Consider the following 67,499-nt stretch of genomic DNA (forward strand, 5'->3'; position numbering starts at 1 on the left):
TGAAATAATTTTTTTTAATATATTGGGTGTAAATTTTTAGCACTATTATTGTTTTTTAACACAGGCCATCTACTACTTAGGCAGGGGTGACCCGAAAAAGAAACTCTCTCCATCATTTACGCTATCACTGTCTTGCCAGAGGCATGTAGATACAACAGTTTAGATGCCCCTCTAGACAGCAAATATCCCAAACCCCTCCTTCAGAGTGCAGGCTCTGTAGTTAAGAGAGCTCTACAGTCATTCACTCTTTGCAGTTCACTGTTGAAAATAATAGTTTAATTTAAATGTTATATAAAATGTTCAAATACAGTGGTACCTCGGTACACGAACAGCTCTCAACTCGAACAATTATGTAAGTATATTTTTGTAAGTGTATTTTTGGGGATCTGAAACGGATTATTCTAATTTACATTATTCTTTATGGGAACAAATTTGTTTGGTATCGGCACTCGAACAGCCTTCTGGAACGAATTAAGTTCATAACCCAAGGTACCACTGTATTTTCTGCCATAGACACCAAAATGTAAGAAGTGCTCTTAATTTAGTGGAATAATTTTTTATATTGGCAGTTTGGAGGGATATGTTGTGTATCTTTATACGTATATGCTTCTAAACTGTTGTATTCTGAGCACCTCTGCAAAAACAGTGATAATTTGTGAGTGTGGTGAAAGTGTTGAATGATGAAAGTATTTTCTTTTTGGGGATTTTCTTTCTTTTTTGGGTCACCCTGCCTCGGTGGGAGATGGCCGACTTGTTGAAAAAAAAAAAAAAAATTTGCAGCCTCTGAAGAGAAGTTGCAAAGGTTGGTGGATGAATTTGGAAGGGTATGTACAGGAAGGAAATTAAAAGTGAACACTGGAAAGAGCAAGGTTATGATATAGATAACAAAAAATTTAGGGAATGAAAGATTGGATATCAGATTGGAGGGAGAGAATATGAAGGAAGTGAATGTGTTCAGATATCTGAGAGTGGACTTGTAAGCAGATGGGTCTATGAAAGATGAAGTGAACCATAGAATAGAGGAGGGAAAAAAGGAGAGTGGTACATTGAGGCATCTGTAGAGAGACAACGTTATCCATGGAGGCAGTAAGGGGAATATATGAGAGTATAGTAGTACAGATGCTCTTATATGGGTGTGAGGCATGGGTTTTGAATATTACAGAAAGGAGGAGGGCGGGGGCAGTGGAGATGTCATGTTTGAGGACAATGTGTGGTGTGATTATGCAGAGAATTTGTAACTTTGAGATTAGGAGGTGCAGGGTTACTAAAAGTATTATCCTGAGGGCTGAAGAGGGGTTGTTGAGAGGTTCAGACATTTAGAGAGGATGAAACAAAAGAGGATGACTTGGAGGGCATATATATCTGTAGTGGAGGGAAGGTGGGGTAGAGGTTGTTTTAGGAAAGGTTGAAGTGGGGAGGGGAGGGTTTAAGGAGGTTTTATGTGTGAGAGGTCTTAGACATCCAGCAAGCATGTTAGACAAGAATGAGTGAAGGCAAATGATTGTTACGACGACATACTGTTGGAGTGTGAGCAAGGTAACTTTCATGAAGGCAATCAGGAAAACCAGTTAGCTGAAGTACAGTGCCTGCACTCGGAGGAAGTGGTAGGGACATTTGCAGTTTTTGAACTGTAGTATTAGCACCTTTATGGCAAGACAGTGATGGTGAAAGTGTTTCTTCTTTATCAGGTCACCCTGCCTCAGTGGGAGATGGCCAGTCTGTTGAAAAAGCAAACAAACTAAGTGCTAAACCTGAAAGGGTGGGATGTGCTAAAAAACCATGAATATGCAAAGGTCAGAGATCAGTGTGAAGGAGGTAGAGTTAGTGAGGATAGTGGGGAGTGCTAAAGAAAAAATGTAATCAAAGTTGGTGTAATGAGTTAAATTTTGATAAAAAAGTCAAAAAGGGAGTCTTTTTAACAATGGGACTTTTGTCAGAGTCAGGTAAAATAAGTAGATTAGGGCAATGAAGGTGTTGGAAGTAAATTCTCTATACTTGCTGATAGACAGGACAGTCTATTAAGAGACAGTGAACTGATAACTTGGCAGTTCTCACAAAGTAGTGTTGAGCACTTTTCCATGAGATACCCACTAGTGAGATGTGTGTGTCCAATACATAGGTGAGAAAATGCAATCTCATCTCCCAAACATGACAGCAATGGTAAGATGATCAGAAACCCAAATATGGTTTGACAGAATGTAGTTTGTTGTGGGGCAACTCAGATCACCGTTGTTGCCATCGGTAACAAAGCTGTCTAGTGATTACTGCAAAATAATTCAAGAAAGGAATACCCCTGCATGAAATAAGGTCATGAACTGCTGACTGAGCAGCAGTCTGTCTACATGTTGCCCTGAACATCCACATGTCCAGAGGCCCAGCAAAAAACAATGTTTTTGTTTACTTGAAATGTAGTTTAATTGAAGTTGTATATGCAAAACAATGGGATGAGGGGAATCAAATTTCTGAATAGCCTATAATGCTTTACAAGAGTGAAACTACTACAAATGTTGAGGTAGGCATTAATGCAACAGGTGTGATGGCCATAAGAATTGCATACAACTCTGCTAAAAATATTTGCCGAGTCTAATAAGTGACCTTGTATAAACTGCTGCATGCCCAGAAAACTGCTGTGTACCTGATGCCTTTAGATGATTTAGAACCATCAGTGTAGACTTCATTGGTATGAGAATGAGAATGGAAGTGGTTATGAAAGGGTGAGCATGAAGCTATAGTAAGTAATTAAGCTTTGCTTATGGAAGTGGGGAAGAATAGACATGAATCGTCAGAACTTCCCAAAAAGGAAGGGAAGAAATGGGTATAAATTTGTATATAAAGCACTTAAGGTACAAGGAAATAATGAAATGCATTGATAATCAAACACACTTAACTTTTACTAAAATATGATGATTAATGTGCAATGGAAGTCCCTGGAATATCTACTAATATTCTAAATCATGTAATTTACAAGCATGTTATTTATAATGCTGTGTTTTCCACAGAACTACTGTTTTGTGTTTGTCCTTTGCTACCTAGGGCTGGTTTATCAATAAAAGATCCCACAGAGATATCATAATCTTTTTCTGTGGCAAGAGTTGATGTTGTGGGTAAACTTTTATTGGCCTCTCCTTGGATGACATCAGAACATGTTGACTGTTGATTGTTCATGTCATTGACTTCATATATTGATGATAAAGCTTCTTTCTCAAAGTACTCTTGAATCTGTTCAAGAGTTTTTCCCTTTGTCTCTGGAACACAGATGAAAGAGATGATGCAGCATGTGAGACAGAGGGCACCAAAGACAGCAAACACTGTGTGTGCACCAGCTGCCTCTTCAAAGAATGGGTAAACCTGTACAATATAAAAAGAAAAAAAAAATTTTATATCCCTCATTTAGTCTGAAGTGTTTTGTGCTACACATACAAGAGACTGACATGTTTTTAACAAGATCATGCATAATGTGTATTTTTCTTGACTTTAAACATAGCTGTGTACAGAATTATGCATATGAATTGTGGCATAGGTTTACTAAATTATAAATATATTTTCAAAGTAATGCAGTGAACTTCAAAACTTACCTGTATGACAGTAAAGTTAAGGAAGCGATTGTAGAAGAGTGTGACAGCATTGGCAGTAGACCTGATGGTGGTGTTGAAGAGCTCGGCAGACAAAAGCCAGGGAATTGTACGGCATCCCAGACAGTAACCAAACACTGCTACTAGTACAGTGATCAGTGGCACCCATCTTGGCCAGAAGTTGCCCATGACATTGTGTACATAGTAATATACCCCAAGCATCAGTGTTGCTGTACCCATTACTGCAGTTGAAATTATAATCATGGGTCGGCGTCCAGCACGATCCATCATTATAACAGACAATAATGTACCAACAATCTGAACTAAACCTGCATACACGGTTGCCATATTGTGGTCTGCAACACCTGCTGAGATAAAGATTGTTCCTGTGTACATAATGAGGATATTACCACCACTGGCTTGTTGAAGAGTCATCATAAAGAGGGCTATTAGAAATGGCCTTCGAGTACGTGGTCGCCACAACTCTCTAAATTCTAATTTCTTTCCTACCAATAACATTTTGGCTTCCATCTCGGCAATTTCTTTTGAAAAATCATAATTTGGTCCTCTTAACCATCTTAAAGATGCTTCAGCATCAGCTTTTTTTCCTTTGATTAAGAGCCAGTAAGGCGACTCAGGAACGAGCATTATGGCAGCAAACGTAAGGAGGCAGGGAGCACCACAAATGTAGCAGCTAATTCGCCAGGGAAAGCAGGCACCTGCCACATATGAGAGCACAACACCAAATGTAAGAAATAATGAAGACAATGTACCTAGTGCACCTCGCACTTTAGCCTCTGGAGTTTCACTGCAGTAGACCTGGAAGATAAATAATGACTTGGTTTTTAATGTACTGTATGGTGCTGTACTGTAAAATTTTAGTAAAAATGTTGCTTCATACAAATTTTTATTTACACTATCTCTCACAGTCTGAGCATATTGCATGAATAAAGAATGTCTTGTCTCACTTAGCCTCTCAAGGGAGGTTTCTTGATGCCGGTGAAGGGTTCTTGATCTAAGAATATGAATCTGTCTGCTCCTTCCCTGTATCAAACCTAACTGCCTCCCATTCCTCCAGGCACTGTTATGACTTCTATGTGTTTAGCATTTCCCCGTAAATATACTATATATATATACACGTATATACGTGTTTTATTTTTTTTCAACAAGTCGGCCATCTCCCACTGAGGCAGGGTGACCCAAAAAAGAAAGAAAATCCCCAAAAAGAAAATACTTTCATCATCATTCCTTTCACCTCACTCACACATAATCACTGTTTTTGCAGAGCTGCTCAGAATACAACAGTTTAGAAGCATATACGTATGAAGATACACAACATATCCCTCCAAACTGCCAATATCCCAAACCCCTTCTTTAAAGTGCAGGCATTGTACTTTCCATTTCCAGGATTCAAGTCCGGCTATATAAAAATAACCGGTTTCCCTGAATCCCTTCACTAAATATTACCCTGCTCACACTCCAACAGCTCGTCAGGTCCCAAATACCATTTGTCTCCATTTTCTCCTATCTTACATGCTCATGCATGCTTGCTGGAAGTCCAAGCCCCTCCCCCACAAAACCTCCTTTACCCCCTCCCTCCAACCTTTTCGAGGAAGACCCCTACCCCGGCTTCCATCCCCTACAGATTTATATGCTCTCCATGTCATTCTACTTTGATCCATTCTCTCTAAATGACCACACCGCCTCAACAACCCCCTCTTCAGCCCTCTGACTAATACTTTTATTAACTCCACACCTTCCCTAATTTCCACACTCCGAATTTTCTACATAATATTCACACCACACATTGCCCTTAGACAGGACATCTCCTCTGCCTCCAACCACCTCCTCGCTGCAGCATTTACAACCCAAGCTTCACACCCATATAAGAATGTTGGTACTACTATACTTCCATATATTCCCGTCTTTGCCTCCGTAGATAACGTTTTTTGTCTCCATATATACCTCAACGCACCACTCGCCTTTTTTCCTTCATCATCAGTTCTATGATTAACCTTATCCTTCATAAATCCATCCGCTGACATGCCAACTCCCAAATATCTAAAAACATTTACTTCTTCCATACTCTTCCTCCCCAATTTGATATCCATTTTTTCTTTATCTAAATCATTTGATACCCTCATCACCTTACTCTTCTCTATGCTCACTTTCAACTTTATACCTTTACACACACTCCCAAACTCGTCCACTAACCTTTGCAATTTTTCTTTAGAATCTCCCATAAGCACAGTATCATTAGCAAAAAAGTAACTGTGTCAATTCCCATTTTGTATTTGATTCTCCATAATTTAATCCCACCCCTCTCCCAAACACCCTAGCATTTACTTCTTTTACAACCCCATCTATAAATATATTAAACAACCATGGTGACATTACACATCCCTGTCTAAGACCTACTTTTACCTGGAAGTAGTCTCCCTCTCTTCTACATACCATAACCTGAGCCTCACTATCCTCATAAAAACTTGACAGCATTCAGTAACTTACCACCTATTCCATATGCTGGCAACATCTGCCACATTGCTCCCGTATCCACTCTATTATATGCCTTTCCTAAATCCATAAATGCAATAAAAACTTCCCTACCTTTATCTAAATACTATTCACATATATGCCTCAATGTAAACACTTGATCTACACATCCCCTACCCACTCTGAAGCCTCCCTGCTCATCCGCAATCCTACATTCTGTCTTACCTCTAATTCTTTCAATAATAACCCTACCGTACACTTTTCCTGGTATACTCAGTTAACTTATTCCTCTATAATTTTTACAATATCTTTTGTCCCCCTTCCCTTTATATAAAGGGACTATACATGCTCTCTGCCAATCCCTAGGTATCTTTCCCTCTTTCATACATTTATTAAACAAAAATACCAACCACTCCAACACTATATCCCCCCCCCCTGCTTTTAACATTTCTGTCATGATCCCATCAGTTCCAGCTGCTTTACCCCCTTTCATTCTACGTAATGCCTCACGCACCTCTCCTACACTCACATCCTGTTCTTCTTCACTCCTAAAAGATGGTATACCTCCCTGGCCAGTGCATGAAACTACCGCCTCCCTTTCTTCGTCGACATTTAAAAGTTCCTCAAAATATTCTCGCCATCTACCCAGTAACTCCACCTCCCCATCCACTAACTCCCCTACTCTGTTTTTAACTGACATATCCATTTGTTCTTTAGGCTTTCTAAACTTGTTTAACTCGCTCCAAAAATTTGTTTTATTTTCATTAAAATTTCTTGACAGTGCCTCTCCCACTCTATCATCTGCTCTCCTTTTGCACACTCTCACCACTCTCTTCACCTTTCTTTTACTCTCCATATACTCTACTCTTCTTATAACACTTGTGCTTTGTAAAAACCTCTTATAAGCTAATTTTTTTTTCTTTTATCACACCTTTTACTGCATCATTCCACCAATCACTCCTCTTTCCTCCCCCCTCAGGGAAGGTTCCTTGATGTTGGTGAGGGGCTCTTGATTTAGGGAATTGGATCTGTGCTCCAGTTCCCCGAATTAAGCCTGAATGCCTTCCACCTCCCCCCCAGGTGCTGTATAATCCTACGGGTTTAGCGCTTCCCCTTGATTATAATAATAATAATAATAATCCTCTTTCCTCCTGCACCCACCCTCCTATAACCACAAACTTCTGCCCCACATTCTAATATTGCATTTTTAAAACTATTCCAACCCTCTTCAGCCCCCCCCCCCCACTACTCATACTTGCACCAGTCCACCTTTCTGCTGATAGTTGCTTATATCTTACCCGAACTTCCTCCTCCCTTAGTTTATATACTTTCACTACCCTCTTACCTGTTGTTGCCATTTTCCTCTTATCCCATCTACCTCTTACTCTAACTGTAGCGACTCCTCAATAATGATCCGATATATCAGTTGCCCCTCTATAAACATGTACATCCTGGAGCCTACCCATCAACCTTTTATCCACCAATACATAATCAAACAAACTACTTTCATTACATGCTATATCATACCTTGTATATTTATTTATCCTCTTTTTCATAAAATATGTATTACTTATTACCAAACCTCTTTCTACACATAGCTCAATTAAAGGCTCCCCATTTTCATTAACCCCTGGCACCCCAAATTTACCTACTACTCCCTCCACAACATTTTTACCCACTTTAGCATTGAAATCCCCAACCACCATTAACTCTCACACTTGGTTCAAAACTCCCCACGCATTCACTCAACATTTCCAAAAATCTCTCTCTCTCCTCTACACTTCTCTTTTCTCCAGGTGCATATACACTTACTATAACCCACTTTTCACATCCAACCTTTATTTTACTCCACATAATCCTTGAATTAATACATTTATAGTCCCTCTTTTCCTGCCACAGCTTATCCTTCAACATTATTGCTACTTCTTTAGCTCTTACTCTATTAGAAACCCCTGACCTAATCCCATTTATTCCTCTCCACTGAAACTCTCCCACCCCCTTCAGCTTTGTTTCACTTAAAGCCAGGACATCCAGCTTCTTCTCATTCATAACATCCACAATCATCTCTTTCTTATCATTTGCACAACATCCACGCACATTCAGACTTCCCACTTTGACAATTTTCTTCTTATTCTTTTTAGTAATTATTACAGGAAAAGGGGTTACTAGCCCATTGTTCCCGGCATTTTAGTTGACTTTTACAACACGCATGGCTTACGGAGGAAAAATTCTTATTCCATTTCCCCATGGATATAAAAGGAAAAGTAATATATATATATATATATATATATATATATATATATATATATATATATATATATATATATATATATATATATATATATATATATATATATATATATATATATATGTATATATATATTATATATATATTTATATATATATTTTTTTTCAACAAGTTGGCCGTCTCCCACCGAGGCAGGGTGACCCAAAAAAGAAAGAAACTCCCCAAAAAGAAAATGCTTTCATCATCATTCAACACTTTCACCTCACTCACACATAATCACTGTTTTTGCAGAGCTGCTCAGAATACAACAGTTTAGAAGCATATACGTATAAAGATACACAACATATCCCTCCAAACTGCCAATATCCCAAACCCCTCCTTTAAAGTGCAGGCATTGTACTTCCCATTTCCAGGGCTCAAGTCCGACTATATGAAAATAACCGGTTTCCCTGAATCCCTTCACTAAATATTACCCTGCTCACACTCCAACAGATCGTCAAGTCCCAAGTACCATTCGTCTCCATTCACTCCTGTCTAACACGCTCACGCACGCTTGCTGGAAGTCCAAGCCCCTTGCCCACAAAACCTCCTTTACCCCCCTCTCTCCAACCTTTTCGAGGACGACCCCTACCTCGCCTTCCTTCCCCTATAGATTTATATGCTTTCCATGTCATTCTACTTTGATCCATTCTCTCTAAATGACCAAACCACCTCAACAACCCCTCTTCTGCCCTCTGACTAATACTTTTATTAACTCCACACCTTTTCCTAATTTCCACACTCCGAATTTTCTGCATAATATTTAGAAAATTCGGAGTGTGGAAATTAGGAAAAGGTGTGGAGATAATAAAAGTATTATATATATATATATATATATATATATATATATATATATATATATATATATATATATATATATGTATGTATGTATGTATGTATGTATGTATGTATGTATGTATGTATAAGGAACTATATCAACTATATAATTCGTTGATAATGTGAGAGGTCACGAAAGCGCTTGGAATTTCACTATTCTTTCAGTGGTCGTTTTGCATATTCTGAGATCACCTGTTTACTGTGATGTTGTGCATACACACACACACACACACACACACACACACACACACACACATATATATATATATATATATATATATATATATATATATATACACATATACACACACACACATATATATATATATATATATATATATATATATATATATATATATATATATAAGTAGGTGTGAAAGCGGCTGAGTGGCTGCCTCCGCTGAGCGGTCTCCTTTTCACACCTTTATGCTAAAGACCTTGACCTCACCCACGACCCCCACCCACGACCCCCAACCACGACCCCCACCAACGACTCCCACCCATGACCCCACCCACGACCCCACACCCACGACCCCCACACACGACCCCCACCCTCGACCACCTAACCCTCAACCCACGACCCCCCACCCATGACCCCAGCCACGACCCCCAGCCACGACCCCACCCTCGACCCCACCCACGACCCCGACCATCCGCGCCGCCCAACCGGGGTCCGCCCACACCGACTCGCGCCCGTCTGCCCGTGCGCCCGCCCGCACCTTCTGCAGCGCCTTCTGCAGCGTCGTCCGGATCACCCCCACTCCGTGAATTTTTTTTTCCGGGGTAAGCATTCAAAATGGACTCCCACTTTCACCCCAAATATTCCTGCTCTACTTCCTTGGATCAAGTTTTTCTCCATATCAATAATACCAAGACTCCATCTCCTTGGATCGAGTTTTTTTTTGGATTCCCCCCTCTGGGGGTAAGCATTCAAATGAACTTACCCTATGGGGCATGATACTTTCTCTTACTACAGGTCTAAACAAGTGTGACGTCACCCCACCTGTGTTTACTCGGCGGTCAGTGACGTCACGTGATGACCTCACACACACAGGCTGAATCTTGTCGAGCAGACATTAAAATGCAGGATAACACTAATACACAATATTTTCATTTATTTAATATACAACCAATGCATTTCATATACATCCAACAAAAAAAATTCATTGAAAAAAAGATACAAATCATTGACTAAAATCAACATATTTTTCTCTTGATGAAATTCTGTGCATTTTGTTCTGGATCTTCTTCGTCGTCACCATCTCAGTATTACACATTTCATATACAACATAGGGAAAACATTGCACATTTTCACTCTTAACCCAGGATAACCCAAATAATTCCACATTTCAGGATAACACTAATACACAATATTTTCATTATTTATTTATTATACAACCAATACATTTCATATACATTTCTGGTAATACAACATGGGAATCACTCTATTCTGCTACGTTTAGATGGTGGAATATCAGGGTGTCCATAAGCCAAGGATTCATTAGCATTCAAATGATACCTTTTATCATCAAAGGCTGACAAGACTCTCTTGTTAATTCTTACTGTACATATTTCACCTTTTACGTTACTTATAGACTTACACGTGAATAATTCCCTATCTACATTTGTTAAAACATTCTTATATCTTGCATGAGTTAATATTGGCATAAAATGTGGCAGGATACCCTTGGCTCTGCTGACAGTAGTTGATCTTCCAGCAATCTTTACAGAATACATCTTAGCTTTCAATGCTATCAACTCACTAATATGATTATCACACATTTCAGATTTCAATAACCCCAGCTCACCTTTTCTACTATTATCATATAAGGGATGATGATCAGGACTGAAATTTGAAAAATCCATATATCCTAACAAAGGTTCACTTTTTAACTCAGTGTACAAATCTTTACATTTCAAGCTAAAAATATACCAGTCGGTATCGGTATACAGAAGTCTTACATCATCACCATAATGTTGTTTTAAAACTTTATACCAAAAATGATGCAATTTCTTTTTAGCAATCTCAAGAATTTGAAAACCGAGATAAAGTGGTTGTTTAACTTCTAATTTCTCTTTGTTGAATGTACAAATCACTGTGTCTTGATTCAAATGTGTGATATTTTTTAAGAAAGGATCTTTAGCCGCTCTAACAAATGCTTTCTCAATATTGATATATCTATAAGACTCAGCATACTTTGTAATATTCAACAGTGATTTCCCATATATGGCGTTATTAGTTAATTTGAAAGCTTTTGACTTGATAGGACATCGTGTGGCTGTTCTCTGTGCAATATTAGTTGTTATGAAAGGTTCTAAAAATTTTGACTGAGTATATTCATAAACGGCATGAACCTTTTCCACCTCTAACCCAAGTTCCAGTAATAATTGTAACAAATCTAGACTGATCAAATAATTTTTCTGAGGTAAATGACTGGCCACTAATTTCGCATTAGATTTGGGGATCTTTCTACCTTCATTTTTCAATATAGATTCACAATAAGGAGATAACATCTCTTCTGATATATTCATGTGTGATAATATCAAAGGAAGTTCATCAGTACGTCTAGCTACCTCAGGGGACATGGGTTTGGTATCACATTCTATCCAATAACCTTTTTGACCTTCACACGAAACATTACTTAATCCCACATCGAGGAAAGCATTCTTCTCCTCATTCGATAATTTTCTGATACCATTCTGTGAAAGAGCTTCAACCATCGCACTAGCATACAAAGAATTAAAATCTAGATATAAAATATGAGTGCCCATTCCACTCTCAACATCAAAATTGGGATTAATTAAGGGATTATCTGCTTTAGTATACTGATTAATTGCCCATGTAAACCCTCCTCTGAGATTCCTTTTAATCAAGTCATATAATTCATGGGAATAGTATAACATATCTAATTTTACATTAGTTTTCAAGAGAAATGCATCCCAACTGAATGAAGGTAAACTTATATAATTACTAACATCTAGCTTATAAATATCTTTGAGTGTTTTACGCCACTCCATGGAGACATCGGCTAACAAACCAACATCTGTCTTGAGATATAACATCAAGTAATCTCCTAAAGTCTTACATTTACCCAAGTCAAACACTTTCAATGCATGATCATAATCTTAAATTCAATTCAATTCAAAGTTTATTCTCTATAAGGATTACAATGCTGAGTTTACAGAATTTGGTTATTGTGTGGTTTACATGTAGTAAAATAATAATTACAGAGTGTACCACTAGAACACCTAGCATGGCTAGGCATTTCGGGCAGACTTAGATTAAATCTGGCTAATATCATTATTTCTCAAAGATTTAAAAAAATGTTCTTTACTCGGTAATTTTGTTTCATCGAGTTTCTTTAAACTATCAATATAATCATAACACAAAACTTGTTTTCCTTTACATAATAAAGGTAAGACATCCTGAGGCACATCTTTCAGAATAGCCTCTGTATATTTCAGTGATTTACCAGCCTTGATATGCTGATCTGCTAAAGTGGAAAGAGATCCATTTAATAAAGACAGAGAATCTTGAAACCTAATCTTACGTATGTCTACTTTCAAGAATTTGAACCCTTGTTTCGAATGAAGTTCAATGTCATATTTATCAACCTGCAATTCCTTTAAAATTATTCCTAAATCATACGACATGTTATGGCAAAAAAGTAATAATTTCTCATTCTTATCTTTACACTGCAAATTGCAACGACCACAATAGGCTCCAATATAATTATTGAATTTTAAAGTATGGTCATGATGTTTACGTTTGTCTTGGGTACTTTTGAAGGTGTTACCACATAATTCACAAGTGATCTGAGAATCATGTCTCATCTTATCCTCCTCTTGTCATATGGATTACATGATACTCTCTTCTAAACTTTATTTTAGTCCATTCACCACTAACATTTAAAATGAAATGATTAACAGCATCCTCCCCTTTATAACTCTTCATACACACTATTTCTCCTTTGCGATCAAATATAATATAACAATAGGCAATAGGTTTATGACGAGACTCAATTTTACCTGCCGGGATGTGTATTACATTTTAAGATTCAATAAAAAGAAGGGAAAAATTTGTATCGAAAGAAGAAAAATTGTGAATAAATTGGTAAGTGATGAGGGTTGTGGGTATTGTTGTCGAACTAGAGATATCGAAAAAGATGTTATAAGTGGGTTGTTGTTGTGGGTGTTGTGGGTGTTGTGGGTTGTGGGGTGTTGTGGGTTGTGGGTGTTGTGGGTTGTGGGTGTTGTTGTCGAACTAGAGATACCAAAAAAAATGTTATAAGTGGGTTGTTGTTGTGGGTGTTGTGGGGTGTTGTGGGTTGTGGGTGTTGTGGGTTGTGGGTTGTGGGTGATGTCGAACTATAGATGCTGAAAAGTGGTTATAAGTTGTGGGTTGTTGTTGTGGGGTGTGGGTGATGTGGGTTGTGGGTGTTGTGGGATGTGGGTGATGTGGATTGTGGGCGTTGTTGTCGAACTAGAGATACCGAAAAAGAGGTGATTCTGTTGTAATTGTTCGTGTGTGTTTGGTTTGTGTTCATGTTTTTTGCGCTCATGTTATATCTTAGTTGGAGGCGAGTGTACTCATAGAAATTGGTAATTGTCTTGGTTATAGTGATTTGAGGGGATTTGTGTGAAAATGGGTGTTAGTCTGTGATTTTGGTGGTGTTTTGACTGTATTCAGTGGTGTTTTAGTAGTATTCAGTGGTGTATTTGGGAGTACTCAAATGGTGTTTGAGACTATTCAAAGGTGTTTTTGAAGGTGTTCAAATGATGTGCAAGAGTATTTATGAAGGTGTTCTGGGAGTATTCAGTGGTGATTTGGCTGTGTTCGAATGATGTTTTTGGAGTATTCAAAGGTAATTGATGGTGTTTTTGGTGTTGTTCAAAGTAAAGTGGTGTGTGTGTATGTGTGTGTGTGTGTGTGTGTGTGTGTGTGTGTGTGTGTGTGTGTGTGTGTGTGTGTGTGTGTGTGTGTGTGGGTATTAAGTTCGTAATATGTAAAATTGTGACTAGTGAATTTATCGAAAAGTGGTTATAAGTTGTAAGTGTTGTGGTTACTTTTTCTGATGAAATAGTTAAAAAGAGAAAAATATCTAGACTTGAGGAGAGTGAATCTTTTGTAAAGAAATTGTGGAATGTTGTGGGTATTAACGAAAAAATGTGGAATTATTTGGGTTATCCTGGGTTAAGAGTGAAAATGTGTAATGTTTTCCCTATGTTGTATATGAAATGTGTAATACTGAGATGGTGACGACAAAGAAGATCCAGAACAAAATGCACAGAATTTCTTCAAGAGAAAAATATGTTGATTTTAGTCAATGATTTGTATCTTTTTTTCAATGAATTTTTTTTTTTGTTGGATGTATATGAAATGCATTGGTTGTATAATAAATAAATGAAAATATTGTGTATTAGTGTTATCCTGCATTTTAATGTCTGCTCGACAAGATTCAGCCTGTGTGTGAGGTCATCACGTGACGTCACTGACCGCCGAGTAAACACAGGTAGGGTGACGTCACACTTGTTTAGACCTGTAGTAAGAGAAAGTATCATGCCCCATAGGGGGAGTTCATTTGAATGCTTACCCCCAGAGGAGGGAATCCAAAAAAAACTTGATCCAAGGAGATGGAGCCTTGGTATTATTGATATCGAGAAAAACTTGATCCAAGGAAGTAGAGCAGGAATATTTGGGGTGAAAGTGGGAATCCATTTTGAATGCTTACCATGGAAAAAAATTTGGGGAGCGGGGGCGATCTGGACGATGCTGCAGAAGGCGCTGCAGAGGGCGTGGGCGGGCGCGCGGGCAGGCGGGCGCGGGTGCGAGTCAGTGCGGGCAGGCCCTGGTTGGGCAGCGCAGATGGTCGGGGTCGTGGGTGGGGTCGAATGAGGGGTCGTGGGTAGGGGTCGTGGGTGTGGTCGTGGGTGGGGGTCGTGGGTTGAGGGCGAGGTGGTCGAGGGTGGGGGTCGTGGGTGGGGGTCATGGGTGGGGGTCGTGGGTGGGGGTCGTGGGGGGGTCGTGGGTAGGGGTTGTGGGTGGGGTCGTGGGTGGGGTGTCGTGGGTTGAGGGCGAGGTCATTAGCATAAAGGTGTGAAAAGGAGTCCGCTCAGAGGAGGCAGCCACTCAGCCGCAGGAGCCACCGAGCCGCTTTGACACCTACTTATATATATATATATATATATATATATATATATATATATATATATATATATATATATATATATATATATATATATATATATATATATATATATATATATATATATATATATATATATATATATATATATATATATATATATATATATATATATATATATATATATATATATATATATATATGTCGTGCCGAATAGGCAGAACTTGCGATCTTGGCTTATATAGCAACGCTTATCTTGCCATATAGGACATGCGAAAATTTGTGTATGCAATAATTTCGCCAAAACCATTCTGAACCTAACGAAAAAAATATATTTCACTGTGTTTGTTTAGTATTAAATTATTGTAAACAAATCTAAAATATATTTAGTTGGGTTAGGCTAAAATAAATTGTTCTTGTTATAAGGTTAGGTAAATTTTCTAAGATTTTCATTTGACATATATATATATATATATATATATATATATATATATATATATATATATATATATATATATATATATATATATATATATATATGTGCAATAAGATCACAGTAAACAGGTGATTTCAAAATATGCAAAACAACCACTCTGAAAGAATAGAGAAATTCCAAGTGCTTTCGTGACTACTCACATTATCAAGGAACTATTGGAATTTCTCTATTCTTTCAGAGTGGTTGTTTTGCATATATATATATATATATATATATATATATATATATATATATATATATATATATATATATATATATATATATATATATATATATATATATATATATATATATATATATATACGTATATGTAAATATGTAATAATTTTTTTTCACTTAAGTACACATTAATAAACAAAAGAGAACTTTGAAAGTTGATATTAATTAAGTGTGGCCATGTACTGTTCTACAAAAAATAAAATGAACTGATACTTACTGGTACAGCAGAGAATAAGAAGGCAGTAGTAAGGCCACATAAAGCTCTCCCGGTGAGCACAAGTTCCAAGTTGACGGCCAGAGCCATAGTGATCCATCCAAGGAATGTGAATGGACACATAACCAGGATGGTTTTTCGTCGTCCCAGCAGGTCCATCACATATCCAGCCAGAGGACATCCAACTACTGCTCCCAAAGCAATTATGGCCACTGGTGGAGAATCCAGTGCTTAATTATGACACTGAACTATTGAAAATTATAAATTCATATGCAGAAGACCAATAATAATTTGTTTACTAATTCTATACTTCAGTTATTACATGATTGGTGTACTGTATACCACTATCTAAAAAGTTGCTGCATATTCAGTTATGGAGCCCACCTTATCTTTAACAAAAGTGCACATAAGGATCTGCCTTTAGACACCCTTGAAGATGGGTATACTGATGCTGGTAAAAGACTTGATTTGAAGAATGGGAGCTACCCTCCCCTTACTTTGATCAAACTCAATTACTTCTCTGCCCAGGAACTGCATGACCCCAATAGATTTGGCACTTTGACATTAATAGTTACAATATATGGAGCATACAAAAATGGCATTTCCAGTTGCAAAACAAAACAATGGCGATAAGAGATATTATTTAAGCCAAAAATACAAGGAAAATTTAGTGTGATGGTACATACCCACCCAGGCATTCTGTAAGGTACCCATGTTCATGTGTGGGTCAGCATCAAGGGAGGTGAGTGCACCTGCTGTCCAGCCATTCACAGCACCTGAACATAGTGTTCCTAATGATGCAGCCATACATGCTAACACCTGCATGGAAATTTACAAGTGATAAGTGATACACTTGAAGTACAATATAAGGTACATATAATAATTTAATGCTGACTAGCTCCTATGAGCTGTCCTATCAAGAGGGAAGGAGGGAGTTGAAGGGCTTTTGATCTGTTCTGTATAATCCTACTGGTTTAGCGATCCCCTATGATTATAATAATAATTATTATAATAATCTTGATCTGTGGAAATTGAAGCACCCTTCTTTTTTTCCTAATCAACTCTGATTTTCTCTCATTTCCCAGGTGCTGTCTGATCTGTGCCCCTAAAAGGAGGATCCTTGATTCTAATGAGGGGCTTTTGATTCAAGGGACTGATTTTTCCTTCCCTTGGGCAGAACCTAATTGCCTCACATTACCCAGGAGCTGTATGACCCCTATGGGTTTAGCGCTTCTCCATAAATGATATAATAACTGACCCATACGAGTTTGGCGCTTCTTCATGGATATAATAATCCTCTGAGCTTTTTTTTTTAAGAAAAGTGGCATTGTTAAGGTAACACATCTACCTAACTGGATAACTCAGTGGAGAGTGCCGGATGACACTATAGGTTTGGTACATTGTTATGAATACAGTATGTACTGTAATGTGTAATAATACTGTACTATTATAATTATGTATAGAATTATGTGCATGTATACATATCCAGTAATTATGCACATGTATACATATACAGTAATTATGAACATGTATACATATATTGTAATTATGCACATGTATATAATTCTATACACCTGTATTTTACGGGTGCTAATATTTAAATATGTATACATAACCTCTGGCCCAGCTTTTGGGCATTATCTACTGTACTTCCATTAGTGGGTCTAGCTCACATGTGACGATGCCTTGAACTGCTACACCTCCCTTATGCTCCATTGTATAATTATTATAATCATGGGGGAGTGCTAAACCCGTAGGATTATACAGCGCATGTGAGGGGGGGAAAGGAATGGAAGGTATTCTGGCTCAATTCAGGGAACCGATTCACAGACCTAATTCCCTAGATCAAGAGCCCCTAGCCAGCGTCAAGGAACCTCTGAGGGGCCATCATATAAGCATCCAATCTCCGTCTCTGCTGCAGATTGATCCAAGCTGTGAGGATGAACATCTCATTACCTCATCTTCCATTATCTCCAGCTCATATCTTCACATTGAATAAAAAGAGCCACTGGATGGTGTACTAAAGAGATAGATAAATTATACAACCGTACAACGCCCGGTTGTCTAATTCATCTATGCTGACTATGTGATCCAAGGTTAACAACATCATATTTCTGGTACCTCAACGTTGCTACAATGTTTGCCTCATAAATCATATGTTTCAGCACTGCAAGCAATTCAGACATTTGATTCCGCACATCTTGGTGCGCACCAGTAACACACCATGAACCAGCAACAATCATTGCAATCTTATAAATTGTATATCTTAAATGTTTCTCACAATTATATCACATAAATGTTAAACCTAAGACCCAATCTAACTTTGTTATTATTTAAATACACTACCTAACGGAATACTCCATTCTACTGAATGTACAGCAATGCATGCAACCATATGACCTGTCTTTGTAATATTAATTTGTGCTTTATTGTTATTTGTTTACAATAATGTTTTATCACTGATTACATCATTGCTTAGTTAATCTTAAGTTAATTTTAAGCCAGCCCGTAATGTTATGCATGCAAGTGGCTTTGGCATGCTGCTCTTACCTGTATTTTTTTGTACCTCTGTATGTATGTTCAAATTATTAAATAAATAAATAAATAAATGGGTTTACCCAGGGCCGGATTAAAGCATGGGTTTTAGGGGCTGTAGCCCAGGGGCCTCCGGCAGCTGGAGGGCCTCCAGGGGCTGTAGCCCAGGGGCCTCCGCCAGCTGGAAGGCCTCCAGGGGCTGTAGCCCAGGGGCCTCCGCCAGCTGGAGGGCCTCCAGGGGCTGTAGCCCAGGGGCCTCCGCCAGCTGGAAGGCCTCCAGGGGCTGTAGCCCAGGGGCCTCCGCCAGCTGGAAGGCCTCCAGGGGCTGTAGCCCAGGGGCCTCCGCCAGCTGGAAGGCCTCCAGTGGCTGTAGCCCAGGGGCCTCCGCCAGCTAGAAGGCCTCCAGGGGCTGTAGCCCAGGGGCCTCCGCCAGCTGGAAGGCCTCCAGAGGCTGTACCCCAGGGGCCTCCGCCAGCTGGAAGGCCTCCAGGGGCTGTAGCCCAGGGGCCTCCGCCAGCTGGAAGGCCTCCAGGGGCTGTAGCCCAGGGGCCTCCGCCAGCTGGAAGGCCTCCAGGGGCTGTAGCCCAGGGGCCTCCGCCAGCTGGAAGGCCTCCAGGGGCTGTAGCCCAGGGGCCTCCGCCAGCTGAAAGGCCTCCAGGGGCTGTAGCCCAGGGGCCTCCGCCAGCTGGAAGGCCTCCAGGGGCTGTAGCCCAGGGGCCTCCGCCAGCTGAAAGGCCTCCAGGGGCTGTAGCCCAGGGGCCTCCGCCAGCTGGAAGGCCTCCAGGGGCTGTAGCCCAGGGGCCTCCGCCAGCTGAAAGGCCTCCAGGGGCTGTAGCCCAGGGGCCTCCGCCAGCTGGAAGGCCTCCAGGGGCTGTAGCCCAGGGGCCTCCGCCAGCTGAAAGGCCTCCAGGGGCTGTAGCCCAGGGGCCTCCGCCAGCTGGAAGGCCTCCAGGGGCTGTAGCCCAGGGGCCTCCGCCAGCTGAAAGGCCTCCAGGGGCTGTAGCCTAGGGGCCTCCGCCAGCTGGAAGGCCTCCAGGGGCTGTAGCCCAGGGGCCTCCGCCAGCTGAAAGGCCTCCAGGGGCTGTAGCCCAGGGGCCTCCGCCAGCTGGAAGGCCTCCAGGGGCTGTAGCCCAGGGGCCTCCGCCAGCTGGAAGGCCTCCAGACATTAAGTGAAAAGTGTTCACAGTTGCTGCTCGAAGTTTATAATTGTAGTATGTTATTACATCACTCATATGATGAACTGTTAACTGTTGTGATCATTTTTTTTTCTGAAAATATCACTGGGGTTTTTACAGTACTTGTAGCCCAGGGGCCTATAAAATCTTACCGATTCACTATTAACTCATAGTGTAATTATATAATCAGTGGTGGACTAGTGTGCTAAGATAACCTAGGAGAGAAGACCGAGACACAGGAAAAGCTAAAGTTATCTTAGTATGCTGAGATACACTAAGCTATAGTGTATGTGGTTATGGTGGCTAGGAGCCTGGCTAGCTATGAGGAGCCTGGCTAGCTATGAGGAGCCTGGCTAGCAAGGAGGAGCCTGGTTAGCTAGGAGGAGCCTGGCTAGCAAGGAGCCTGGCTAGTTATGAGGAGCCTGGCTAGCAAGGAGGAGCCTGGCTAGCTAGGAGGAGCTTGGCTGGCTGGGAGGAGTCTGACTAGCAAGGAGGAGCCTGGCTAGCAAGGAGGAACCTGGCTAGCTAGGAGGAATCTGCATGGCTGGGAGGAACCTGGCTAGCAAGAAGGAACCTGGCTAGCTAGGAGGAGTCTGGCTGGCTGGGTGGGCCTGGCTGCCTAGAAACCTAGCAAGTGGTTGAGTCACGTCAAACTTGCTTCATTGTGTTCTTTTGTGTGAGAACTGTGCATGACAGTCCTCATAATAATGTCTCGGTGTGTGATCTATCTTAATGATGGATCTTGGCACTGTGACACGGCCCTGTTGCGGTGCCACTTTTACCAGCAGTGACGTGGCCTTATTGTGGTGTCACTTGCCTCAACAATAACGTAGCACTGTTACCAGCAATAACATGACTGTTGTGGTGACACTGTTAACAACAATAACGCAGCACTGTTACCAGTAATAATATGACTGTTGTGGTGGCACTGTTACCAGAAATAACATGACTTGTAGTGACGCTGTTCCTCTGATTTACTCAATTATCTATTATTAGGTCTGCTTAATGATTCAAATTCAAATTCAAATTCAAAGTTTATTCTCTATAAGGATTACAGTGCTGAGTTTACAGAATTTGGTTATTGTGTGGTTTACATGTAGTAAAATAATAATTACAGAGTGTACCACTAGAACACCTAGCATGGCTAGGCATTACAGAGTGTACCACTAGAACACCTAGCATGGCTAGGCATTACAGAGTGTACCACTAGAACACCTAGCATGGCTAGGCATTACAGAGTGTACCACTAGAACACCTAGCATGGCTAGGCATTACAGAGTGTACCACTAGAACACCTAGCATGGCTAGGCATTACAGAGTGTACCACTAGAACACCTAGCATGGCTAGGCATTACAGAGTGTACCACTAGAACACCTAGCATGGCTAGGCATTACAGAGTGTACCACTAGAACACCTAGCATGGCTAGGCATTTCGGGCAGACTTAGATTAATTCTTAACTTTAAAATATTACAAATTATGAGGTAAGTTGGTATTATGGCTAAGTGACTAAATACTAGTTTGTGAGTTTAGCAATGTGAATGCTTTTGTTTTGGCACAGTATATAGTTTCAGTATTGGAGTATCACAGGTATATCTATTATTAGGTCTGTTCAATAAGTTATTATTAGCCGTGCAGCCAGCAGTAACAGCCTGGTTGATCAGGCTCTGATCCACCAGGAGGCCTGGTCACAGACCGGGCCGCGGGGGCGTTGACCCCCGGAACTCTCTCCAGGTAAACTCTAGGTAGGCCTGTTTAATAAGCTATTATTAGGTCAGTTCAATTATCTATTATTAGGTCTGTGGCTCCAGCTTACGCCAATAGCGTAGCCCATCAAGGATGATGCCTATATGTCTGTGAAGGGCTCTTCATCCAAGGAATTCAGGCTACCCTCCCTCTCCCTGAATTAAACCAGCTGTACCACTCCCCAAGTGGTGTATCACCCCAACTGGTTTAGCACTTCCCCCAGGAACTTTCTTCTGGACGCTAATTTATACGTGGAATTGTTCATATTAAATGCTAAATTATACGCTCATTATCTCTCTCTCTCTCTCTCTCTCTCTCTCTCTCTCTCTCTCTCTCTCTCTCTCTCTCTCTCTCTCTCTCTCTCTCTCTCTCTCTCTCTCTCTCTCTCTCTCTCTCTCTCTCTCTCTCACTAAGACATATTTATTTATTTTATTAACACACTGGCCGATTCCCACCAAGGCAGGGTGGCCCGAAAAAGAAAAACTTTCACCATCATTCACTTCATCACTGTCTTGCCAGAAGGGTGCTTTACACTACAGTTTTTAAACTGCGACATTAACACCCCTCCTTCAGAGTGCAGGCACTGTACTTCCCATCTCCAGGACTCAAGTCCGGCCTGCCGGTTTCCTTGAATCCCTTCATAAATATTACTTTGCTCACACTCCAACAGCACGTCAAGTATTAAAAACCATTTGTCTCCATTCACTCCTATCAAACACGCTCACGCATGCCCGCTGGAAGTCCAAGCCCCTCTCACACAAAACCTCCTTTACCCCCTCCCTCCAACCTTTCCGACCCCTACCCCGCCTTCCTTCCACTACAGACTGATACAATCTTGAAGTCATTCTGTTTCGCTCCATTCTCTCTACATGTCCGAACCACCTCAACAACCCTTCCTCAGCCCTCTGGACAACAGTTTTGGTAATCCCGCACCTCCTCCTAACTTCCAAACTACGAATTCTCTGCATTATATTCACACCACACGTTGCCCTCAGACATGACATCTCCACTGCCTCCAGCCTTCTCCTCGCTGCAACATTTATCACCCATGCTTCACACCCATATAAGAGCGTTGGTAAAACTATACTCTCATACATTCCCCTCTTTGCCTCCAAGGACAAAGTTCTTTGTCTCCACAGACTCCTAAGTGCACCGCTCACTCTTTTCCCCTCATCAATTCTATGATTCACTTCATCTTTCATAGACCCATCCGCTGACACGTCCACTCCCAAATATCTGAATACATTCACCTCCTCCATACTCTCTCCCTCCAATCTGATATCCAGTCTTTCATCACCTAATCTTTTTATTGTCCTCATGACCTAAGACATATATCCCGGGTTAATTAAGGTCAAATATACATCGATAGGTGCATATCTGTGTAAATACATATAAATACATATATCTAATGTGTATATACATTTGAGAATTTGCCTTAATCCTTGGCATCCCTAGGGATGCCAAGCCCATGATGACAGTCTTCAGGTCGCTTGTTCTATATAGGTTGGAATATTGCTGCACACTAACAGCACCTTTCAAGGCAGGTGAAATTGCTGACCTAGAAAATGTACAGAGAACCTTCACGGCGCGCATACTAGTCCCTAGAGGGACTAGTACCGAACTTGCACACGAAAATCACTCACCCCCGAAACTCTCTCCAGGTAAACTCCAGGTAAACATCGAAAGCAAAAGACTCGGCAGACGATGCAACATCCCCCCATGAAAAGCAGGGGTGTCACTAGCATGTTAAGAGACAACACAATAAATGTCAGGGGCCTAAGACTGTTCAACTGCCTCCCAGCATACATAAGGGGGATTACCAATAGACCCCTGGCTGTCTTCAAGCTGGCACTGGACAAGCACCTAAAGTCGGTACCTGACCGGCCGGGCTGTGGTTCGTACGTTGGATTGCGTGCAGCCAGCAGTAACAGCCTAGTTGATCAGACCCTGATCCACCATGAGGCCTGGTCACAGACCGGGCCGCGGGGGCGTTGACCACCGGAACTCTCTCCAGGTAAACTTCAGGTAATCGTGTGACAAACGACAATTTTATATAAAGGAGCTCGATTTCTAGAGCAATCAGCTCACACTGAAGTCCGAGGATCGATCCCAAGTACGGTTGGAAACATTAGGACGTGTTTCCTTGAGACATCTGCTGTCCATGTTCACATAATAGTAAAACAAGTACCTGGGTGTTAGTCTACTGGTGTGGGTCGCATCCTGGGTCAAATTTACCTAGTTTTCCAGAAATGCTGTGCATAACTGAAGCTTTCTATATAGTAGTATGTCACTGATGTCAGCTATGGTCTGTGTACCTTGTACATGTACTTGTAGGAATAAAGATTATTATCATTATTAATATTATTGTTAGTACTATTCCAATCACAGAAAGTGAGGCTAGAACCCATAGCAAACCAGTCTTAAAACCCCTCTTATGATTACATCAGTCAACACTGGAATAATTCACATGCATAAAGTGTTGTATAGAAAGTCCTTGTTACGCAAAGTATTTCAGGCAGCCTTAACAATGTTTTAACCGAGTTACGTTACTGTTATGGTTTAAAATCTTTAACATTTTATACAACAATCTGAGTTATGATTTGAGACTTTACGTGACAATCTGATGTTTGAAATAGTGAATATTGAAGAATATATTTTTTTATTACTTATGTTAAAATTTGGGTTGCTTTTGGCAAATTCAACTTTAACATAGACTAAGCAGAGATTAGGTCAGATTTAGGTATTCTTTAATTATATTTTTGAAACAGAAGAGGAACTTATTGTACTTTATTTGCATGGAGTTCTTGTATATGTTGAATCGAATACGTGGTAAAATAAGGTAAGATTTGTTCGGATTTTAGCCCGGAGGGTTAGCCACCCAGGATAACCCAAGGCAGTGCCTCCTCCAGGACCTGGAGTATACCTGGAGTATACCTGGAGTATACCTGGAGTAGGTCTGTTTTATTTCTATTGGGTTCCATAAATCTTGTCTCCCAGGATGCGACCCACACCAGTCAACTAACATCCAGGTACCTGTTTACTGCTAGGTGAACAGGGACAGTAGGTGTAAGGAAACATGCCCAGTGTTTCTACCCGGCCTGAGATTGAACCAAGGACACTCAGTGTGTGAGGCGAGAACGTATATCAAAGAGTCTCTTATTTTTTTTTTATTGTTTCTAATTGTTCTGTTGGAACTCTCCAAGAAGACTCTGAGTGCTGGGCTGAGGCTCGTTCTAAGTGCCCTGTTGAAATTTAATGCGTGGAACTTGTGAATATTGTGTATATTAAGTAAATTGAGATTTTTGAATAGTGGGGTTGTGTTGTCTGGAACCTAAGATTGGGTGATTATTCTACCAGCTGATTTCTGATGGGTAACAATGGTTTACATGTGATATGCAGTAGTGAACTTCCAGCACAGATACCATAAGTGAGGTAGGAATAGACCAGGGAGCGGTACAGAGTAATGGTGTTTGATGAACAGCGTCAATAGTTCTTTACCACTAACTTGCTCAGCTATCAAAACCTTACTGCCCAGTCCCTGGACCCATTATGTGCCTCTTTAATCTTCTGAATACCACCCACAGGATGGGTATGGGGTGCATACTAAATATTGTAGATGAATGGTTCACAGAACCGACATGTTGATAAATTAGACACATGTTCAACTCTTGGGTATCTTTATTAAGGAAACGTTTCGCCACACAGTGGCTTCATCAGTCCAACCTGGACTGACAGTTACCATGGTAACTGTCACTGAGGTAATCACAAACCTGAACGCTGGAACTTAGATTTTTCTCTGGCAAGGTTACTTTCCATAGTTGAGAAGAAGTCATTAAGTTTATTCCCTATATCAGCAATTCGGATGGAGAGTTGGTTCAGTCTGGTCAGTACAATTTTTCTGGTCTCAGCAACTCTGTGTGAGCCGAGTATTTAAGTGTGTTTTCCAGATCTTTTTGATATCTTCCTTTATTATTTTCAGATTACTTGATAAATAATGTAAGTGCTGATGTACATCTTTTCGCCAATTCTTTGGGTATTAAACCCATTCTATATTGTGTTTCAAAGGCATGATTCTCGTCAATGGATGTGAGATGCCGTTGATTAAAGGGCTGTTGAGTCTCTTGGCTTTGAACTGGTGTTTTCTTTAAGAAACAACGTTATAGAGGCACTGAATTTTTTTTTGGAAGGAAAACTTGGACACATAAGTGAATATCTTGACCAATATTGAATTCTCTCTGCCAATCAATGGTACTTATTAAGATGATAAAATTATTCAGGGAAACCTCGTGGTGGAGAGTAACTGAAATACATGTGTCAAATGGTGATTTGGTTATGTTGGTAACAAAAAAATGTTGACTAGTGACGAGTTGTGTTGTTAATGATCATGTCAACTTTTAGAGGAGTTACGTTCATCCAGATATGGTCAAGAAAGGATGCAGGACTTTTTTGGGTTATTCTAGCTTCTCTACACATATGCTGCTATGTATGATAATCTATGTAACTGTATTTGTGTATACCTGAATAAACTTAGTTGGGGGATCTGGCAGTGTACTTGAATATTAAGATATTCTTGTTTCTACTGAAGACTGTATTTGGCTAGTAGTGTGGTATTTGCAATCTTGGTTTGTTGTAACTAGTTATTATAAAGATCTGAGAGGAGGTTAAGTTCAGGATCTATATATTACCATTCCTGGATGGTACTTACATAAACATTGGTAATAGTCTTGATTAAATCTCAAAACAAAAGATACATAGTAAAAAAAAGAGTAAACAGGTAATTATATAAGCAGCAAAATGTATATAAGTAAAAATGTAAGTAAAAAAGAGAAGAGTAATATAAAAATATAGAGAAAAAAATGCAAGGAGCATTATAGAGACCAGCCATAAAATGTAGTGTTATATGAACAAAATGTGGTGTTATATGAACAAAATGTGGTGTTATATGAACAAAATGTGGTGTTATATGAACAAAATGTGGTGTTATATGAACAAAATGTGGTGTTATATGAACAAAATGTGGTGTTACATGAACAAAATGTGGTGTTATATGAACAAAATGTGGTGTTACATGAACAAAATGTAGTGTTATATGAACAAAATGTGGTGTTATATGAACAAAATGTAGTGTTATATGAACAAAATGTGGTGTTATATGAACAAAATGTGGTGTTATATGAACAAAAGATAAACATAACTGAGTAAAATATAAAGGAATAGTACATACACCAGTAACAAAATAAGTAACTTATTATAAATAAAAAAATATATAAATAACTGGGCCTAGTTTTCATGACTGATGATGTACAGGTCACGTGATACTTGAATTATCATCGTGCAGGCGATAGGCTTTAAACCTAACACAAAAATTACTCTAGATCATAAATATAGAAAGATATAAAAATAGTTATCTGCGGAAAAAAAGGCAAATATTATGGACACGGCCAAACAATTATGAGGACATTTTCAATAACAGTAATAAAAAACTTCGTTTGTTTCATCGACTTGCTTTCAAAGTCCTTCAATAAACATTTAAACAAAATTGTTCAGTGTACGTGTGAATATAACAAATCAATGGTGTCCCGTAGCTCGATGACTAGCGCACTCATCTTACACACTGAGGTCCTGAGATCGAATCCCAGGTACGGCTGCAAAACATTAGGACGTGTGTCCTTAAGACACCTGTTGTCCATGTTCACCCATCAGTAAAATAGGTACCTGAGTGTTAGTCATCCTGTGTGATGGAGTATGAGAACCATCCTGTGTGATGGAGTATGAGAACCATCCTGTGTGATGGAGTATGAGAACCATCCTGTGTGATGGAGTATGTAAGAACAATCTTTCTGTGGTCTTGTAAATTATCATACATATCAAGATATGCACAGAGTGCTGTATTTTGGTGTTGTATTTTCGATAATTGTGTCAAAACTGTATTCTAAGTAATATGTCATCTTGCATGTGTGGCATGAAATATCGAGTATCAATTTAGCATGCTAGATAGACTAGGCTGTTGGTTGGTGTAACTAGGCAGCGGACTCGTCTGAGACCAGGCTGCTGGCTGGTCATCCCTGGCAGCATACCAGGTAAAATACATAATAAAACTTGTCACTCACCTGAGGGATAATCCTACTCTTGTTGTTGCTTCTCTCTACTTGTGTGTTGGTGTCATCACTCGTCATTGTCTCCTGCACCACTTCATCACACTTACACATGCTCAAGTATCAACACAAGACTCCACTAAGCTCCTGTGCCACAACCTTCAACCATGGAAAAAAGAGTTTTGAAATTATGAGTGTAGGCTGTATACAAGTTTGCTTTCTCTCTTTAAGTAGTAGTTTACAGCTGCTGAAGATTAATCTAGTTAAATACTGACAATGATTAAAGTTGATGAGATTCAGGGAGGACCCGTGTATTGGTCCAGTATGGAGGATAGAGTGATGGCGAGTGGATCAACAGGTGTAGAGACGGAGGAGAAGCTAGACTGATCACAGAGGGCAGAGGAGAGACTGAGAAAGAGCAGTGCCTCTTGACTGGCTCTGGTCCGCCGGGGACTGGCACTCCGGGGACCTGGCAAGAAGCAGACATCATCATGACAGCGCACACTGCGTACCCCCGCCTTATACTGACGTATGAGGAGCACTTTGGCCGCGTAGGTTATTCTCACACTCAAAAATTAGGGACAAAGGAATTAATGTACAATTGCTATGGATCCCATCACACATTGGATTACTCCTTCATGATAAAGTTGATATGTTAGCCAAGAAGAGTACCCAGAAGGAGAATGTAGAATATAACTTTGGTATAACTGTGTCTAGCATTAGGAATAATATTAGGAGAGAAGTAAATAATGAAAATGATTGTTATAGGAATGCAGTTAGAAGCCTGAGTAGATCTATAATCCACTATGATAACATGAATGTAGATAAGTATGTTTATGGAGCAACTTGCAATGTGAACAGACTGACTGATGTTGTAGTGGCCAGGCTTAGGCTTGGTTACAAGTACTTCTGGCAGTTTGGGAGACACACAGATGATGATCAAACTAAATGTAAATTATGTGATCAGGCATATGGTCACTCTCTTGAACACTATGTGCTTAATTGTCCACTTATTGAGGAATACAGAGACAGACAGTATAATAACCTATGTGACATGTCAAGATATCTTATTAATGAAAATAAGATACCAGATATACTAAGCAAATTTCCTAAATTTGCTTGTAACAGATAAGTGAACTATAGATATGTAGATATAAATCCATATGTATTCCTGTTAACCCTTTGGGGCCTAGTTCCTAGGCCTTTTGTATATCCATATGCTCTCGCGCTACCGTCCACAGGATGGATATGGGGTGCACAATAAACTAGCCACTTCGGTGGCAAAATCTAAAATCTAAATCACAGATGTTCAGGGAAAGGCAGGTAAGAGAGGGGCCATGAGGGGAAATGAGAACGTCAATGATGAGACCCCTCCACTCAACTGATAGGTCTTGGTATCAATCCCTAAATCAGGCGAATCATGTGCAAGTTTCCTTACGCATCTGCCCAGGTTTAAGGGGTTATGAGCTAATTATAAATAGGCAAAGTCAAGGTATGTTTCCGGAAGGGTTGGTAATATGCCACTGGGTAAAATACTTTGACATTTCTTAAACATTTCTGAGTTGTCTCTGAATTCATTAAAAGTATCGTATTTCAGCACATAATGATGCAAGATGTGACAATTACCCATCTGGCAAAGTTTACATTTAGTTATGTATACATTGGATGGTGGTGGTGATGCATCCTCCCAGAGGTACTTTTAACCTAATAGAGTACATTTAAAACCTCTGTATAAATGAAGAGGCAAGTCCCATAAAACCTTTAAGCTTAGCAGTTCTACCTGGACCTTCAATTATGTTACTAGAGATATGAAATCCCCAATGCTTTCCAAAACACATGACACGTCTAAATACAACTATCATAGCAGGACAAAAATACAGACAGGCCCAAGAGCAGCAGCTACCACGAGTCCACATTCAAATTCAAATACTCTATTTCTTTTATGCAGTAGGTATACAAATAATGTAATTTATTTTGTTTATGCAGTAAGTATAAAGATAATGTAGTTTACAGGTAATAAAATATTGTTATGTTTGGGTTCGATTCCCAGCCAGGGTAGAAACATTGGGCGTGTTTCTTTACACCTGTTGTCTATGTTCATCCATCAGTATAATGGGTACCTGGGTGTTAGTTGACTGGTATGGGTTGCATCCTGGGACACGCCTAATTGCCTGAAATGCTCAGCATAACAAGGGGCTATCTATAATGTAGTATGACATTGATGTCAGCTAGGATTGTATATTTTGTACATGTATTTGTAGTAAATAAAGATATTATTATTATATTATTGTAGGTAGTAGGTTGGTAGACAGCAACCACCCAGGGAAGTACTACCGTCCTGCCAGATGACTGTGAAACAGAAACCTGTAACTGTTTTGCATGATGGTAGGATTGCTGGTTTCTTTTTCTGTCTCATAAACACGCTAGATAACAGGGATATCTTGCTACTCCTACTTACACTTTGGTCACACTTCACAGACACGCACATGCATATATATATATATATATATATATATATATATATATATATATATATATATATATATATATATATATATATATATATATATATATATATATATATATATATAGGATGGGGTCCACCTCTGGTGTAAATTGTGGGACCCATAGCCTCGGAGAAGTGCATAAAAAGGCTTGAAGGAAGAATATTTGGATTTCTTCCTGAAGCCGTTTGAATATTCCACTTCCCCTACCACCCCATCTTTTAGTATATATTTTTTTACCAATAGGAATATTTTATTACATAATATATATATATATATATATATATATATATATATATATATATATATATATATATATATATATATATATCTACGTTTTTCTCCTTTTTCTAAATAGCTCTTGTTCTCCTTTATTTCTTCTATTGTCCATGGGGAAGTGGAAAAGAATCTTTCCTCCGTAAGCCATGCGTGTCGTATGAGGCGACTAAAATGCCGGGAGCAATGGGCTAGTAACCCCTTCTCCTGTACACATTTACTAAAAAAGAATACTTGACGTGCTGTTGGAGTGTGAGCAAAGTAACATTTATGAAGGGGTTCAGGGAAACCGGCAGACCGGACTTGAGTCCTGGAGATGGGAAGTACAGTGCCTGCACTCTGAAGCCCCTCAAGGAAGGTTCCTTGATGTTGGTGAGGGGCTCTTGATTTAGGGAATTGGATCTGTGCTCCAGTTCCCCGAATTAAGCCTGAATGCCTTCCACATCCCCCCCCCCAGGCGCTGTATAATCCTCCGGGTTTAGCGCTTCCCCCTTGATTATAATAATAATAATAATGCACTCTGAAGGAGTGTTAATGTTGCAGTTTAAAAACTGTAGTGTAAAGCACCCTTCTGGCAAGACAGTGATAGAGTGAATGATGGTGAAAGCTTTTCTTTTTCGGGCCACCCTGCCTTGGTGGGAATCGGCCAGTGTGATAATAATAAATAATAATAAATTATTAGTAGTATACACGATGAGAAAACTATAATAATGATATTACTACAAGTACATGTACAAGGTGTACAGGCCTAGCTGACATCAATGACATACTACTATATACACAGCCCTTTGTTATGCAGAGAATTTCGTGCAAATCATGTTAATTTTGTCCCCAGGATGTGACCCACACCAGGTTAGGTTAGGTAAGGTTCGTCAGGAAACAAAGCTAGTGTCTCCTGACGCGATGATGATCCGCCATTAGAGCTGATAGTCATCTGACCGAGGCCTTCCGCTGGCTTACCTCTCCACCCGTTTAAAAATTATGGTCTTACAACCATTTTATTGACCAACACCAGTCGACTGACACCGAAACATCTGTTTTACTGATAGGTGAACATGGTCATCAAGTGTCTTAATATAACAAAATACATATGCGCTGGGTTATCCTAGGTAATTTACACTATGTATGATAATTGTACTTATGTGTACCTGTGCTTAAATAAGCTTACTTATATAGCATTTAGGTCAGCCTTAAAATAAACTTATAAACAGTTGGAGACTGGTGTGAAATTGAGGTGTTTGGGGACGCCTGTCAATTATTAAACACTGACCTAGGCCAAAGTTTACTTTTAAACAACCATCATGACTATATATTCCCTGCAACGATTAGTGACAAATGTCCAAATAAAAAAATGTGCAGTCTACGGCTTCTGATTCATAGAAAACGGTAGCCCAACTTCATATAAGAAAATGGTATCTATAATTTGAGAGGAATACAACGATAACTAATATAGTTTTAGTGTAGACAAGAAATAATAAGTTTTATTCATGAAATCTATAAGTTATTTTTCAAATAGTAATATAAATTTGTAAAATTGTTCTGAGGGCATATAAATGGTGTATATATAACGCGTAGCGCAGGGTTTAGTGTACTTAACTCGAACCCCTCAAACAAGGCGGAATATAAGGGCAAGCAGATAGATTCCATGTACAACAGTTAGTAGACTGTTGTGGGTCACATCCTGAGGAGGACTTCAATGGTTAATAATGGAGAATATGACAAGTGATATTAATTAAAGGCAGGTGAGTGGCTGGATCAGTGAAGTCACTGTGAGGCAAATTGCGAAATAAGAGCACTGCAGGAGACCTACCCTGCCTGTGGTATGGTTTGTTTGCAATCGTGTAATTACGATTTCGTGAGTCAGATCTGTTTGTGACTTGATAAAGCCCACTGTGTGAGCGAAACGTTGTCAATAAAGGGTCACATTATACTGCTTATGCGTTTATTTTTCCATTGTGTCGGTATTTTATACCATTTATTTCCATCTAGGAGACCTACCCGTCCTTCCCATGACCTGGTTATGTACAACGAGTTAGGCTGAAGGTTTGGCTAAACTGAAAACTAGGTTTTGTTGGATTGTATTTAGTATATGGATTACTGCAGCTCCCGGGCATCTGCATCGCGTTTTATCCATTTCCTTTCTGACCAGCTACGAGTTCTTCCAAAAACCACCATCTGTGAGGCCTGGCCTCTTGAATCATTCAGGCATTATTCATGTTGTGAACCTTGCAAGAACACTAGTGTGACCAGAAATACGTATGAGATATGTCCCGTAACCTACAGATCAGGTTGAAAGAACACCAGCATACCTACATGACTCCCAACATGAATAACCTCTACGTAATACATAGGGACTCGGCTTCACACCTGATGTCTTGGAAGAACGCCCCGTTGGTCATAAAGAAAATAGATGAAGCACGATGCAGATGCCTGGAGGTTGCTTTAAACCATGCACACAATGCAATCGAACATATATCAAGAATTTTCAGTTTAGGCAAACTATCTTCTCAACTTGTCGTACATAAACAGGTCATCGGAAGGACAAATACGCCTCCCACCTTAAAGTGTTACTGCAGTGCTATGTTGGCAGTGAAACATGTGAAACGGAAAAGATCGAAGTAGCAAGAATGGGAGGTGGCATAGAGGTAGGAACGTCAGAGATGAGGATTTCATAAAGGATGAATTCACTGGTGACTGTAGGAGAGGTTTCAACAAGGTGTTGTGGACATCGGGTAGTCCTGAAGCAGGGATGCTGTGGTAACCTTGTAGATGGAGCAGAGTCACTTCCACAGTGTGTTATAAGCCTCTCTGAGACAGGGAAATTCGTTTAATCATAAAAGAACTGAGCAGCAGGAACATGCAGGATGTGGTTCTCCATAGTTAAATCTAATCTAATGGTGCCCCGTGGTCTGGTGGCAAAAGCTCTCGCTTCGTACGGTTAGTGTCCGGGTTCGATTCCCGGCGAAGGAGTGGAAACATTAGACGTTTCCTTATACCGGTTGTCCATGTTCACTCATCAGTAAAATGGGTACCTGGGTGTTAGTCGACTGGTGTGGGTCGCATCCTGGGACAAAACTGACCTAATTTGCCCGAAATGCTCTGCATAACAAGCGGCTTTCTATATAGTAGTATGTTATTGATGTCAGCTATGGTCTGTATACCTTGTACATGTACTTGTAGTAAATAAAGATATATTATTATTATTATTATTATTATTATTATTATTATTATTATTATTATTATTATTATTATTATTATTATTATTAATGACGATTGGCCGCATGGTGGATTATTATGATCAACTGCATTGTATACCTGGAGATACCTGGAGAGAGTTTCGGGGATCAACGCCCCCGCGGCTCGGTCTGTGACCAGGCCGTAGATGGTGCATTTTGCTGATCTGCAATATGTGTACCCGTAAACTTTGTTCCGTTGTATAAACCAAGGATGGTAAATCTTGGCAGCTGAAAGTTAGTTTAGCTACACCGTTTAGATAACGTTTATGTTTGACAGGGCGGATAAAACTTTCTACTTTGGTGAAGGGAGATTTTAGAACTCAAGTTGCTCGTGAATGTCCAGGCCACTTTGTATAAATTCTTGCTGTATTATAATATGTAGGATGAAGACAGTTCCACAGCTCGAGGTGAGAAAGGAATGTAAGAAGTAACTGAAACGTCGTTTAAAGAGTGGATATGGGTACCTGGAGTTTACCTGGAGAGAGTTCCGGGGGTCAACGCCCCCGCGGCCCGGTCTGTGACCAGGTCTCCTGGTGGATCAGAGCCTGATCAACCAGGCTGTTACTGCTGGCTGCACGCAAACCAACGTACGAGCCACAGCCCGGCTGATCAGGAACCGACTTTAGGTGCTTGTCCAGTGCCAGCGTGAAGACTGCCAGGGGTCTGTTGATAATCCCCCTTATGTATGCTGGGAGGCAGTTGAACAGTCTCGGGCCCCTGACACTTATTGTATGGTCTCTTAACGTGCTAGTGACACCCCTGCTTTTTATTGGGGGGACGTTGCATCGTCTGCCACGTCTTTTGCTTTCGTAGTGAGTGATTTTTGTGTGCAAGTTTGGTACTAGTCCCTCTAGGATTTTCCAGGTGTATATAATCATGTATCTCTCCCGCCTGCGTTCCAGGGAATACAGGTTTAGGAACCTCAAGCGCTCCCAGTAATTGAGGTGTTTTATCGCCGTTATGCGCGCCGTGAAGGTTCTCTGTACATTTTCTAGGTCAGCAATTTCACCTGCCTTGAAAGGTGCTGTTAGTGTGCAGCAATATTCCAGCCTAGATAGAACAAGTGACCTGAAGAGTGTCATCATGGGCTTGGCATCCCTAGTTTTGAAGGTTCTTATTATCCATCCTGTCATTTTTCTAGCAGATGCGATTGATACAATGTTATGGTCCTTGAAGGTGAGATCCTCCAACATGATCACTCCCAAGTCTTTGACGTTGATTTTCGCTCTATTTTGTGGCCAGAATTTGTTTTGTACTCTGATGAAGATTTAATTTCCTCGTGTTTACCATATCTGAGTAATTGAAATTTCTCATCGTTGAACTTCATGTTGTTTTCTGCAGCCCACTGAAAGATTTGGTTGATGTCCGCCTGGAGCCTTGCAGTGTCTGCAATGGAAGACACTGTCATGCAGATTCGGGTGTCATCTGCAAAGGAAGACACGGTGCTGTGGCTGACATCCTTGTCTATGTCGGATATGAGGATGAGGAACAAGATAGGAGCGAGTACTGTGCCTTGTGGAACAGAGCTTTTCACCGTAGCTGCCTCGGACTTTACTCTGTTGACGACTACTCTCTGTGTTCTGTTAGTGAGGAAATTATAGATCCATCGACCGACTTTTCCTGTTATTCCTTTAGCACGCATTTTGTGCGCTATTACGCCATGGTCACACTTGTCGAAGGCTTTTGCAAAGTCTGTATATATTACATCTGCATTCTTTTTGTTTTCTAGTGCATTTAGGACCTTGTCGTAGTGATCCAATAGTTGAGACAGACAGGAGCGACCTGTTCTAAACCCATGTTGCCCTGGGTTGTGTAACTGATGGGTTTCTAGATGGGTGGTGATCTTGCTTCTTAGGACCCTTTCAAAGATTTTTATGATATGGGATGTTAGTGCTATCGGTCTGTAGTTCTTTGCTGTTGCTTTACTGCCCCCTTTGTGGAGTGGGGCTATGTCTGTTGTTTTTAGTAATTGTGGGACGACCCCCGTGTCATGGGCATGAAACATATCTTTTGGCCAATATGTCTCATGAGTGTTTTGCACGTGGCAAAGCACTTTGTACTTGCTGGCTGGAGGGGAAAAGAATTTTGTCCAAGACTGCTTTCGAAGTAAGTGTTGTAGGGAAAGAAGTTTCCCGGTAGCGGGTTTCTTTGGCTGAGAGTGAGAACGTATGTCAGACAGTATCGGGACCGCCTAGTTTGTATTAAAGTCTTTTGGACGGTGGCTACAGGTCATTGTCATGGGAAGTGCGAGCGATCTGAAAATCGACTTTGCGTCGAAGGTGAAGCCGGGATCAAGGTCAGAGGTATCAAATGGGTCAGGGTACAGAGGTGTTGTCCGTAAGAGGTAGTGGGTTCTGAGGAGAGTCCATCGGCGCGCAGGGCTCGTGAATAGAATGTATAGGAAGATTAGTATTCATGCACCACAGGAAATTGCCTTCACCTCCCTATTTCCCCAATCCAAATCATAGACTTCAACAAGCGAAGGCTTAACCATTGACTATACAAATGACTCTAGGGCTAACAGAGAGTTATACTAAATGGAAGCCCCAGGACCGAAGTGGTTCCCACCTTACTGATGCCAGCTTGGCCCTAACCGAATACATTGACCCACCAATATAATATTAGCCCGACACCAAAAAAAAAAAAAAAATAAGCTACAATATGACAAATTTTAAGTTTTTATTGATTAATGGTTTTCTTGATATTATTGTAGGAAAATTATTAGAACAGTACCATGTCCACTTAAATTAATATACAAGTAATAATTGTATTGGCTACATTTGCTGTTTACAAAAAGATAATGTTAGACCCAAACAAAATGGGTAACTTGGGTGGTAGTTGAAGTAGATTCCCAGGCCATGATGATGTAGAAAATTCTCTATACGGTATGTTAACTCAGATGTTTGGTCACCAAGTGCTCACTAACACTCACTAACACCCTCAGTTAACTCTGCCAACATTCAGAAAGTAAACTCTGGAGAAGTTCACCTGGGGTGGGGAAAGTGATCGATGGTTCCCTTAACTTTGACAGTGGAAGAGCGGGAAGTGCTGTTATCGTAAAGCATCCTGATGGTACTGTAATACAGAGATGTATCAGAATCAGTAATTGCGCCTCCACTTTTCCAACTGAACTGTTTGCCATACTTGTTGTTCTCAAGCTTGTGGAAACTACCACCTAACACAGTTTAATTTTAACTAACACTCTTTCCTCATTACTTGTTCTAAATACCCTGAGACCTGACTATCATGCTTGTGTATAAAGCAAAGTGCAGATATACACAAATTACTCAGAAAGTAATTAAAGGAGATAAACTCCTATACAGCTTGTAGTATCTTATTATACTTATATAAACTTATTCTATACTTGGCATATTGTGCTATAGACACTTCAAGATAATTTCGTGATACTTGACTCACGAAATCGTAATGACACGATTGCAAACAAACCATACCATGAGTGGGGTTTGAGCACACCATAATTATGTGTGTATATACGTGTATGTGTGTATGCTCGGTAATACTCTGTATGACTCGTCAAGACTCGACTCGACTTGGAAATCGACTGATAACATGAAGTCCCATTGAATAAAATGCTTTAATATGACACTCCTTCACGCAAGATAGTTTTCCTGTCATACACCATCATGCAAGATAGTTTTCCTGTCATACACCATCATACAAGATAGTTTTCCTGTCATACACCATCATACAAGATAGTTTTTCTGTCATACACCATCATGCAAGATAGTTTTCCTGTCATACACCATCATGCAAGATAGTTTTCCTGTCATACACCATCATGCAAGATAGTTTTCCTGTCATACACCATGCAAGATAGTTTTCCTGTCATACACCATCATGCAAGATAGTTTTCCTGTCATACACCATCATGCAAGATAGTTTTCCTGTCATACACCATCATGCAAAATAGTTTTCCTGTCATACACCATCATACAAGATAGTTTTCCTGTCATACACCATCATGCAAGATAGTTTACATGTCATACACCATCATGCAAGATAGTTTTCCTGTCATACACCACCATGCAAGATAGTTTTCCTGTCATACACCATCATGCAAGATAGTTTTTCTGTCATACACCATCATGCAAGATAGTTTTCCTGTCATACACCATCATGCAAGATAGTTTTTCTGTCATACACCATCATGCAAGATAGTTTTCCTGTCATACACCACCATGCAAGATAGTTTTCCTGTCATACACCATCATGCAAGATAGTTTTCCTGTCATACACCATCTTGCAAGATAGTTTTCCTGTCATACACCATCATGCAAGATACTTTTCCTGTCATACACCATCATGCAAGATAGTTTTCCTGTCATACACCATCATGCAAGATAGTTTTCCTGTCATACACCAACATGCAAGATAGTTTTCCTGTCATACACCATCATGCAAGATAGTTTTCCTGTCATACATCATCATGCAAGATAGTTTTCCTGTCATACACCATCATACAAGATAGTTTTCCTGTCATACACCATCATGCAAGATAGTTTTCCTGTCATACACCATCATACAAGATAGTTTTCCTGTCATACACCATCATGCAAGATAGTTTTTCTGTCATACACCATCATACAAGATAGTTTTCCTGTCATACACCATCATGCAAGATAGTTTTCCTGTCATACACCATCATGCAAGATAGTTTTCCTGTCATACACCATCATGCAAGATAGTTTTCCTGTCATACACCATCATGCAAGATAGTTTTCCTGTCATACACCATCATGCAAGATAGTTTTCCTGTCATACACCATCACGCAAGATAGTTTTCCTGTCATACACCACCATGCAAGATAGTTTTCCTGTCATACACCATCATGCAAGATAGTTTTCCTGTCATACACCATCATGCAAGATAGTTTTCCTGTCATACACCATCATGCAAGATAGTTTTCCTGTCATACACCATCATGCAAGATAGTTTTCCTGTCATACACCATCATGCAAGATAGTTTTCCTGTCATACACCATCATGCAAGATAGTTTTCCTGTCATACACCATCATGCAAGATAGTTTTCCTGTCATACACCATCATGCAATATAGTTTTCCTGTCATACACCATCATGCAAGATAGTTTTCCTGTCATACACCATCACGCAAGATACTGTCATCATGCAAGATAGTTTTCCTGTCATACACCATCATGCAAGATAGTTTTCCTGTCATACACCATCATGCAAGATAGTTTTCCTGTCATACACCATCATGTAAGATAGTTTTCCTGTCATACACCATCATGCAAGATAGTTTTCCTGTCATACACCATCATGCAAGATAATTTTCCTGTCATACACCATCATGCAAGATAGTTTTCCTGTCATACACCATCATGCAAGATAGTTTTCCTGTCATACACCATCTTGCAAGATAGTTTTCCTGTCATACACCATCATGCAAGATAGTTTTCCTGTCATACACCATCATGCAAGATAGTTTTCCTGTCATACACCATCATGCAAGTTAGTTTTCCTGTCATACACCATCATGCAAGATAGTTTTCCTGTCATACACCATCATGCAAGATAGTTTTCCTGTCATACACCATCATGCAAGATAGTTTTCCTGTCATTCACCATCATGCAAAATAGTTTTCCTGTCATACACCATCATGCAAGATAGTTTTCCTGTCATACACCATCATACAAGATAGTTTTCCTGTCATACACCATCATGCAAGATAGTTTTCCTGTCATACACCATCATGCATGACAGTTTTCCTGTCATACACCATCATGCAAGGTAGTTTTCCTGTCATACACCATCATGCAAGATAGTTTTCCTGTCATACACCATCATGCAAGATAGTTTTCCTGTCATACACCATCATGCAAGATAGTTTTTCTGTCATACACCATCATGCAAGATAGTTTTCCTGTCATACACCATCAGGCAAGATAGTTTTTCTGTCATACACCATCATACAAGATAGTTTTTCTGTCATACACCATCATGCAAGATAGTTTTCCTGTCATACACCATCATGCAAGATAGTTTTCCTGTCATACACCATCATGCAAGATAGTTTTCCTGTCATACACCATCATGCAAGATAGTTTTCCTGTCATACACCATCATGCAAGATAGTTTTCCTGTCATACACCATCATGCAAGATAGTTTTCCTGTCATACACCATCATGCAATATAGTTTTCCTGTCATACACCATCATGCAAGATAGTTTTCCTGTCATACACCATCACGCAAGATAGTTTTCCTGTCATACACCACCATGCAAGATAGTTTTCCTGTCATACACCATCATGCAAGATAGTTTTCCTGTCATACACCATCATGCAAGATAGTTTTCCTGTCATACACCATCATGCAAGATAGTTTTCCTGTCATACACCATCATGCAAGATAGTTTTCCTGTCATACACCATCATGCAAGATAATTTTCCTGTCATACACCATCATGCAAGATAGTTTTCCTGTCATACACCATCATGCAAGATAGTTTTCCTGTCATACACCATCTTGCAAGATAGTTTTCCTGTCGTACACCATCATGCAAGATAGTTTTCCTGTCATACACCATCATGCAAGATAGTTTTCCTGTCATACACCATCATGCAAGTTAGTTTTCCTGTCATACACCATCATGCAAGATAGTTTTCCTGTCATACACCATCACGCAAGATAGTTTTCCTGTCATACACCATCATGCAAGATAGTTTTCCTGTCATACACCATCATGCAAAATAGTTTTCCTGTCATACACCATCATGCAAGATAGTTTTCCTGTCATACACCATCATACAAGATAGTTTTCCTGTCATACACCATCATGCAAGATAGTTTTCCTGTCATACACCATCATGCATGACAGTTTTCCTGTCATACACCATCATGCAAGGTAGTTTTCCTGTCATACACCATCATGCAAGATAGTTTTCCTGTCATACACCATCATGCAAGATAGTTTTCCTGTCATACACCATCATGCAAGATAGTTTTTCTGTCATACACCATCATGCAAGATAGTTTTCCTGTCATACACCATCATGCAAGATAGTTTTTCTGTCATACACCATCATACAAGATAGTTTTCCTGTCATACACCATCATGCAAGATAGTTTTCCTGTCATACATCATCGTGCAAGATAGTTTTCCTGTCATACATCATCATGCAGGATACTTTTCCTGTCATACACCATCATGCAAGATAGTTTTCCTGTCATACACCATCATGCAAGATAGTTTTCCTGTCATACACCATCATGCAAGATAGTTTTCCTGTCATACACCATCATACAAGATAGTTTTCCTGTCATACACCATCATGCAAGATAGTTTTTCTGTCATACACCATCATGCAAGATAGTTTTCCTGTCATACACCATCATGCAAGATAGTTTTCCTGTCATACATCATCATGCAGGATAGTTTTCCTGTCATACACCATCATGCAAGATAGTTTTCCTGTCATACACCATCATGCAAGATAGTTTTCCTGTCATACACCATCATGCAAGATAGTTTTCCTGTCATACACCATCATGCAAGATAGTTTTCCTGTCATACACCATCATGCAAGATAGTTTTCCTGTCATACACCATCATACAAGATAGTTTTCCTGTCATACACCATCATGCAAGATAGTTTTCCTGTCATACACCATCATGCAAGATAGTTTTCCTGTCGTACACCATCATACAAGATAGTTTTCCTGTCATACACCATCATACAAGATAGTTTTCTTGTCATACACCATCATGCAAGATAGTTTTCCTGTCATACACCATCATGCAAGATAGTTTTCTTGTCATACTGCAGGAGCCAGGACTAAACCCCCGCAAGCATAAATCAGTGAGTACATACAGGCCACCAGCACCCCAGTACACACAGGTCACCAGCACCCCAGTACACACAGGCCACCAGCACCCCAGTACACACAGGCCACCAGCACCCCAGTACACACAGGCCACCAGCACCCCAGTACACACAGGCCACCAGCACCCCAGTACACACAGGTCACCAGCACCCCAGTACACACAGGTCACCTACACCCCAGTATACACAGGCCACCAGCACCCCAGTACATACAGGCCACCAGCACCCCAGTACACACAGGTCACCTACACCCCAGTACACACAGGCCACCAGCACCCCAGTACACACAGGTCACCTACACCCCAGTACACACAGGTCACCTACACCCCAGTACACACAGGTCACCTACACCCCAGTACACATAGGTCACCTACACCCCAGTACACACAGGTCACCTACACCCCAGTACACACAGGTCACCTACACCCCAGTACACACAGGTCACCTACACCCCAGTACACACAGGTCACCTACACCCCAGTACACACAGGTCACCTACACCCCAGTACACACAGGTCACCTACACCCCAGTACACACAGGTCACCTACACCCCAGCACATACAGGTCACCTACACCCCAGTACACACAGGTCACCTACACCCCAGTACACCGACATGAACATGAGAAAAGTAATAAAACTCTCACATGTTTGCATACCAGGAGTCAGTGACACATGTATTGACACGTTAACCTGACCAGTGTTTGGCACACTACACACACACACACACACACACACACACACACACACACACACACACACACACACACACACACACACACACACACACACACACACACACACACACACACACACACACGAGTCATCATACAACGAGCATCGTACAGCGAGCATCGTACATCAGGCATCTGGATGGACGTCCCCTCTGAGTAACGTACAAATCACTTGTTTGTGGTGGCGGGAAGTCTGAGGGTAGAACCGGCCCGGCGGACACTGGTAGCTGGCTATCTTAAACCTGCTCCAGGGCGATTATCATACACACAACACCTAGCAGTAGTAGGAAGATAAAATTTGTAGGAGCAAGGACTAATGGGACTACAGCCCTGACAACAGTTTCGAGAGATAATGTTTTAGGACACAAAGACAGTACAATCTGAGAAGCAAGTATTGGGTACACATGTAGTAAAAAGGTAGTAGAAAGGAGTGACTTGTTAACACCCACGCCTTAGTATTATAATTATAGGAACTTACTCTCAGTGTTAATGAGGTATCTCATTAGTATTACGAGGTACACACCCAGAAGTGAGTTGTATTTCTGGGACATATAAACAAACTAGCGTGCCCACCACACACACCTGACATAGCGCACACACATACACACTGCGGGGCCGGGGGCTGGGTCTCGACCCCTGAGAGCCACATCTAGGTGAGGGTACACACCCCAGCTGATCCTTGGATGGGATCTGACCGCCCACCCCCAGGGACCCCCACAGACCCTCCCTCCCTACTCCTTCCTCGCCTCCCGCCCTCCCCTACTCCCGATCCATTACCTCCGATCCTCTTCACTCACTCACTCCACTCTCTCTCTCTCTCTCTCTCTCTCTCTCTCTCTCTCTCTCTCTCTCTCTCCTCTCCTCTCTCTCTCTCCCACTCTCTCTCTCTCTCTCTCTCTCTCTCTCTCTCTCTCTCTCTCTCTCTCTCTCTCTCTCTCTCTCTCTCTCTCTCCTCTCCTCTATATCGCACTCTCTCTCTCTCTCTCTCTCTCTCTCTCTCTCTCTCTCTCTCTCTCTCTCTCTCTCTCTCTCTCTCTCTCTCTCTCTCCTCTCTCTCCTCTCTCCCTCTCCCCTCCTCTCCTCTCCCTCCCTCTCTCCCTCCTCCTCCTCCCCTCTCTCTCCCTCTCTCCCTCCCTCTCCCCCTCCCTCTCTCCCTCCCTCTCTCCCCTCTCTCTCCCCTCCCTCTCCCCTCTCCCTCTCCCCTCTCTCAGCCTCCTCTCTCTCTCCTCTCTCTCTCTCTCTCTCTCTCTCTCCCTCTCTCTCTCCTCTCTCTCTCTCTCTCTCTCTCTCTCTCTCTCCTCTCTCTCTCTCTCTCTCTCTCTCTCTCTCTCTCTCTCTCTCTCTCTCTCTCTCTCCCCCTCCCTCTCCCTCCCTCTCCCTCCTCTCTCCCTCCTCTCCCTCCCCTCTCTCCCTCTCTCCCCTCTCTATCTCTCTCCTCCCTCTCTCTCCCTCACTCTCCCTCTCTCTCTCTCTCTCTCTCTCTCTCTCTCTCTCTCTCTCTCTCTCTCTCTCTCTCTCTCTCTCTCTCCCCCTCTCTCTCTCTCTCTCTCTCTCCCTCTCTCCCTCTCTCTCTCCCCTCCTCTCCTCTCTCCTCCCTCTCCTCCCTCTCTCTCCCCTCTCTCTCCCTCTCTCTCCCCTCTCTCTCCCTCCTCTTCCTCCCTCTCTCCCTCTCCTCCCTCTCCTCCTCTCTCTCTCTCTCCTCGCTCCCTCTCTCCTCTCTCTCTCTCACCTGCTCTCTCTCTCTCTCTCCTGCTCCTCGCTCTCTCCTCTCTCTCTCCTCTCTCCCTCTCTCTCTCTCCCTCTCCTCTCCCTCTCTCCCTCTCCTCCCTCCTCTCCTCCCTCCCTCTCCTCTCTCCCCTTCCTCTCCCCTCTCTCTCTCTCTCTCGCTCCTCCCCTCTCTCTCCTCTCTCCGCTCTCTCTCTCTCCCACAGCATCTCTCTCTCTCTCTCTCTCTCTCTCTCTCTCTCCCACAGCATCTCTCTCTCTCTCTCCCGCCACTCTCCTCTCTGCACTCTCACTCTCTCTGTCTCTCTCTCTCCCTCTCTCTCTCTCTCTCTCTCTCTCTCTCTCTCTCTCCCTCTCTCTCTGTCTCTCTCTCTCTCTCTCTCTCTCTCTCTCTCTCTCTCTCTCTCTCTCTCTCTCTCCCACTCTCTCTCTCCCTCTCCTCTCTCTCCTCCTCTCCCTCTCCTCAGCCTCGCTCTCCCTCCTCCCTCCTCTCCTCTACCTCCTCTCTCTCTCCTCTCCCTCTCTCTTCTCCCTCTCTCTCTCCTCTCCCTCTCTCCCTCTCCTCTCCTCCCTCCTCTCTCCTCCTCCCTTCCTTCTATCCTCTCTCTCTCCCTCTCTCTCTCCCTCTCTCTCTCCCTCTCTCTCTCCCTCTCTCTCCTTCTCCCTCCTCTCTCTCCCTCCTCCCTCTCCTCTCCTCCTCCCTCCTTCTCCTCCCTTCTCTCCTCCTCCCCTCTCCTCCCTCTCCTCTCTCTCCCCTCCTCTCCTCTCCCCTCTCTCTCCTCTCCCCTCTCCCTCTCCCTCCTTCTCTCTCCTTCCGCCTTCTCTTCCGCCTTCTCTCCCTCTCTCCCTCTCTCTCTCCCTCTCTCTCTCCTTCTCTCCCCTCCCTCCCCTCTCTCCCCTCTCTCTCCTCCCTCCTCCTCTCCCTCTCCCTCCTCTCCCTCCTTCTCTCCGCCTTCTCTCCCTCCCACTCTCCCCTCCTGCCTCTCCCTCTCCCTCTCCTCTCCTCCCTCTCCCTCTCCCTCTCTCCCTCTCCTCTCTCCCTCCTCTCTCCCTCTCCCTCGCTAGCCTTCTCTCCCTCTCTCTCCCTCTCTCTCTCCCTCCCCTCTCTCTCCTCCTCTCTCGCCTCCCCTCCCTCTCTCTCTCCCCTCCCTCCTGCCCCTTCCCCTCCTCTCTCTCTCCCCCTCTCTCTCCCCCTCCCCTCTCCTCTCCCTCCCTCCTCCCCCCTCCTCTCTCCCTCCTCTCACTCCCTCTCTCTATCTCTCCTCTCTCTCCCTCCTCCTCTCTCTCCTCTCTCTCCTCCTCTCTCTCCCTCCCTCTCTCTCTCTCTCTCTCTCTCTCTCTCTCTTCCTTCCTCCTCTCTCCCTCCCTCTCTCTCCCTCCCTCTCCCTCCCTCCCACTCCCATAACCCTTAATCTCTCCACCCTCCTCTCTCTATAAGGCTCACCTCTCTCCATCTCTCCATTTCTCTCTCTCATAGCCTTTCCCTCGCCCCTCACCTTTTCTCCCTCTCCTCTCTTCCCTCTCCCCTCTCCCTCTCCTCTCCCCTCTCCCTCACACTCTGCACCCCTCCCCATCTGTCTCTCTCTCCCCCATTGGTCTTACCCCTCACCCCTATACTCTCTCCTCTCTCCCCTCCCTCTTATGCCCTTTCCTCTCTCCTCTCTCTCCCTCTTTCTACCCTCTCTCTCCACTCCTCTCTACCTGCCCTCTCACCCCCATTACACCCCCTCCTCTAGCCTTCTGTCTGCGGTAACAAAAAAAAAAAAAAAAAAAAAAAAAAAAAAAAAAAAAAAAAAAAAAAAATATGGGTGGCCTTAGAGGGGACAGGAAAACCAGAGATCTGGTTAGAAGAACCAGGGAGGGAAAGACTGGGGTTAGTTAGGCTCCAAAAGGGAGGAAAGGGGAAGGGGTGGGAAGGAAGATAGTAGAGCTTAGGTAAGAAAGAAAATGGAGGAGGCCCGGATAGCTTGAAGAAGGTGCAGGGAAGTGGGAGGGAAGTACAGGCCTTAGCAGCCCAGAAGCTAGGGGATACAGTGCTTAGAAGAGAGCTGCAAAAGCCTGAAACAAGTTCCAGGGAGATGACAAATGACAATTCAGGCGTGACATCAGGAAATTCAAAGTCAGTCAGGCGCCAGACAAGGGGATAGGTAAGCAACAAGCGGGGAACTATGCCATACAGGAAGGCCCTATCAGACCCACGTAGGGGCCAGGGAAAGGCAGGCGAGCACACTGAGATCAAGCGACAGGTCTGAAGAACAATGATGGAAATTCCAGGAGTCGAGGGCGCAGACAAGGGGATGGTAAAGCAACAAGCGGAGACATGCATGCCCAGAAGGACCCTATCAGACCCACATTGGGATTCCAGGGAAAAGGACGAGTGAGCACACTAGATCAAGCGACAGGTCCGAAGAAAATGGCAGAAAGGTTTGTTATTATGCAGGGAAGTTCTAACAGCCAACTGCAGTAGCAAGGGACAGCTAGCCAGGGAAAGACAAGTCCACTGAGGAAAATAGATGTTTCAGATATGACAGGGACTGAAGGCAAGAACATGTCAATGGAAGGGAAACAGAATGCCTCAGAGGAAGCAGATGGAGACTCAGTGGGAGGAGGAAAGGGCGAGGTCAGTTTTTCGTGTACGGGCTCCAAGAAGCCAGGGGGCCAACTTTGAAGAAATAAAACAGGAGGAGAAAAAAATGATTGAAGGCATCATGAAAACAATAGGGGAGGGCAATATGCCCAGGTGACAAATTTTCAGAGGGGAATTGGGTGGTTTGCGGAGTGGAAGGATACGGCCTGTCAGAGTAACTTTCAAGGAAGAATCAGTTCGAATCAGGATTCTGCAAGAGAAAGCAAGACTGAGAGACAAAGAGGGTACCAGAGAGTATACCTCGACCGCGACAGAACACAAGAAGAAAGGACTACACTGAAAGAGAGGGTACAGAGACGCAAGGAGGAAAGAGAGCAATGAAAATGAGCAGGACCCAGACACAGGAGGAAGGGCAAACACACCCCACAGAATCTCCCACCAAAAGACCCCACCCACCCGCGACATTCCCAACACAACTGAGCAACCTATACTCCAACCCACTCACTGTTCCCTCTGCCACCAACCCCCATATCACAAACCTCACCCCAACAGCTGTCCCTTATGGGCATTCTGACCCCACCCCCATCAACACATACCCCACCTACACCACAGCCCCATATAGGCCCCCACCAAGGCTCTCCCTCCCCCAACCCCAATATACTTGCATGACCACAATGATAGAAAAGAAACTAAAGGTTTGGTACACAAATGCGGATGGAATAATGAATAAACATGAGGAGTGGAATGAAAGAATCAGTGAAAAATCCCCAGACATCATAGCAGTCACAGAAACAAAACTCGCTGAGATAATAACAGACACAATCTTCCCAACAGGATATCAGATCCTGAGGAAAGATAGAAGGAGTAGAGGGGGAGGAGGGGTTGCACTGCTCATAAAACACCAATGGGGATTTGAGGAAATGGAAGGCATGGACATGATTGGAGAAAGAGACTACATTGTAGGTACAATTCAGTCCGGAGAACATAAAGTAGTCATTGGAGTGATGTATAACCCACCACAGAACTGCAGGAGGCCAAGAGAGGAGTACGAAGAAAACAACAGGGTGATGGTGGACACACTGGCTGAGGTGGCAAGAAGAGCTCACTCGAGCAGAGCAAAGTTACTGGTAATGGGCGATTTCAACCACAGGGAGATCGACTGGGAAAACCTGGAGCCACATGGGGGTCCCGAAACATGGAGAGCAAAGATGATGGATGTGGTACTTGAAAACCTCATGCATCAACATGTCAGGGACACAACCAGAGAGAGAGGGGAGGATGAGCCAGCAAGACTGGATCTTGTGTTCACCCTGAGCAGTTCAGACATCGAGGACATCACTTACGAGAGGCCCCTTGGAGCTAGCGATCATGTGGTTCTGAGTTTTGACTATATAGTAGAGTTACAAGTGGAGAAGGTAACAGGAACTGAAGGGGACAGGCCAAACTATAAAAGGGGGGACTACACAGGTATGAGAAACTTCCTGCAGGAGGTTCCGTGGGAAAGAGAAATGGTAGGAAAATCAGTAAACGAGATGATGGAATATGTGGCAACAAAGTGCAAGGAGGCAGAGGAAAGTTTTGTTCCCAAGGGAAACAGAAATAATAGGAAGACCAAGACGAGTCCTTGGTTTACCCGAAGGTGTAGGGAGGCAAAAGCTAAGTGCAACAGAGAATGGAAAAGGTACAGGAGGCATAGGACCCAGGAAAACAAGGAGATTAGTAGAAGAGCCAGAAACGAGTATGCGCAGATAAGGAGGGAGGCCCAGAGACAGTATGAAAACGACATAGCATCGAAAGTCAAATCTGACCCGAAACTGCTGTATAGCCACATTAGGAAGAAGACAACAGTCAAGGACCAGGTGATAAGGCTGAGGAAAGAAGGTGGAGAACTCACAAGAAACGATCAAGAGGTATGTGAGGAGCTCAACACGAGATTTAAGGAAGTATTTACAGTAGAGACAGGAAGGACTCTGGGGGGACAGACCAGATGGGGACACCAACAAGGAATACACCAACAAGTGTTGGACGACATACATACAGATGAGGAGGAGGTGAAGAAACTGCTAAGGGACATCGATACCTCAAAGGCAATGGGACCGGACAACATCTCTCCATGGGTCCTTAGAGAGGGAGCAGATATGTTGTGCGTACCACTTACCACAATCTTCAACACATCCCTGGAAACTGGGCAACTACCTGAGGTATGGAAGACAGCAAATGTAGTTCCCATTTTCAAAAAAGGAGACAGAAAAGAGGCACTAAACTATAGACCTGTGTCATTGACGTGTATAGTATGCAAAATTATGGAGAAGATTATCAGGAGGAGAGTGGTGGAGCACCTGGAACGGAACAGGAGTATAAATGCCAACCAGCACGGATTCACGGAAGGCAAATCCTGTGTCACAAACCTTCTGGAGTTTTATGATAAAATAACAGAAGTAAGACAAGAGAGAGAGGGGTGGGTTGATTGCATCTTCTTGGACTGCAAGAAGGCCTTTGACACAGTTCCTCACAAGAGATTAGTGCAGAAGCTAGAGCATCAGGCGCATATAACAGGAAGGGCACTGCAATGGATCAGAGAATACCTGACAGGGAGGCAACAACGAGTCATGGTACGTAATGATGTATCACAGTGGGCACCTGTGACGAGCGGGGTCCCACAGGGGTCGGTCCTAGGACCAGTGCTATTTTTGGTATATGTGAACGACATGACGGAAGGGTTAGACTCAGAAGTGTCCCTGTTTGCAGATGATGTGAAGTTAATGAGGAGAATTAAATCTGATGAGGACCAGGCAGGACTTCAAAGAGACCTGGACAGACTGGACACCTGGTCCAGCAAATGGCTTCTCGAATTTAATCCTGCCAAATGCAAAGTCATGAAGATAGGGGAAGGGCACAGAAGACCACAGACAGAGTATAGGCTAGGTGGCCAAAGACTGCAAACCTCACTCAAGGAGAAAGATCTTGGGGTGAGTATAACACCGAGCATGTCTCCGGAAGCACACATCAATCAGATAACTGCTGCAGCATATGGGCGCCTGGCAAACCTGAGAACAGCATTCCGACACCTTAGTAAGGAATCATTCAAGACACTGTACACCGTGTATGTCAGGCCCATACTGGAGTATGCAGCACCTGTTTGGAACCCGCACTTGATAAAGCACGTCAAGAAACTAGAGAAAGTACAAAGGTTTGCAACAAGGTTAGTTCCAGAGCTAAGGGGAATGTCCTATGAAGAAAGATTAAGGGAAATCGGCCTGACGACACTGGAGGACAGGAGGGTCAGGGGAGACATGATAACGACATATAAAATACTGCGTGGAATAGACAAGGTGGACAAGGACAGGATGTTCCAGGGAGGGGACACAGAAACAAGAGGCCACAATTGGAAGTTGAAGACACAAATGAGTCAGAGAGATAGTAGGAAGTATTTCTTCAGTCATAGAGTTGTAAGGCAGTGGAATAGCCTAGAAAATGACGTAGTGGAGGCAGGAACCATACACAGTTTTAAGACGAGGTTTGATAAAGCTCATGGAGCGGGGAGAGAGAGGGTCTAGTAGCAACCGGTGAAGAGGCGGGGCCAGGAGCTAGGACTCGACCCCTGCAACCACAAATAGGTGAGTACAAATAGGTGAGTACACACACATACACACTACACACACACGCACACACACACAAACACACGCACACACACACACACAAATATATACACAAACACATACAAACACTCACACACAAAAAAAATACTGAGAGGAATTGACAAGGTGGACAGGGGCAGAATGTTTCAGAGGTGGGATACAGCAACAAAAGGCCACAGCTGGAAGTTGAAAGCTCAGATGAATCATTGGGATGTTAGGAAGTATTTCTTCAGCCTTAGAGTTGTCAGGAAGTGAAACAATCTGGAGAGTGTAGTAGAACCAGGTTCCATACATAGCTTTAAGAAGAGGTACGATAAGGCTTTTGGAGCCGGGAGTGGACCTAGCTGTGAACAGTGAAAAAGCGGGACCAGGAGCTATGACTCTACCTGTGCAGCCTCATTTAGGTTAGTACACATACACTCACACACATACACACATACTCACAAACAAGCACACATGGCGCCAGGAGCTGTGACTCAGCCCCTGCAACCACAAACATATGAGTACACACACACATATACACACACACATACACACACACAGCACATGGTTGATGCACAAGCTGAGGTGGCTGGAAGGGCCCAGGTGGGCAGGGGAAAGTTACTAGTTATGAGTAACTTCAGTCACAAGGAAATTGACTGGGAAAACCTGGAGACGCATGGAGGGTCCAGAAACGGGGAGACTAAGATGATGGAGGTGGTACCGGAAAACCTCATGCATCAACACGTTAGGGATACTACCAGAGAGAGAGGGGAGAGAATCAACCAGCAAGACTGGACGTCATATTCACCTTAAGTAGTTTAGACATTGAGGACATCACATATGAAAAGCCCCTTGGAGCAAGTGATTACGTAGTAGAGCTACAAGTGAAGAGGGAAGCAGGAAGAGTAGAAGGGGGGGGAAGCCAAACTACAAAAGAGGGGACTACACAGGCATGAGGTATTTCCTGCATGAGGTTCGGTTGGAAAGAGAACTGGTGGGAAAATCAGTAAATGAAATGATGGAATATGTGACAACAAGAAATTAGAGAAAGTGCAAAGGTTTGCAACAAGACTAGTCCCGGAGCTTAGGGGTATGTCCTACGAGGAGAGGTTAAAGGAAATCGACCTGAAGACACTGGAGGGCAGGAGGGATACGGGGGACATGATAACTACTTATAAAACGCTGAAAGGAATTCACAAGGTGGATAGGGACAGGATGTTCCAGAGATGTGACACAGCAACAAAGGGTCACAACTGGAAGCTGAAGACTCAGATGAGCCAAGGGAATGTTAGGAAGTATTTCTTCAGTCATAGAGTTGTCAGGAACTGGAATAGTCTGGAAGAGTGATGTAGTGGAGGCAAGATCCATACATAGCTTTAAGAAGAGGTATGATAAAGATCATGGAGCAGGGAGAGAGTAGACCTATTAGCGACCAGTGAAGAGGCAGGGCCAGGAGCTATGATTTGACACCTGCAACCACAACTCGGTGAGTACACACACACACATACAAAATCATTCCGTGTGCTTTGCACAACATAAGTCAGGCACATCTTGGAGTACGCAGCACCAGTATATAACCCACACCTGAGGACGCATGTTAAGAAACTGGAAAGGGTGAGATGTATAAGTATAGAACAAGACTAGTTCCAGAGCTAAGGGAAATGAGCTACGAGGAAACACTAAAAGAATTGAATCTAACGACCCAGGAGGACAGGACTATGGGAGATATGATAACGACATACAAAATATTCAAGGAAACTGATAGAGCAGACAGAGACAGGCCGTTTGAAAGGTGGGAAACAGAAGTACGTCAGGAATTATTTCTTCAGCTTCAGGGTGGTCGGAAAGCGGAATGACCTTCCCGAAGAAGTAATAAAGACAAACACCGGTTCCTGTACATAATTTTGAGACTGGGTACGACAAGATCCACGACGCTAGGTGATAGTGAATCACGAGATAAGACTCGACCCCTGTAGTCACATATAGGCAAGTATAGTTAGTTTAGTTTAATATGTTTATTATGCACCCCATACCCATCCTGTGGGCGGTAGTCAAAAGATTACAGAGGTACATAATTGGTCCAGGGACTGGACTCCAAAGTTTTGATAGCTGAGCAACTTACAGAGGTAATGAACTCACAATTTACAAAGGTAATGAACTCACAATTTACAAAGGTAATGAACTCACAATTTACAAAGGTAATGAACTCCAGGTAAGTCTGGTCACAATCATGACAAGTTACAAAGGTATTTACAGATTACAGAGGTACGTAATGGGTCCAGGGACTGGGCCCCCAAAGTTTTGATAGCTGAACTAGGTACAAAGGTAATGAGCTCACAAGTTACAAAGGTAATGAATTCTGTAGAATGGTTACTTACCTGGAGTTTACCTGGAGAGAGTTTCGGGGGTCAACGCCCCCGCGGCCCGGTCTGTGACCAGGCCTCCTGGTGGATCAGCGCCTGATCAACCAGGCTGTTGCTGCTGGCTGCACGCAAACCAACGTACGAGCCACAGCCCGGCTGATCAGGAACTGACTTTAGGTGCTTGTCCAGTGCCAGCTTGAAGACTGCCAGGGGTCTGTTGGTAATCCCCCTTATGTGTGCTGGGAGGCAGTTGAACAGTCTCGGGCCCCTGACACTTATTGTATGGTCTCTTAACGTGCTAGTGACACCCCTGCTTTTCATTGGGGGGATGGTGCATCGTCTGCCAAGTCTTTTGCTTTCGTAGTGAGTGATTTTCGTGTGCAAGTTCGGTACTAGTCCCTCTAGGATTTTCCAGGTGTAAATAATCATGTATCTCTCCCTCCTGCGTTCCAGGGAATACAGGTTTAGAAACCTCAAGCGCTCCCAGTAATTGAGGTGTTTTATCTCCGTTATGCGCGCCGTGAAAGTTCTCTGTACATTTTCTAGGTCGGCAATTTCACCTGCCTTGAAAGGTGCTGTTAGAGTGCAGCAATATTCCAGCCTAGATAGAACAAGTGACCTGAAGAGTGTCATCATGGGCTTGGCCTCCCTAGTTTTGAAGGTTCTCATTATCCATCCTGTCATTTTTCTAGCAGATGCGATTGATACAATGTTATGGTCCTTGAAGGTGAGATCCTCCGACATAATCACTCCCAGGTCTTTGACGTTGGTGTTTCGCTCTATTTTGTGGCCAGAATTTGTTTTGTACTCTGATGAAGATTTAATTTCCTCATGTTTACCATATCTGAGTAATTGAAATTTCTCATCGTTGAACTTCATATTGTTTTCTGCAGCCCACTGAAAGATTTGGTTGATGTCCGCCTGGAGCCTTGCAGGTTAATACGCACACAAATAGGTAAGTACAACTAACATACACACATACACTCTCACATACACACATACACTCTCACATACACACATGCACACACAAAAGCATGTACTTCAGCCAGTCATTCACTATATATATATATATATATATATACGTATATATATATATATATATATATATATATATATATATATATATATATATATATATATATATATATATATATATATATATATATATATATATATATATGGGAGAGGAAGAGAGGAGCGTGGTGTCCCGAGAGACACTAGGGATTACAGTGGTCGGCGTCACAAAAAATGCGAGGGATTTGGTATACATAAGAGGAGACTCGAGCATTTTTGACAAGCACCTTGTGTCCCCTGAGCACCAGGAGGTGCGGGGAGGGGCGGGGCGGGGAGGGGAGGGGCTTGTCGGGGAGGGGCGGTGAGGGGCGGGACGAGGAGGGGCGGTGAGGGGCACGCTACATGAAACATTTACAGGTACTGTGTATGCAGCGGTGGCTCCATAAGGGACAAGGGGAGGAGGGGGGGGGCTGAAGCCTCCATATAATCTCCATCAACACTCACCAAAAGCCAAACATCAGTAATAATAATAATAATAATGATAATGCAGGTGGCAGACTGCTGCCAGATCTTCCTCCCATACAGACTACACAACCACTGATCTCCTCCTACAATATATAGTGAGTCTGGAGTGTGTGTACACAATATGACCATTTATATTGTTTATTGTTCCAATCGATAATTTATTATACTTATTTTTTTTTTTTTTGCAATTGTGTCAAATTCGTGGGATGGGAGGAAGATTTTATTGAGACTATTAACCTGATGTGCTAGTAACCCAGTACTTGTAATATGTCTGACTTCCACTCTGGTCCGCTCAGTGGTATGTCAGATCAATGGTATGTTAAATAAGAGACCCTTACCTAGTGTCACATCTTAGTTTGAGTTTGATTCTTCCACAGGTCGGCGACACCTGAGCTGTGGTAGGTCAGCGTCCCTGCCTGGGGAAGGGCATGAGGCAGTTAGTGTTGGTATCAGTGAGGTAGGATGCGATGGCAGACCTCACACAATATTTCTCAATAAACCCGGACAGAACTGTTGTGTATTACTCCAAAGACTATATTTCTCGAACCCACCAATAGCAGTTTTCTGACCTCTTCCCCAGGATGCGACCTATGGTAATCCGCTAAAACCCAGCTACTTCCTACTATGTGATCACAAACAACAGGTGGAAGAAAACATAGCCAACATTTCCACTTGTACTGGGATCGAGCCCATTTCCTTCAGATGTGAGCCGAAGCCTCTACCACTTGAACCACGGAGTCACTTTAATAATATATTTCTTCCTCTATTATAATGCTTGCAGATGATGCAAAGATGATGATGATGATGATGATGATGATGATGATGATGATGATGATGATGATGATGATGATGATGATGATGATGATAGCATCAAGCAAATGCAAAAAGGTTACACTTAGTCTACTGGAAGAAACATCTGGCCTGACCTGTCAGCCAGGAAGCCTAGTTATAATGTATGATTCATACTGAACTAAGAGCTGGAACACACTGATGCTTGTATCAGTACTACACACAAGACTTTATTACACTGATGCTTGTATCAGTACTACACACAAGACTTTATTACACTGATGCTTGTATCAGTACTACACACAAGACTTTATTACACTGATGCTTGTATCAGTACTACACACAAGACTTTATTACACTGATGCTTGTATCAGTACTACACACAAGACTTTATTACACTGATGCTTGTATCAGTACTACACACAAGACTTTATTACACTGATGCTTGTATCAGTACTACACACAAGACTTTATTACACTGATGCTTGTATCAGTACTACACACAAGACTTTATTACACTGATGCTTGTATCAGTACTACACACAAGACTTTATTACACTGACGCTTGTATCAGTACTACACACAAGACTTTATTACACTGATGCTTGTATCAGTACTACACACAAGACTTTATTACACTGACGCTTGTATCAGTACTACACACAAGACTTTATTACACTGATGCTTGTATCAGTACTACACACAAGGCTTCATTACACTGATGCTTGTATCAGTACTACACACAAGACTTTATTACACTGATGCTTGTATCAGTACTACACACAAGACTTTATTACACTGATGCTTGTATCAGTACTACACACAAGACTTTATTACACTGATGCTTGTATCAGTACTACACACAAGGCTTCATTACACTGATGCTTGTATCAGTACTACACACAAGACTTTATTACACTGATGCTTGTATCAGTACTACACACAAGACTTTATTACACTGATGCTTGTATCAGTACTACACACAAGACTTTATTACACTGATGCTTGTATCAGTACTACACACAAGGCTTCATTACACTGATGCTTGTATCAGTACTACACACAAGACTTTATTACACTGATGCTTGTATCAGTACTACACACAAGACTTTATTACACTGATGCTTGTATCAGTACTACACACAAGACTTTATTACACTGATGCTTGTATCAGTACTACACACAAGACTTTATTACACTGATGCTTGTATCAGTACTACACACAAGACTTTATTACACTGATGCTTGTATCAGTACTACACACAAGACTTTATTACACTGATGCTTGTATCAGTACTACACACAAGACTTTATTACACTGATGCTTGTATCAGTACTACACACAAGACTTTATTACACTGATGCTTGTATCAGTACTACACACAAGACTTTATTACACTGATGCTTGTATCAGTACTACACACAAGACTTTATTACACTGACGCTTGTATCAGTACTACACACAAGACTTTATTACACTGATGCTTGTATCAGTACTACACACAAGACTTTATTACACTGACGCTTGTATCAGTACTACACACAAGACTTTATTACACTGATGCTTGTATCAGTACTACACACAAGGCTTCATTACACTGATGCTTGTATCAGTACTACACACAAGACTTTATTACACTGATGCTTGTATCAGTACTACACACAAGACTTTATTACACTGATGCTTGTATCAGTACTACACACAAGACTTTATTACACTGATGCTTGTATCAGTACTACACACAAGGCTTCATTACACTGATGCTTGTATCAGTACTACACACAAGACTTTATTACACTGATGCTTGTATCAGTACTACACACAAGACTTTATTACACTGATGCTTGTATCAGTACTACACACAAGACTTTATTACACTGATGCTTGTATCAGTACTACACACAAGACTTTATTACACTGATGCTTGTATCAGTACTACACACAAGACTTTATTACACTGATGCTTGTATCAGTACTACACACAAGACTTTATTACACTGATGCTTGTATCAGTACTACACACAAGACTTTATTACACTGATGCTTGTATCAGTACTACACACAAGACTTTATTACACTGATGCTTGTATCAGTACTACACACAAGACTTTATTACACTGATGCTTGTATCAGTACTACACACAAGACTTTATTACACTGACGCTTGTATCAGTACTACACACAAGACTTTATTACACTGATGCTTGTATCAGTACTACACACAAGACTTTATTACACTGACGCTTGTATCAGTACTACACACAAGACTTTATTACACTGATGCTTGTATCAGTACTACACACAAGGCTTCATTACACTGATGCTTGTATCAGTACTACACACAAGACTTTATTACACTGATGCTTGTATCAGTACTACACACAAGACTTTATTACACTGATGCTTGTATCAGTACTACACACAAGACTTTATTACACTGATGCTTGTATCAGTACTACACACAAGGCTTCATTACACTGATGCTTGTATCAGTACTACACACAAGACTTTATTACACTGATGCTTGTATCAGTACTACACACAAGACTTTATTACACTGATGCTTGTATCAGTACTACACACAAGACTTTATTACACTGATGCTTGTATCAGTACTACACACAAGGCTTCATTACACTGATGCTTGTATCAGTACTACACACAAGACTTTATTACACTGATGCTTGTATCAGTACTACACACAAGACTTTATTACACTGATGCTTGTATCAGTACTACACACAAGACTTTATTACACTGATGCTTGTATCAGTACTACACACAAGACTTTATTACACTGATGCTTGTATCAGTACTACACACAAGACTTTATTACACTGATGCTTGTATCAGTACTACACACAAGACTTTATTACACTGATGCTTGTATCAGTACTACACACAAGACTTTATTACACTGATGCTTGTATCAGTACTACACACAAGACTTTATTACACTGATGCTTGTATCAGTACTACACACAAGACTTTATTACACTGATGCTTGTATCAGTACTACACACAAGACTTTATTACACTGATGCTTGTATCAGTACTACACACAAGACTTTATTACACTGATGCTTGTATCAGTACTACACACAAGACTTTATTACACTGATGCTTGTATCAGTACTACACACAAGGCTTCATTACACTGATGCTTGTATCAGTACTACACACAAGACTTTATTACACTGATGCTTGTATCAGTACTACACACAAGACTTTATTACACTGATGCTTGTATCAGTACTACACACAAGACTTTATTACACTGATGCTTGTATCAGTACTACACACAAGACTTTATTACACTGATGCTTGTATCAGTACTACACACAAGGCTTCATTACACTGATGCTTGTATCAGTACTACACACAAGACTTTATTACACTGATGCTTGTATCAGTACTACACACAAGACTTTATTACACTGATGCTTGTATCAGTACTACACACAAGACTTTATTACACTGATGCTTGTATCAGTACTACACACAAGGCTTCATTACACTGATGCTTGTATCAGTACTACACACAAGACTTTATTACACTGATGCTTGTATCAGTACTACACACAAGACTTTATTACACTGATGCTTGTATCAGTACTACACACAAGACTTTATTACACTGATGCTTGTATCAGTACTACACACAAGACTTTATTACACTGATGCTTGTATCAGTACTACACACAAGACTTTATACACTGATGCTTGTATCAGTACTACACACAAGACTTTATTACACTGATGCTTGTATCAGTACTACACACAAGACTTTATTACACTGATGCTTGTATCAGTACTACACACAAGACTTTATTACACTGATGCTTGTATCAGTACTACACACAAGACTTTATTACACTGATGCTTGTATCAGTACTACACACAAGACTTTATTACACTGATGCTTGTATCAGTACTACACACAAGACTTTATTACACTGATGCTTGTATCAGTACTACACACAAGACTTTATTACACTGATGCTTGTATCAGTACTACACACAAGACTTTATTACACTGATGCTTGTATCAGTACTACACACAAGGCTTCATTACACTGATGCTTGTATCAGTACTACACACAAGACTTTATTACACTGATGCTTGTATCAGTACTACACACAAGACTTTATTACACTGATGCTTGTATCAGTACTACACACAAGACTTTATTACACTGATGCTTGTATCAGTACTACACACAAGGCTTCATTACACTGATGCTTGTATCAGTACTACACACAAGACTTTATTACACTGATGCTTGTATCAGTACTACACACAAGACTTTATTACACTGATGCTTGTATCAGTACTACACACAAGACTTTATTACACTGATGCTTGTATCAGTACTACACACAAGACTTTATTACACTGATGCTTGTATCAGTACTACACACAAGACTTTATTACACTGATGCTTGTATCAGTACTACACACAAGACTTTATTACACTGATGCTTGTATCAGTACTACACACAAGACTTTATTACACTGATGCTTGTATCAGTACTACACACAAGACTTTATTACACTGATGCTTGTATCAGTACTACACACAAGACTTTATTACACTGATGCTTGTATCAGTACTACACACAAGACTTTATTACACTGATGCTTGTATCAGTACTACACACAAGACTTTATTACACTGATGCTTGTATCAGTACTACACACAAGACTTTATTACACTGATGCTTGTATCAGTACTACACACAAGACTTTATTACACTGATGAGTGTATCAGTACTACACACAAGACTTCATTACACTGATGCTTGTATCAGTACTACACACAAGACTTTATTACACTGATGCTTGTATCAGTACTACACACAAGACTTTATTACACTGATGCTTGTATCAGTACTACACACAAGACTTTATTACACTGATGCTTGTATCAGTACTACACACAAGGCTTCATTACACTGATGCTTGTATCAGTACTACACACAAGACTTTATTACACTGATGCTTGTATCAGTACTACACACAAGACTTTATTACACTGATGCTTGTATCAGTACTACACACAAGACTTTATTACACTGATGCTTGTATCAGTACTACACACAAGGCTTCATTACACTGATGCTTGTATCAGTACTACACACAAGACTTTATTACACTGATGCTTGTATCAGTACTACACACAAGACTTTATTACACTGATGCTTGTATCAGTACTACACACAAGACTTTATTACACTGATGCTTGTATCAGTACTACAAGACTTTATTACACTGATGCTTGTATCAGTACTACACACAAGACTTTATTACACTGATTACACTGATGCTTGTATCAGTACTACACACAAGACTTTATTACACTGATGCTTGTATCAGTACTACACACAAGACTTTATTACACTGATGCTTGTATCAGTACTACACACAAGACTTTATTACACTGATGCTTGTATCAGTACTACACACAAGACTTTATTACACTGACGCTTGTATCAGTACTACACACAAGACTTTATTACACTGATGCTTGTATCAGTACTACACACAAGACTTTATTACACTGATGCTTGTATCAGTACTACACACAAGACTACACTGATGCTTGTATCAGTACTTTCATTACACTGACGCTTGTATCAGTACTACACACAAGACTTTATTACACTGATGCTTGTATCAGTACTACACACAAGACTTTATTACACTGATGCTTGTATCAGTACTACACACAAGACTTTATTACACTGATGCTTGTATCAGTACTACACACAAGGCTTTATTACACTGATGCTTGTATTAGTACTACACACAAGACTTTATTACACTGATGCTTGTATCAGTACTACACACAAGACTTTATTACACTGATGCTTGTATCAGTACTACACACAAGACTTTATTACACTGATGCTTGTATCAGTACTACACACAAGACTTTATTACACTGATGCTTGTATCAGTACTACACACAAGACTTTATTACACTGATGCTTGTATCAGTACTACACACAAGACTTTATTACACTGATGCTTGTATCAGTACTACACACAAGACTTTATTACACTGATGCTTGTATCAGTACTACACACAAGACTTTATTACACTGATGCTTGTATCAGTACTACACACAAGACTTTATTACACTGATGCTTGTATCAGTACTACACACAAGACTTTATTACACTGATGCTTGTATCAGTACTACACACAAGACTTTATTACACTGATGCTTGTATCAGTACTACACACAAGACTTTATTACACTGATGCTTGTATCAGTACTACACACAAGACTTTATTACACTGATGCTTGTATCAGTACTACACACAAGACTTTATTACACTGATGCTTGTATCAGTACTACACACAAGACTTTATTACACTGACGCTTGTATCAGTACTACACACAAGACTTTATTACACTGATGCTTGTATCAGTACTACACACAAGTCTTCATTACACTGATGCTTGTATCAGTACTACACACAAGACTTTATTACACTGATGCTTGTATCAGTACTACACACAAGACTTTATTACACTGATGCTTGTATCAGTACTACACACAAGACTTTATTACACTGATGCTTGTATCAGTACTACACACAAGACTTTATTACACTGATGCTTGTATCAGTACTACACACAAGACTTTATTACACTGATGCTTGTATCAGTACTACACACAAGACTTTATTACACTGATGCTTGTATCAGTACTACACACAAGACTTTATTACACTGATGCTTGTATCAGTACTACACACAAGACTTTATTACACTGATGCTTGTATCAGTACTACACACAAGACTTTATTACACTGATGCTTGTATCAGTACTACACACAAGACTTTATTACACTGATGCTTGTATCAGTACTACACACAAGACTTTATTACACTGATGCTTGTATCAGTACTACACACAAGACTTTATTACACTGATGCTTGTATCAGTACTACACACAAGACTTTATTACACTGATGCTTGTATCAGTACTACACACAAGACTTTATTACACTGATGCTTGTATCAGTACTACACACAAGACTTTATTACACTGATGCTTGTATCAGTACTACACACAAGACTTTATTACACTGATGCTTGTATCAGTACTACACACAAGACTTTATTACACTGATGCTTGTATCAGTACTACACACAAGACTTTATTACACTGATGCTTGTATCAGTACTACACACAAGACTTTATTACACTGATGCTTGTATCAGTACTACACACAAGACTTTATTACACTGATGCTTGTATCAGTACTACACACAAGACTTTATTACACTGATGCTTGTATCAGTACTACACACAAGACTTTATTACACTGATGCTTGTATCAGTACTACACACAAGACTTTATTACACTGATGCTTGTATCAGTACTACACACAAGACTTTATTACACTGATGCTTGTATCAGTACTACACACAAGACTTTATTACACTGATGCTTGTATCAGTACTACACACAAGACTTTATTACACTGATGCTTGTATCAGTACTACACACAAGACTTTATTACACTGATGCTTGTATCAGTACTACACACAAGACTTTATTACACTGATGCTTGTATCAGTACTACACACAAGACTTTATTACACTGATGCTTGTATCAGTACTACACACAAGACTTTATTACACTGATGCTTGTATCAGTACTACACACAAGACTTTATTACACTGATGCTTGTATCAGTACTACACACAAGACTTTATTACACTGATGCTTGTATCAGTACTACACACAAGACTTTATTACACTGATGCTTGTATCAGTACTACACACAAGACTTTATTACACTGATGCTTGTATCAGTACTACACACAAGACTTTATTACACTGATGCTTGTATCAGTACTACACACAAGACTTTATTACACTGATGCTTGTATCAGTACTACACACAAGACTTTATTACACTGATGCTTGTATCAGTACTACACACAAGACTTTATTACACTGATGCTTGTATCAGTACTACACACAAGACTTTATTACACTGATGCTTGTATCAGTACTACACACAAGACTTTATTACACTGATGCTTGTATCAGTACTACACACAAGACTTTATTACACTGATTCTTGTATCAGACTTTATTACACTGATGCTTGTATCAGTACTACACACAAGACTTTATTACACTGATGCTTGTATCAGTACTACACACAAGGCTTCATTACACTGATGCTTGTATCAGTACTACACACAAGACTTTATTACACTGATGCTTGTATCAGTACTACACTGACTTGTATCAGACTACACACAAGGCTTCATTACACTGATGCTTGTATCAGTACTACACACAAGACTTTATTACACTGATGCTTGTATCAGTACTACACACAAGACTTTATTACACTGATGCTTGTATCAGTACTACACACAAGACTTTATTACACTGATGCTTGTATCAGTACTACACACAAGACTTTATTACACTGACGCTTGTATCAGTACTACACACAAGACTTTATTACACTGATGCTTGTATCAGTACTACACACAAGACTTTATTACACTGATGCTTGTATCAGTACTACACACAAGGCTTCATTACACTGATGCTTGTATCAGTACTACACACAAGACTTTATTACACTGATGCTTGTATCAGTACTACACACAAGACTTTATTACACTGATGCTTGTATCAGTACTACACACAAGACTTTATTACACTGATGCTTGTATCAGTACTACACACAAGACTTTATTACACTGATGCTTGTATCAGTACTACACACAAGACTTTATTACACTGATGCTTGTATCAGTACTACACACAAGACTTTATTACACTGATGCTTGTATCAGTACTACACACAAGACTTTATTACACTGATGCTTGTATCAGTACTACACACAAGACTTTATTACACTGATGCTTGTATCAGTACTACACACAAGACTTTATTACACTGATGCTTGTATCAGTACTACACACAAGACTTTATTACACTGATGCTTGTATCAGTACTACACTCAAGACTTTATTACACTGATGCTTGTATCAGTACTACACACAAGACTTTATTACACTGATGCTTGTATCAGTACTACACACAAGGCTTCATTACACTGATGCTTGTATCAGTACTACACACAAGACTTTATTACACTGATGCTTGTATCAGTACTACACACAAGACTTTATTACACTGATGCTTGTATCAGTACTACACACAAGGCTTCATTACACTGATGCTTGTATCAGTACTACACACAAGACTTTATTACACTGATGCTTGTATCAGTACTACACACAAGACTTTATTACACTGATGCTTGTATCAGTACTACACACAAGACTTTATTACACTGATGCTTGTATCAGTACTACACACAAGACTTTATTACACTGACGCTTGTATCAGTACTACACACAAGACTTTATTACACTGATGCTTGTATCAGTACTACACACAAGACTTTATTACACTGATGCTTGTATCAGTACTACACACAAGGCTTCATTACACTGATGCTTGTATCAATACTACAAAGTTTCATCACTAGGGACGCCAAGCCCATGATGATTCTCTTCAAATCGCTTGTTCTCTCTAGGCTGGAATACTGCTGTACACTAACTGCCCCCTTCAAGACAGGCGAAATTGCTAGCCTGGAGAATGTACAGATATCTTTCAAGGCACCTAAATTACCGGGAACGGCTGAAGTCCCTTGATTTGTATTCCCTGAAACGCAGGCGAGAAAGATACATGATAATATATACTTGGAAAATCCTAGAGGGATTAGTACCAAACTTGCACACGAAAATCACTGCCTACGTAGGCAAAAGACTCGGCATGAGATGCAACATTCCCCCAATGAAAACCAGGGGCGCCACGAGTACACTGAGAGACAACACAGCAAGTGTCCGGGGACCAAGACTGTTCAACTGCCTCCCAGTATACATAAGGGGGATTACCAATAGACCCCTGGCTGTCTTCAAGAAGGCATTGGACAGGCATCTAAAGTCAGTACCTGACCAACCGGGCTGTGGTTCGTACGTCGATTTACGTGTGGCCAGCAGTAACAGCCTGGTTGATCAGACCCTGATCCACCACGAGGCCTGGTCTCAGAGCGGGCAGCGGAGGCGTTGACGCCCAAAACCCTCTCCAGGTAAGACCTCATGTTTTTGCTTGCTGTTCACCTAACAACTATAAGAATCATGTTGAAGCAACTAGGTGTAATAAACAATGATTGCTCTGAGAAGTATACTCAAAGGCAGACTTGTTTCCTCTGGGTTTCCCCTCTCTTATAAGACCATATATATATATATATATATATATATATATATATATATATATATATATATATATATATATATATATATATATATATATATATATATATATATATATATATATGCATATTATTGTAACCACGAACGAGTGGTATTGATCAATAACAACACTGCGCTAGCCAAGGATTCGAACCCATGTTGTACTGGCCTGCCTCATGGTAAACGAGAACCACATGACGCTTTAAACCACAGGACTACCCAACCCTACAAGAATGGCGCAGCCAGCAGAGCTAGCTGTTGGGCCGCCATCCGAGGGCATACGGAGGTGTGGGAGCTTCTAAGCTAATTTCTTTCTCATCCCTGTTTGGTGTACTAGCCTCACGAGCAGCATTTATATATTATTGTAATCACGAACGAGTGGTATTGATCAATAACAACCATCCGTATGCCCTCGGATGGCAGTCCAACAGCTAGCTGTGTGCTGGCTGCACCATTCTTGTAGGGTTGGGTGGTCCTGTGGTTAAAGCGTCATGTGGTTATCGCTTACCATGAGGCAGGGCAGTACAACATGGGATCGAATCCTTGGCTAGCGCAGTGTTGTTATATATATATATATATATATATATATATATATATATATATATATATATATATATATATATATATATATATATATATATATATATATATATATATACACACACACACACATGGAGAAGATTATCAGAAGAGTGGTGGAGCACCTGGAATGGAACAAGAGTATAAACGCCAACCAGCACGGATGGATTTATGGAAGGCAAATACTGAGTCACAAACCTACTGGAGTTTTATGATAAAGTAACAGAAGTAAGACACGAGAGAGAGGGGTAGGTTGACTGCATCTTCTTGGACTGCAAGAAGGCCTTCGGCACAGTTCCTCACATGAGATTAATGCAGAAGCTGGAGGATCAGGCGCATATAACAGAAAGGGCACTGCAATGGATCAGAGAATACCTGACAGGGAGGCAACAACGAGTCATGGTACATGATGAGGTATCACAGTGGGCGCCTGTGACGAGCGGGGTCCCACAGGGGTCGGTCCTGGGACCAGTGCTATTTCTGGTATATGTGAATGACATGATGGAAGGGTTAAACTCAGAAGTGTCCCTGTTCGGAGATGATGTGAAGTTAAAGAGGAGAATTAAATCAGATGAGGATCAGGCAGGACTTCAAAGAGACCTGGACAGGCTGGACACCTGGTCCAACAACTGGCTTCTCGAATTTAACCCCGCCAAATACAAAGTCATGAAGATCGGGGAAGGGCCAAGATGACCACAGACGGAGTATAGGCTAGGTGGCCAAAGACTGCAAACCTCGCTCAAGGAGAAAGATCTTGGGGTGAGTATAACTGCTGCAGCATATGGGCGCCTGGCAAATCTGAGAACAGCGTTCCGATACCTTAGTAAGGAATCGTTCAAGACACTGTACATCGTGTACGTCAGGCCCATATTGGAGTATGCAGCACCTGTTTGGAACCCACACTTGATCAAGCACGTCAAGAAATTAGAGAAAGTGCAAAGGTTTGCGACAAGGTTAGTTCCAGAGCTAAGGGGAATGTCCTACGAAGAAAGGTTACGGGAAATCGGCCTGATGACACTGGAGGACAGGAGGGTCAGGGGAGACATGATAACGACATACAAAATACTGCGTGGAATAGACAAAATGAACAGAGACAGGATGTTCCAGAGATGGGACACAGAAACTAGGGGTCACAATTGGAAGTTGAAGACCTAGATGAGTCAAAGGGATGTTAGGAGGTATTTCTTCAGTCACAGAGTAGTCAGGAAGTGGAATAACCTAGCAAGTGAGGTAGTGGAGGCAGAAACCATACATAGCTTTAAGATGTGGTATGATAAAGGTCATGGAGCATGGAGAGACAGGACCTAGTAGCACTCAGTGAAGAGGAAGGGCCAGGAGCTGAGTCTCGACCCCTGAAACCACAATTAGGTGAGTACAATTAGGTGAGTACACCTAGGTTACTTGTACCCCATACCCTCCCACGGCCGCCTCCCATGCCCGTTCTTCCCACCTCTGGGAGATATCTTGCATTTGAACCCAAATAGAGCTGTGAGGGGGGAACTCTAACTGTGTAAGCTCAGAGGGGGATGACACCTAGTCCATTCTAAG

At 41.5% G+C, this 67,499-nt stretch overlaps 2 protein-coding genes across 4 annotated transcripts in view; one reads left to right on the top strand and one right to left on the bottom strand.

The window, feature by feature from the left end:
• Positions 1–2,870: 2,870 nt before the first annotated feature.
• On the bottom strand, positions 2,871–28,339 carry LOC128696788 (facilitated trehalose transporter Tret1). Of its 3 annotated transcripts, none has more exons than XM_053788148.2 (5): positions 27,830–28,338; positions 16,951–17,083; positions 16,268–16,476; positions 3,576–4,391; positions 2,871–3,348 (listed from the first exon to the last, which is right to left on the bottom strand). In XM_053788148.2, exons 1-5 carry the CDS (start codon positions 27,926–27,928, stop codon positions 2,977–2,979), a joined length of 1,629 nt encoding a protein of 542 aa, XP_053644123.2. In that variant the 5' UTR covers positions 27,929–28,338; the 3' UTR covers positions 2,871–2,976. The 3 variants fall into 3 exon arrangements, with proteins under 3 accessions (XP_053644123.2, XP_053644129.2, XP_053644138.1); XM_053788163.2 differs by having other exon boundaries at positions 3,026–3,245; positions 27,830–28,339; XM_053788154.2 differs by lacking the exon at positions 27,830–28,338 and having other exon boundaries at positions 16,955–17,086.
• An 18,138-nt stretch (positions 28,340–46,477) lies between these two features.
• The window catches only part of LOC128698939 (uncharacterized), a 22,792-nt gene continuing 1,770 nt past the window's right edge, over positions 46,478–67,499 (top strand). The window contains exons 1-3 of the mRNA XM_070090406.1: positions 46,478–46,581; positions 53,621–53,682; positions 55,059–55,146. Coding sequence (XP_069946507.1) covers positions 46,478–46,581; positions 53,621–53,682; positions 55,059–55,146 — 254 coding nt within the window. The remainder of the gene's footprint in view (positions 46,582–53,620; positions 53,683–55,058; positions 55,147–67,499) is intronic.

The sequence above is a fragment of the Cherax quadricarinatus genome, chromosome 31, assembly GCF_038502225.1.
Source record: "Cherax quadricarinatus isolate ZL_2023a chromosome 31, ASM3850222v1, whole genome shotgun sequence".
Classification (NCBI taxonomy): Eukaryota; Metazoa; Arthropoda; class Malacostraca; order Decapoda; family Parastacidae; genus Cherax; species Cherax quadricarinatus.

What these genes read in the sequence shown, in the direction of transcription:
- LOC128696788 (XM_053788148.2), bottom strand. Translation starts at nt 27,928, where the DNA reads ATGTGTAAGTGTGATGAAGTGGTGCAGGAGACAATGACGAGTGATGAC. An exon ending in AGAGTAGGATTATCCCTCAG is followed by an intron (nt 17,084 to 27,829) that starts GTGAGTGACAAG and finishes ATTTCCATGCAG; the next exon opens with GTGTTAGCATGTATGGCTGC. An exon ending in CTTACAGAATGCCTGGGTGG is followed by an intron (nt 16,477 to 16,950) that starts GTATGTACCATC and finishes ATTCTCCACCAG; the next exon opens with TGGCCATAATTGCTTTGGGA.